At 43.0% G+C, this 71897-nt stretch overlaps 4 protein-coding genes across 8 annotated transcripts; 1 reads left to right on the top strand and 3 right to left on the bottom strand.

The window, feature by feature from the left end:
- Positions 1 to 33464: 33464 nt before the first annotated feature.
- LOC147422322 (alpha/beta-Hydrolases superfamily protein) lies at positions 33465 to 50348 on the top strand. 2 transcript variants are annotated; one of them, XM_086503747.1, is made up of 4 exons: positions 33465 to 33822; positions 33899 to 34214; positions 34330 to 34567; positions 49676 to 50348. In XM_086503747.1, exons 1-4 carry the CDS (start codon positions 33568 to 33570, stop codon positions 50127 to 50129), a joined length of 1263 nt encoding a protein of 420 aa, XP_086359873.1. In that variant the 5' UTR covers positions 33465 to 33567; the 3' UTR covers positions 50130 to 50348. The 2 variants fall into 2 exon arrangements, with proteins under 2 accessions (XP_086359873.1, XP_086359874.1); XM_086503748.1 differs by having other exon boundaries at positions 33474 to 33822; positions 34330 to 34489.
- Positions 50349 to 53437: 3089 nt separating this feature from the next.
- On the bottom strand, positions 53438 to 58248 carry LOC147422321 (1-acyl-sn-glycerol-3-phosphate acyltransferase-like). Of its 4 annotated transcripts, none has more exons than XM_086502511.1 (6): positions 57712 to 58248; positions 56808 to 56957; positions 56593 to 56691; positions 56265 to 56357; positions 55927 to 56184; positions 53438 to 54063 (listed from the first exon to the last, which is right to left on the bottom strand). In XM_086502511.1, exons 1-6 carry the CDS (start codon positions 58108 to 58110, stop codon positions 53926 to 53928), a joined length of 1137 nt encoding a protein of 378 aa, XP_086358637.1. In that variant the 5' UTR covers positions 58111 to 58248; the 3' UTR covers positions 53438 to 53925. The 4 variants fall into 4 exon arrangements, with proteins under 4 accessions (XP_086358637.1, XP_086358638.1, XP_086358641.1 ...); XM_086502512.1 differs by having other exon boundaries at positions 56892 to 56957; XM_086502514.1 differs by lacking the exon at positions 53438 to 54063 and adding an exon at positions 54917 to 55299.
- Positions 58249 to 66180: 7932 nt separating this feature from the next.
- LOC147422320 (uncharacterized) lies at positions 66181 to 66720 on the bottom strand. Its single transcript, XM_086503046.1, has one exon. It carries the CDS (start codon positions 66718 to 66720, stop codon positions 66181 to 66183), a length of 540 nt encoding a protein of 179 aa, XP_086359172.1.
- Positions 66721 to 67881: 1161 nt separating this feature from the next.
- LOC147422319 (uncharacterized) lies at positions 67882 to 69315 on the bottom strand. Its single transcript, XM_086503045.1, has 2 exons — positions 68967 to 69315; positions 67882 to 68825 (listed from the first exon to the last, which is right to left on the bottom strand). Exons 1-2 carry the CDS (start codon positions 69313 to 69315, stop codon positions 67882 to 67884), a joined length of 1293 nt encoding a protein of 430 aa, XP_086359171.1.
- Positions 69316 to 71897: the final 2582 nt, after the last annotated feature.

Genomic DNA, 71897 nt, shown 5'->3' with positions numbered 1-71897 from the left:
AATTATGCACATTATTGTTGCAAGAATCACTTTCCAAAAAAAACAGAACCAGGTAGCGTGCACTTGAACGGGCTTTTATTGCTTCTCAAAGAAAGGGTGGTAACAGCAATGCAGCCACTTCTTATGGTTTTGCTGCAAGTGGAAAAAATTATGTTCCTAATGCTTCTGCTAGCATCAATTTTTCTAGAAATTCTGGTGATAAGGGCAAAAATAAGATGCGTTGCCATTATTGTAAAGCTAATGATCACTTGATCAAGCAGTGTCTTAAGTTGAAGGCCAAAGAGGCTAAGAAGAAAGAGGGTGGTTCCACTGCAAATGCTAGTTCCACTACAAATGCAGCCATTGTTGAGTCTTCTGTGAAAGGAGACTGTGATGCTGATGCTGATGTTGATACAGAATGGGCTTTTAGTGCAGAGTGCACTTACAATCCTATTGTCCATGATGCATGCATGTCAGTTGCTGCAAATTCACATGTGTGGAATTTTGACAATGGTGCTACAAAGCACATTACCTCACATCGTGATTCACCTCTCTCGAGTCTATCCCTCCTAGGAATTCGGTCACTTGTGCCAACAATGCCTCTTATCCGGTTCAGTGAGTTGGAAAAATTGTGCTTACTGCTGCAAATGGCAGTTCTTTCACACTTGTTGATGCAGTTTATGTACCTGGGATCAAGAAGAATCTTTTGTATGTATCTACACTTGCTAGACTTGGACTTGTAGTCAAATTTGTGGATGACAAATGTACAATTCAGGATCTCAGTTTTGGTGATAAAATTGTTGCATATGGGTATTTCCGCTTAAAGCGAAGTCCGAAGTTTTTATGTGCTTCAAAAATTTTCTGGGTATAGCTGAAAATGTCTCAAAATGTACTATAGGCACCCTCCGTTTCGATCGAGGGGGGGAGTATGTCTCATGAAGTTAATGCATTTCTGGCTAGTCATGGGATAAAACACCAATGTACAGTGCCTTATACACCACAGCAAAACGGTGTTACTGAGAGAAAAAATAAGTCAGTTACGTAAATGGCATGATGTATGGTCAAAAGTCAAGCTTTGCCGCATTCTTTTTGGCTTGAGGCCATCATGTGTGCCACTTATGTACTAAACAGATGTCCTACAAAAGCTTTGCAGTCTCTTACTCCATATGAAGCATGGCATGATAGAAAGCCGTCTATTGAGCACATGCGTGTTTTTGGTTGTTTGGCATATGCTATGGTGCCACAAACACAACACAAAAAATTGGATGATAAGGCTGTCAAATATAATTTTGTTGGTTATAGTGCTAAAAGCAAAGGTTATAGGTTGTATCATCCGCAAACAAAGCATATTTTGGTTTCACGAGATGTAGTGTTTGTGGAAGATTCTGTTCACCCCTTGGTGTCATGTACTAGAGACAGTAATGTAAGCTCACAGGACATTTATGACACTTTGTTGCCTCTTTTCGGTGGTGGAAATACAAATGTAGATTCCAATGAGGCAAATGTACAGCCTATTACTAATGTAGATGTACATGATGTACTTGATGAGGAAAGGGCTGAAAATAAGCAAGCTAGACGTATGCCAAAATGGCTGGTGCATACATTGCATGACAGTAAATTTGATGTACCTTTGTCTAGTGGTACTCGTTCAGGCTCTCGCCATGCATCTTATGCATCGAACTGTTATGCTTTGGCTGTGTCTAGCTTACATGATGTTGAGGAACCTCTCTCTTTTGATGAAGCACAGAATTCAGAAAATGCGATGGCTACCACGCAATCAGAATATGATGCATTTATAGAAAATGACACATGGACTTTATGTGATTTGCCTCCTGGCAAAAAGGCCATTGGTACGAAGTGGCTTTACAAGTTGAAACGCAAGCCGGATGGTGAGATCGATCGTCATAAGCCTTGACTTGTTGCAAAGGGTTATGTATAGCAAAAAGGCATAGATTATGAAGAGACTTTTGCTCCCACTTGTCGTATGACTACTGTGCGTTTTCTATGCATTGGCAGCTCATTTTGGTTGGGATGTACATCAATCAGACATTGTTACTGCTTTCTTGAATGGTGACATATTTGAGGAAGTTTATGTAACACAGCCTCGCGGTTTTGTCAAGAAAGGACAAGAGGACAAAGTGTGCAGATGTAAGAAGGCTTTGTATGGGTTGAAGCAATCTCCTTGTGCTTGGTATGAGGAAGCTGACACTCATTTGGTCAAACAAGGCTTTCGTAACAATCCAACAGAAAGCACATTGTATGTAAAGCGTGAGGGTGATGAACTTCTCATTGTGGTTCTTTATATCGATGATTTGTTGATCACTGGACCAAATGAGAAATATATTTCTGAATTTAAGGCTGATTTGAATGCTACACAACACACACATCTTGGAGAAGACGAAGGAAGCTCAAGGCACACAATAGAGAGTGTGTTACTTAGTGTGCAATGGAAAGATAGATAACCCTAGAGTGATGGGCGTATATACAATGCTCGCGGGAAGAAACCTCCTAAAGAGGGAAAAAATGCCCCGGCAGTCCTAGTGTGTTCACACACATCACTACCACATGTATATGGTAACAAATCCCCCCTGGAGTGATGCGGTGAACGAGAGCTGGCACATGAGTAAAGGGACGTGCCATGCCCAAAGGACATCATCAGTCCACAAAGGGGAGTAAGCCCAGAGCTTTGCGGAAAGCTTCAATCTTCTCACGAGACAATGCATTTGTGAAAAGATCTGCAAGGTTTTCCTGTCTTGGCACATGAGCCAAGCTGATCTCTCCTACTTAGAGCCTCTCCCTAACATAGTGGTAATGCACCTCAATGTGCTTTGTGCGAGCATGAAAAATTGGGTTCCTCGCAACTGCTAATGCGCTCTGACTGTCAATGTAGATAGTGTTGGCAGTGTCTTGTCCAACACCCAAATCAGCCATAAGGAGTCTAAGCCATACACACTCAACCGTAGCTGTGAAGACTGCCCTGTACTAAGCCTCACAACTCGAAGTGGCCACAGTAGGTTGCTTCTTTCTCAACCATGATATACATGAACTGCCAAGCATGAAACAAAAACAACTTGTGGACACTCGCGTGTCAAAACAACCAGCGCAATCTGAGTCTGAAAAAGCATGTAAGTCTGGCGGCAATGATCCCCCCTTGGGATAAAACAAGTTAAGATGTAAAGTACCACTAAGGTAGTGGAAAATCCTCTTGACAGCATGCCAATGCTTAGACCCTGGGCTATGCATAAATCTATTGACTTGTGAGACTGCAAACTGAATATCTGGTCTCGTGTTGCATACATAAATGGGGAAGCCAACAGCAGTTTGGTAAAGAGTGACATCAATAGGATCGTCAGCATCATGTAGACTCGACTTCAAACCTGTTTCCATGGGAGTGGCAATAGGTTTGCAATCCCCAAGTCCAAACCTACATAGCAATGTCTCTATGTAACTTTTCTGACACAAGGCAATACCACCATCACACTACTTAAATTGTATACCCAAGTATGATGCAACAGCCCCAAATCATTCATCTTGAAAGAAGCATTCAAATCAGTCTTAAATTCAGCAATATGTCTCTCATTTGGTCCAGTGATCAGCAAATCATCGACATAAAGAACCACATTGAGAAGTACATCACCCTCACGCTTTACATACAATGTGCTTTCTGTTGGGATTGTTACGAAAGCCTCATTTAACCAAATGAGTGTCAGCTTTCTCATACCAAGCACGAGGACATTGCTTCAACCCATACAAAGCCTTCTTACATCGGCACACTTTGTCCTCTTGTCCTTTTATGACAAAACCGCGAGCCTACGTTACATAAACTTCCTCAAATATGTCACCATTCAAGAAAGCAGTAACAATGTCTGATTGATGTACATCCCAACCAAAATGAGCTGCAATTGCACATAGAAAACAAATAGTAGTCATACGACAAGTGGGATCAAAGGTCTCTTCATAATCTATGCCTTTTTGCTGTGCATAACCCTTTGCAACAAGTCGAGCCTTATGGCGATCGATCTCACCATCCGGCTTGCGTTTAAACTTGTAAACCCACTTCGTACCAATGGCCTTTTTGCCAGGAGGCAAATCACATAAAGTCCATGCGTCATTTTCTATAAGTGCATCATATTCTGATTGCATGGCAGCCATCCAATTTTTTGAATTCTGTGCTTCATCAAAAGACAGAGGCTCCTCAACATCATGTAAGCTAGACACAACCAAAGCATAACAATTTGATGCATAAGATGCATTGCGAGAGCCTGAACAAGTACGACTAGACAAAGGTGCATCCAATTTACTGTCACGCAAAGTGTGCACCAACCATTTGGCATACCTCTAGCCTGCTCATTTTTGGCCCTTTCCTCATCAAGTACATCATGTACATCTGCATCAATAATAGGCTGATCTGTAACATTTTCAGAAACCCCCATAAGCTGCACATTTGCCTCATTGGAAATTACATTCGTATTTCCACCACTGAAAAGAGGCAATAAAGTGTCATAAATGTCCTATGAGCTTACATTATTGTCTCTAGTACATGACAGCAAGGGCTGAACAGAATCTTCCACAAACACTACATCCCGTGAAACCAGAATACGTTTTGTTTGCGGATGATACAACATGTAACCTTTGCTTTCATCACTATAACCAACAAAAATACATTTAACAGCCTTATCATCCAATTTTCTGCGCTATGTTTCTGGCACCAAAGCATATGCCAAACAGCCAAAAACATGCATGTGCTCAATAGAAGGCTTTCTATCATGCCATGCTTCATATGGAGTAATAGACTGCAAAGCTTTCGTTAGACACGTATTAAGTACATAAGTGGCACACATGATGGCCTCAAGACAAAAATAATGCGGCAAAGCTTGACTTTTGACCATACATCGTGCCATTTTCGTAAGTGACCTATTTTTTCTCTCAACAACGCATTTTGAATTCATGAGAAATTTTATACTCCCCCCCTCGATCAGGCGAGGTGGAAAACAGACGGGTTTGCCCAGTATAGTACATTTCGAGACATTTTCAGCCATAGCCAGAAAAGGAAATTGGTTTGGTTTGAAGCGCAATTATTAATTTAAAAAAACTTTCGGACTTCTCTTAAAGTGAAATACCCATGCATGCCTGCTGGTAATCATCAATGATGAAAGTCACCAAGTACAGGTAATTGCCCAAGGACGGAGTTTGCATGGTGCCCACAAACATCCACTATGCACAAGCTGCAACCTACATAGTGGTCCCAAATGAACCATCCTTTGGAAACTTAGAACATTGCATCTTACCCAAAATACAGCCTTCACAAACATGTTTGACATGTGCTTCAAGAGGCGGCAAAGAAGCAACCATATCAGATTTCTGCAAACGCAGCAAACTGGAAAAATTCATATGACCAAAACGTGCATGCCAAAGTTTTGCATCTGAAATAGCCCTTAAATCTGCAACAGCATTTGCAAAATTTTTCCCACACTTGGCATACAAAGTGAGCTTATACAGCCCATGGCACAAAAGGCCAGATGCAACAATTTCATCACCAAAACTGAGATCATGAACTGTACATCTGTCATGCACAAATTTGACTACAAGTCCAAGTCTAGCAAGTGCGGATACAGACAAGAGATTCTTCTTGATCCCAGGTACATAAAGTGCATCAACAAGTGTGAAAGAACTGCCATTTGTAGCAGTAAGCACAATCTTTCCAACTCCTTGAACCGGATAAGAGGCATTGTTGGCACAAGTGACTGAATTCCCATGAGGGACAGACTCGAGAGAGGTAAACAATTCAGGATGTGAGGTAATGTGCTTTGTAGCACCACTGTCAAAATACCACACATGTGAATCTGCAGCAACTGACATGCATGCATCATGGACAACAGGATTGTAAGTGCACTCTGCGCTAAAAGCCCATTCTGCATCAACATCAGCATCACGGTCTCCTTTCACAGAAGACTCAACAATGGTTGCATTTGTAGTGGAACCAGCAATTGCAGTGGAACCACCCTCTTTCTTCTTAGCCTCTTTGGCCTTCAACTTAGGACACAACTTGATCAAGTGATCATTAGCTTTACAATAATGGCAACGCATCTTCTTTTTGCCCTTATCACCAGAATTTCCAGACGAATTGCTGCCAGCAAAAGCATTAGGAACAGAATTTTTGCCACTCACAGCAGAACCATAAGAAGTGGCTGCATTGCTGTTACCACCCTTTCTTTGAGAAGCAAAAAAAGCATGTTCAGTTGCACGCTGTCCAGTCCTATTTTTCCTGGAAAGTGACTCTTGCAACAGCAATGTGCATAATGCATCAAACTTGACAACTTTTGGATTTCCTTGGGTCATAAGTCTCCAAGTCTGGTAAGAATCTGGTAAGGCATCAAGAACAGTCTGCACAAGGGAACTGTCTGAAATGACTTCACCTGCAGAAATAAGTTGCTCATTGATACCCTTGACACTAGCAAGGAAAGTGTCCATATCATCTTCCTCATGCATAATCTTCGACTCCAGCTCTTTACGCAGCAAAGCAATTTTAGCCTCATTGCAGCTTGCATAAAGACCAACTAGAATATCCCAAGCCTGTTTTGCAGATTTTGCTAAACGGATGTGAGGAACAATAGTGCGCTTCACAGACAACGCAATCAATGCATGAGCATGCGCATCCTTTACATCCCAACGACCTTGTTCTGCCGTAGGCAAAACAACTCTAATAGCAGCAATCCTTGCAGCAAGACCTGCAACATCCTCAAGATCGCCTACATCCTCACAACCAGGACGTACATCAATGCCCTGCACAATGTTCCAGACGCCCTTTGACACAAGAACATGTTGCATCATATAAGCCCACATAGGGTAGTTGTCCTCAGCAGTAAACATCTTGAACACATCTGTGTTGTTTTCAGCCATGGTAAATGTTGCACTTGATGTGAAAACTGCCTGAAAATAGAAGAAACAGAGCGGGAGCAACACGTGCTACATAGCACAAACCGTAGAAGACTATGAGGCACCTATTATGCAGAAAACGGCACTGACAAAAATTCTGCACAAAATGACAAAATAGACTGTGCAATACTGCCTGTAGTGGAAACGGAGGTCGAAATGAGCCCGAATCAAAAATCTGAGCAGACTAAGCCCCACGAGATCTCCCAAAAATTTTGTCAACCTATGAACGCTTGCCAAAGCTCACTGAAACCGAAGAAAGTGAGCAGGCGTGAGCTGGAGCAACTGGCGACTAAGCTCGGGAGGACGCAACCTGCTCTGATACCAATTGTTGGAATTAGGGTTGCAAAGAAACACACACAGCTTAGAGAAGATGAAGGAAGCTCAAGCACACAATAGAGAGTGTGTTACTTAGTGTGCAATAGAAAGATAGATAGCCCTAGAGTGATGGGGCGTATATACAATGCTCGAGGGAAAAAACCTCCTAAAGAGGGAAAAAATGCCCCGGCGGTCCTAGTGTGTTCACACACATCACTACCACATGTATATGCTAACAATATATAGTTTAAGTAGTATGATGGTGGTATTGCCTTGTGTCAAAAAAGTTACATAGAGACATTGCTATGTAAGTTTGGACTTAAGGATTGCAAACCTATTACCACTCCCATGCAAACAGGTTTGAAATTGAGTCTTCATGATGCTGATGATCTTGCAGATGTCACTCTTTATCAACCCGCTATTGGCTGCCTCATTTATGTATGCAACACAAGACCAGATATTCAGTTTGCAGTCTCACAGGTCAGCAAATTTATGCATAGCCCAGGGTCTAAGCATTGGCAGGCTGGCAAGAGGATTTTTCGCTACCTTAGTGGCACTTTACATCTTGGCTTGTTTTATCCCAAGAGGGGATCATTGCCACCATACTTACATGCTTTTTCGGACTCAGATTGGGCTGGTTGTTTTGACGTGCAAGTGTCCACAAGTGCCGAAGGACTGTTCCATCTTTGGACATGTCAGTATTTTTTGCCAAAATCTCGTTGTTGTCTTCTTCTTGAACCTTGTACTAGACCGTAGCTATCCCTTCTATCACTCCCTTGTGGAGGCCTCTTACCCTCATAGAGATTTCATTGCCTACTCTACCCCTTGTATAAAACATTTCTCTAAACTTTGGCATCAAAGTTTCTATGCAATCAAACATCTCCAACAACTTAAAGAGCTTTTGTGGTTCCATGTGGCTCTTTGTGAAGGCTTGACCAAATCCAATGAATGAATTTAGATACACCTCTATTGCCAATCTTCCAAAGCCATCCTTCCAATTAGGTGCTTTCATTGAAGCGTGAAAGAATATCTGCTTGTAAAAGTTGTACTACGGAGCAAGTAAGAGCCCTACAAAGACGTGCATGTGATGTGTCCACATCACTTCTAAGCTTGCCCACTCAACATGATTGATGGCATCTGCTATTTGGTAGCACAATTTGAAGTGCGCGAATGAGAGCATGTGTGTGTGTGTGTGTGGCAGGGGCTAAAACTCACTCTCTACATGTAAGCCCCCTTATTCTATTATGTACATAATGAATAAGTATAGTGGGCGGGCACCTGGCCTAACCGGCCACATGGGGCTTTACCCCAACAACCTCCCACATAAAGGCCAATGTGGTCGTGAGAGAGAAAAGAAAACCGTACAAAACTTGTACAAGGCCATCACAAGTATGACCTCAGCCAATGCCCACTGGCTCACTGAATCTGTGTGCATCCAGCTCTAATCATAGAGTAAGTATAGAGCGATTGACACCATACTCCTCACCAAAGTCGCACACATCCTACAGATATCTCACCATACGTTGCAAAGTACCCCTATGCTCAAGGCCAACGTCAGTCTCGCTGCACGACTAACTGCTCCCACTACAAATGCAATCTCGGGTCTCGAGATGAGTATCTTGTACATGAGACTCCCGAATGCTGATGCAATCTTAGCAATATCTGCCAATCTGACCATCTCAGTCAAATCTAGCTCATAACTCCACTCATGGAAATCACCCTGACACCCGAAATCTGATCCCTGGAATCCATCCTTGTGTCCATCGCATGTCACATGCGCACCAAGAGCATCTGTCTGTCCTGAACCCTGTGTGGTAAGAGCAATGTCTAGCTCTAACTCATATACATCAGCCTCTGGCCTAAGCATATCCATGAATGACTGAATCACGGCTGAATCCTTAGCTCTCAAGTCATCCATATCCGTCATCGTATCCACGAATGACATGCCCTGTTGCACAACTTTCTACACAACTGGCTCAACATGCTCACAAACTGGAGCATCATGCAACCTATTCGCCGCAAAGGAGACATGCCTCGTCTCTTTGCATGGCTGCGTACTCACAAAAATTGTGCCGTCTTGCACATGACGTACTCGCATCGCATGAATCGTACCAACACTAGCACCTCTAGCTATGACTAGTTGTCCACGATGCAATCAAAAACTGTGCTCATCCAACACTACCTGGCATCCACTGTCTCGTAAGTGACTCACAGAGATCAAGCTCTTTGTCAAACCTGGCACATGGCGTACATCTCGCAACACATATGATGCACCACTCGGCAACGATAGTCTAAAATCTCCTACATCAACTATGTCATGCACTCAACCATCAGCTAGACACACATGTCCAAGCATACCACTAGCATATGTGCTAAACCACTCACGACTCGGCTTGACGTGAAACCTAGCACTCACATTTAGTATCCAATGCGAAGGTAATGTGTCGTCAAAAACCAACATAAAAAGGTCAAGAGTAAACATGGAAGCAAAGTCGACATCTCCGTCATGCGTAGCCACATACGCTACATCTGCTCCCACATCATCCAAAGTGATAGCATCCCTCCTGTGCTGTCTCCTACGTTGTCTCATCCGCCAAAAACAACACCTACGTACATGCCCTGTATGACCACAATGCCAACACACAACATCTCTATGTCTACAAGATTGTCCTTTGACTGTAGGCATCTCTCTAGACTCATTTGTGCCAAAAGCATTGCACAATCTTTGCCATAACTCTCTAGTTGTACATGCATCCAACCCAATGCGATAGACAGACTCACCAAGGTGTAACATGATCGTCGAACGTGCAAGCTCATCCAAGTCCTCCCACTCATCGTCAGTCATAGACTCTGGCCTAGCATCCATGCCCTGTAGTGGCAAAACTTGGCACAACTGAGTCAATGCATCATGCATACCTGCTTTCCAATGCTCAAAGTTTGAACCATCAAACTTTGTATGGAAAAGCACAAACCTTGACAATGATGTACATGCCAAATCCATGGCGATAACTTGTGACAAGACCAAGCACAAATCGATCAACTGACAATAGCCAAAGCCTGGCTAACTCATACACCAAGTACTGTCAAAATACAACATAAGCTGGCATAAGCTATCTAAGAGAAGTATCAGCAAATATGGCGATCAATGTAACGAAACAAAGTGAGCAAAACGGCTCAAATGATGTCCAAAACACCCACTCTAATCCAAGGGCACTATGTGGTAATCGATGAAACTATCATCAACAATCTCCCTCTTGAAGAGATTACCACATGTATGTCAAATGACATAATCCGGTGAGCAAACACTCTCACAATGCGATGCCAAAACACTATGGCAAAGCAACCACTGAGTGCCAAATGCAATCAAAACACGATTGCAAACCATGCGCATAAACAAATAAACTCACAAGAAAAATCCGGCAGAGTTTCGGCAATATTTGGCTATTTAACCATAATAACCATACATGCCATAAACATGCTCAAAACCATGAGCAAATCATACGCAAAATCCGCACTCAAGTATACATGAGCTGCCCCAAAGTCTCAACTCCTTAAACTTGGAAAACAATCATGTAATCCGAAACACAAAGTGCATCAACCGCACTCTTCAAGCGAAGCATATACTAGCATAAACTTGGATGCAAACCAACCAAAATGTGACACAAATTGATGCTCAAAATAGCTGAAATCAGCCCACATATGCCATTGCAAGGCGAAGAATACCATCCGTCGGAAAGCGCACATTTTCCATGTGCATCCACATGGAAATATAAACGAGCATCAAGCATGTACCAAATGTGTATCAAAGAGCATCCAAATGAGCTGAAAATTCAGCTCACAATCATGCTATAAATGCTTGAAAATCTCTCTATAAATCTGTGCACCACACTTTTCGTAATCTGCTCAATCGCATAAGTCAATGCACATAACCTGTGATGAATCCACTCTCGAACCTGAGAGTCCACAAGAATGCATACATCCACGAATGTTCTCAATGTCTGCGCATAAATGTGTTGAAAATATCAACCCACACTCTCTTCACTGAGAGCAAAACATCAATGCTCAAAACAAGAGAATTACAAAAGATCAATCCGAGCTCTCTGAATGTAGTAAATCACCACAATATGCATACATAATCTTCAACTTTTCAAATACCCTGCATCCTGTCAGCTCATATCTTCCAAACTGCTCAGAATTTGCAGAAACTTCCTTCTGCAAAGTTGCAGACCACGCCAAAACGGTTGGGTCATGCGGGAATGGACCTAAAATGTGTTGTTTATACAGGTCAAAACAGATCTGTAAAAATCTGCACCTGTGTACCCTAGACGTGCAGGCAGTCTGAGTGACGTATCTCAAAATTGGTAAAGATTTTGAGAAAACTTTCTTCTGCAAAGTTGAAGGACGAAACACCGGTCAAGATTAGTGGGAGTCAGCTTGAATGAAAATGTTTTGGTAGGCCAAAACAGATATGCAAAAACGTGCTGCAGTTTTTGTTGCTTCTCCGCTTGTCTCCCCGCTGAGCTCCAATGGTGCTCCCAATTCCTGAGCTCTGATACCAGCTGAAGTGCGCGAATGAGAGGGTGTGTGTGTGTGTGTGTGTGTGTGTGTGTGTGTGTGTGTGTGTGTGTGTGTGTGTGTGTGTGTGTGTGTGTGTGTGTGTGTGTGTGCAGCAATGGAGAAGAGAGGAGAAGAGGAGACCTTGTGTTTTGCAAGGGATAAAACTCACTCTCTACATGTGAGCCCCCTTATTCTATTATGTACATAATGAATAAGTATAGTGGGTGGGCACCTGACCTAACCGGCCACATGGGACTTTACCCCAACATAATTAACTACTTGGATTTAAAATTTGCAATCTCTTTTGTAGTTTGTAGGTCCTCTTTACTTGATAGATCTCTTGTCATAAAATCTAATATCTAACCAACCCAAATGATTTTCTCATATTAAACTGATCATTTAATGTGGGAGAATAAACGGAAACAAGGGTTAGAATATAGACATGTGCTTATGGTCTATCTCAACACGGGGCCAAGGTTATAGGGGTCCAAATGAGAGATGATCTATCAAAGAGCAAGGCTACCTAATGGAGCTTAAAGACCTTAGGGTTAGCTTCCTTAAAGACCTCCAATGGTTAGTGTTAAAAGTCCTTTGACCTTAGGCAAGCTAGGGCTGTTTGTGCTTGCTGACTAAGGTGCTTGTTGTGCTTGCTCACTAAGGTGTTTGAGATGGTTAATGACTAAGGTGCTTAAGGGGTTAAGGTGTTCAAAAGTCAAAGCACATCCCTAATCAAGAGGAGGCGAGCCCTCTTTGTAGGAGCTAGAGAGAGAACAGACACACCCTCACACAAGGCAAGCTTGGTACAAAGAAACCAAATAAGACACTTGTCAAGCTCCTCTTCACGTTGCCCTTATAGTGTGCCTAAAGCCTATTGGTTGGCCTCCCAAGGGGTCCAATGATAATTTAGTTAATTGTCTCTCTCAAAGGGGAAAGGGGGACACTTATCCCAAGGCTACCCTTGTTGCTTGATATGCACTAAGCATGTGACTAGCAAGCTTGAGGAGGTCCAATCAAGTGCAATCTAGTGCTAGAAAAGGGGGTCTACCAAAGCAAGGAGGGGGCTAGCTTAGGGGGTATACTCTCCCACAAACACACACACACACACACACATCTCTCTCTCTCTCTCTCTCTCTCTCTCTCTCTCTCTCTCTCTCTCTCTCTCATTGTGTGAGTTGCAAAGTGCAAGAGCTCCATCTCCTTCTCCAAGTTTGTAGAGAAGTTGAGGGCCTACACCAACACTCTTGGCTATGGAATGAAAATCCAACCAAGATCCATGCTCCAATGCTTAAGCTTGCCATCTTCTCCATCTTCATTATTATGCTATTATGTATGCTAAGCAAGAAGAGTGATGATAAATGAGGAACTATTTCTTTCTCCTATGAATGTTTCTTCTTCCTCTTCCCTACCCTCATTCCCCGCTAGCTCTCTCCGCCTTTGAAGGTGTTTGATGCCTTGGGATCGGGGATGGTTAATGTTTTTACAAAGTCTATGTTATGCTCGTGATGCATGAAGCTTTACATCCTCATTGCATCACCTACGTCACAAGAAACACAAAGATTGTATTGTACCAAGTCTCTCTTGAAGGGAGAATCTATAATACAAAAGCCTATTGGAGGGGGGACCGGCTCTAGATAAATCCGGTCCTCAACTGTTGTCAAGTTCTCTAAACTCTCTCTCTTGCAAAAGTATTTTTCATGCCAAGTTAATTAAGTACTATGGTTATGTTGCTACCGCTAATTAACTTCACCCTATATGTTCTCAAAGTAGTCTCACAAAAATGCTCGCTCTAATTCTCTTAATTCCACTATTCTCAAAGTTCATAGTCCATTTCCATTACATCTCTAGGCCATCTTCAAGTTTTCCATTGAAGGCTAAAGTTTAAGATATATGTGTGGCACTAAAAACTTGCACTATTGTGCTTTCTTTGAGTTTTTTTGTCAACTTGAGTGATTAATTTGTCGGTTAGAAATTTTGATTAGTTCAAGAATACATTCTCTACTCGCTTTTTTGCGTCATACAGAGCTCCGAAGGATCACAGAAGGCTCTTCTCAGCAAAGTGGAAAGTCTATTGATGAGCCTTCGATTTCTTCCACTTCATCCACGCCATGGAAAAGGTCAAAGCAACAAATTCAAAAGCGCTGCAAGGGAATCGTGCGTGAATTATTTAGCTTCGAGAAATCCATGAACTTTCCATGTGAGAATCGATGGTATCATTAAATTTTGTATATGAGCTTTGTTTCAAAAAGTTGTAGAGGTGTATGCTTATCTTTTTTCTCTTTGTGTTTCACAGCAAAGGGACTGACGAAAGAGAGCATTAATGTCGAGAAGGACAAATATATTGATTTTTCTATTCCACTTCATGTATTGAAAGAGGCAAAACCTTTATATATTGAGCCTTCCCCACCACAACTAGCCACAGCAGTGCCAAATCCTGTCAATATTACACCTCTAAACACTACCAATGATCCAAGTCCAATTGAAATTGAGCCTAGTATTAAACCTAAAATTGAGCCTACTGTCCAATCTTACAGTCAATATGATGTGGGTCAATCATCTCAATTGGATAGCGAGAGTAACAATCTTAGTATCGTTCCATTTGGTTTGAATCTTCTTTTGTAATCTTGATTGTTGATATCTCTGATTCAAGTCCACAATTTTGTATTGAGGGTAAGGTATTGAATGTCTATGGTACCTACAAAATTGGGGTTGATCAATTCAGATACAACCGCTTCCTAAAGTTTGACCTAGTTGATATAGAATGGAACGACACTATTACAGTGGTGGTTTATCACCATACATAGAGGTCTATATTGATAAGCTTCACCCAATCAAGTTTGTTCTTATTGATAGCCCAATTGTCAAGCAAAAAATTGGACAGATGGAGGCTCTGCATTGTACCCATTGTATATTGATGCCACAAATGTATTGACTCTTGGTCAACCTTTGCGAGTGTCTCTTACTGTCTCCCATGAATGCAAGGTATGTGTATTTCTTGATGATGTAAGCGCACAATAACCTTCTAGTGTATGCCCTCAATTAGCCACTCTTGCTTTTGTTATTTTACAAAAGCACAACTCATAATCAAGATTTGTTGGACCTGTCGGTGATCTTTTGGTTGTTGATGGCCCTCTTCGATCAGATAGAGGATTGTAAGATATCATCTATCTTGCTTTCTTTTGCCTTTGTTATTGAGTTGAATTATAATTGGCGGTTACTCTCTCTAAATTTTGTGCCGATTTTGATTGCTCCCTTGTAGGTGAGTTTTGTCAACTCTTGTAAGAACAAATGCCAAGAATTGCTAGAGGAAATGGTTAGAGATGGCCCTGTAATGTGCATTGCAAGGAATATTGGTCCATTCCTCAGTAAACCCAACACTTTGTCTGTATTGGATGTTACAATTTTGGTGCTTGTTTATAGTGTGCAGTTGAGAGAGGAGCTTGCTAGTGTGTTTGAAGTTCAAAATGAAAGCTTGGGCTACAATCGTGAGGTGACATTACATAAGAAGAAGCGATCAATTGCGCACCATTTCTCCTATTTTCTAACAAAGTGTGATTTTGCAGGTTGTTGGAAGCCTTTGGTTTGTGAATATCAACAGTGTGTTAGTGGAGAAGCACTGTACGAAGTGTAGGTCCACAAAAGTGTATAGGAGTAGTGAAGGACCTTGTTGCCGATCGTGCAATAGCAACACCATTATAATCACAATTGCAAAGTTGGAAGCATGTATCATAGATAAAGACAAAAAGTTTTTTGATGTGCAACTTGTTGGTTTAACAGTATATTCGATACTTGCATTGGATAGAAGCTTCAACAAGAGTTACCTTGACTATGTCCCTGAGGCACGAGATACTTTGGCAGCAAGCTTACATGTTGGTCACTGTGCGCATATGTCGCACATGTCAATGCAAGGAACTTGCCGATACACCGTGTGCGAGCCACAAATGGCTCCAAGCACACAACAAGCCTAAACTAGTAAGTTCAAAGATGACGATGGTGTGTCACTCACCGCTCTACGCTTGCTTCGTGGAGGATTCCTCGCCGCGAAGAAGAGGGAGATGCCGCTACGCCGTGCTCAACCGCCTCGCCGCCGTCGTGCCGCCTCAATGCTCACTCTCTCTCTCTCTCTCTCTCTCTCTCTCTCTCTCTCTCTCTCTCTCTCTCTCTCTCTCTCTCTCTCTCTCACGCATACACACTCACACAAGGAGATGAAGAAGAAGAAGATGGAGATGGAGCAAGAGCACTCTTCAATTGCACAAATGAGAGAATGAGTGAATTTTAGGATTAGTTGACTTTTATATGAGCTCACTCCATTCACACTTGGGCGCCCATGCTTAGCCAACTAATCCCTTGAATGTTCCAGTTAGAGTGGGCCTCTTATCGGCGATCACTCTTACCCTTTTCCTATTGGACCGACAAGCCCAGTATCTGAATCTACCAAGTAAATAATAGAACGTCCGTCGTAGGTGATAGGGTGTCCGTGAGCCGTGAGGGTTATCATGCCCCCCTTCCTGATGTAGATTCCGTCCTCGGAAGCTATTGAGTTGAAGCTCGTTCGTCGAGGTGGAAGAGAATTTGAGATGAATGTCGTTAGCCTTCTTCAGTCACTGCAAAATCAAACAACATTGGCACAATAATTGCATTCTCATATAGAATTAAAAAGCATATGCAGTTGTAGGCAGACAATGTGATTGGTAATAGAATTTTAAACCATTTGTCAGCAATAAGCATTAAATTGCAATATAATCAAATGCATAAACAGATGTAAAGGTAAAAATTAAACAAGTCTGGGGTCGCTAATTCAACGGTCGAAAGGCACTAGAGATCGACTATTAATACCATGGGTAAGATTCTTAATTTTCTCTGGTCAATTAAGTTGTTTAATCGCGAGAGCCAAGTATTTCATGTTTGAGAGCTAACTAGAGGCTATACCTAGAAGACCTTGTAGTTAAGCTACGATAAAAGGAATTTCTCATGAAATCATCGCCTGACTGATTACCTTTTCTTTGACCCCCCAAAGTCTTTTCACAGTGATTCAATTTTGATGTGTGTGCTTATTTTGTATGCCTTGGGTTTTTTGCTTTTCAAGGAAAAGCACCCACACTGGGAACCTCTAGGGCTCTAGTACCATAGGCGATACATGTGAGTGAAGCACCCAATTAAGCTGAGATTTCTCTTCCAGCTTAAGATTTTACATGGTGGCACTTTGATTTTTTGTTTGTTCATTTTCAACATTTTAATTTTGTAACTTTGGGGAGTCATATAACACTGTTACACCTCCCCAGGCTCATCACACTAGTAAACTCCCTTTATAATACTTAAGCTAAAGGTCAATAGGGACTAAGCCCATTAGAAAGCCCTAGTACATTTCACACAATGCTGCCTAAATCGGATTAAGAACCTAAGTAACCATTGATTATTAGGAAGGCATTCCCCACGGTATTAAGAGAAGATCTGTAACACCTAACTTGGTCAAACTAGCTTAGTTAGACTGCTTGATTTTTAAATCTAGACAATTGATTATGACAAAAAATTACATTGAATTTAATGTTTGATACTAAGCAAATGTGTTGAATATTATGCTACCAATGACAATTAAAGCAGACAAACATAGATGCAAAAAGATAAGGGGCAATGCTAATGGACAAGAAACACCTGTTTGTGTTGATGGTCGCGCTTGATTTGAAGAGTGAACGACAGAAAGATTCCATGAAGGTCCAAATCCTAACCACACCAACACGTTACTGTACACACTAGGAAACACAAAGAATACCTCTAGGAGGCACATCAGTGGGAAGAAAGAACTTTGCTAATCACTAAACTCTAAAACAGAAACACTCCTATCGTACTAATCTTACCTACCCTCCATCACTCAAGTGATGAGGATCAAAGGTGTTTGATGACATAGGTTTCTGTTTCAGTGTACTAGATGTGAATGTGTAGGTCTGGTCAATGTTTTGACTTTTATTGTGCGCACTCGTTTGCTAATTGCTCTTGCTCTTTATTCTTATTTTTTGTTTCTTGTGAGTATAAGGCTTTATATGTACATTCCCTAAGATTGGGAGATTGAAAGGTCAGAGAGGAAGGTTAAGAGGGGAGTGAGTGAATGATGACTGTCAGCAAACACTCCCCCCTTCCTCGGGTAGATCATACCGTTTGAAATGAGCTTGTCACCCTTTGAAACCAATTGTTCCAGTTGGTAATAGGTGGGGATTTTTGCCATTAGTTTTCTATTACCTTAGGTGCCTCGTCGAGTTGCAAGGGTGGTAAGGTACTCTCCCAGGATTGAACTTGAAGTGGTTCATCAGGTGATTCTTGAACACTGGGAGGTGTGGATTCCTTTGTAGCTTCATGGAGGTCCACTATTGTAGGTGGAGGCTGTGGAGAAGCTTTTACCTCTATGGATGCATTACATGAGGAGGTAGAAGCTTCATGGGACTCCCCCCTTCCTGAGCTAGGTGGAACAAATTGTTCTTTCTTAGGTACCCAAACTAGCTCGGGAGCGGGTGTATAGCATACTGTGATTTTTTTCTTTCCGCGATCGTTGATTCATTTTGGAGCTACGGGATTGGGCTCGCATGGGTTAGGTGACAAGTAAAAACACAATCTACGTTTTGGCACCCAGATTTGATCATTTCCTTGATAGTAGCCTTGGGCTTCCAATAATCATTTAGGAATCCAACACCACATTTCCTTATATTTCTTGGAGCGAGTGGGACGTTTCTTACAAGGCTTCTGTTTTTTAGCACTAGCTATGGTCGCTAAAGAAGATATAGGGACCCACTTGTATGTTTTCTTTGTTATATGAGGATGAGTCTTGTCAGAAGCTATATGCATTGCTTGTAGCATATTTAAGGGTACGAGTGGTGGCATTTCATCCCCCTCAGGTGTTACCCAGGTCGTCCCCCTGTTTCCCCAAGTGTCTATGGTTGCTGCTAGGTGGACCCAATCCACATTGTCCGACTCAGTCATCCCAGGTAGTACATCCATATAAGGAGAATCTTCCCCAACATCAATGTCCGCTTTACACGTGTAACAATACTGCAATGGGGCCGACTGAACTGTGGTGTCAGATCTATGATCAATTATAAACCTGTTTCCTAGAGGATGTGCTCGACCCGTCACAAGATCCACTCTAATGACAGAATCTTGAAACTGCAGGTAGACATGGTTTTTAGACCAGTCATGCACCATTTTTGCTTCCCTCATGAAAGGACGTCCTAAGATCATCTCCGATGCCATAGTGTGTTTGGAGAAATCCATAACAATGAAGGTAATCCTTATTTTATGTCCAAAGACCTTGATCTTGAGATCTTCTAGCATCCCAATAGGTTTAACAATAGACCCATTAGCCATCTTCACTACTATGGTTGTGGTCGCAAGGTGAGGTCTTCCCATAGTTTCCCATCAATTTTTAGTCACAATGCTAACCCCAGTGCCACCATTAAGGATTCCCTTCACAGTTAATCCCTTAGTAGTGATTGGTATGGTTGCATTGGATTCATCACCCTCAAAGTATTGTCCCAACTTGTTAACAGTTATTTCTATAACAAGGTTCTCATCTAGGTTGGGTTGTGGAGTCACCTAAGTGAGCAGGCACCATGGGTGGAGGTGCTCTACAGACTACATGTGGAGTAGGTATTGGCATCGGGCTTGGCGCATAGGAATCCCTTGGGTTCCACGTTGGGTATGATGTTATGCCATGTGGTGGTCCAAAGTTCATATGTGTGGCCCTAGGCATAGCACACATCGGATGTAATATGCTAATGCTAGCCGGTATAGTTCCATGGAAATAAGAACTTGGGTGTTGTGGTTGTGGAGCATAGGTAATTGAAACAATGGGAGGGATAGGGACTACATGAGTGCGATGACCCATAGGTGCATACGATTGGTACACACTTGTAGGTACTGTTGGAGGCATTGAGATACCATGTAGCGGTGCTTTACTAACAAATGAGATCCATGGCGTGTTTCTCGGCATGCCCATCATTGGGGTGGGCATGGTAGCCGTGGTGTCATCAAGGGAAAGATGAGCTAGACTTGGAAAGGTGAAGCTATCACTTGTGGGCTCATATTGCACTGAGACTCCTGGAGAAACAACATATGGAGGATCCATCGGACTTACCGAAGGAGTCTCCATTTGCGATAAGGTCGGTTGTTTAGCCTTTCCTGTATGTAAGGATCTCATGAGACCCGTTGAAGGCATGTTGATCTCCTTGTTCTGTCTCTCTAACTCAATGACCCTATGGATGACCTCACAAACTCTTTGTTGTTGATCCTCCACACTAGTAGCACCCATTGTGGATTGTAGGACATCTAACCAACCCACGTGATAGGTGTGACTTGTGTATAGGTCGGTCAGAGTTTTCGTTTGTAGTTCGCACTCCCAGTTCTCATTTAAGAACACTCCATCTAGGATTGAGGTGCTAGGGGTGTCCTTTGAGCTAGATGCAATGTTGCTTTCTAGAGGTTGCCCTTTAGCAGTTGCTAAGTCAGGAGTACTTGATTGCTCTCTTAGCAAGGATATTGACATAGGGGCTTTCGCTTTTAACTCTCTTCATTGCTCCGCCTTGCGTAAGCTCTCAATTTCCTTTTCCCTCGCTGCAAGGATAAATCACTCAACCTCTTGCACTTCGGCAAGGCTTCTACCATCGGATAATATGACCTCGGAGGGAAATAACTATGAAGAGTCAGGAGGTGCAGTGAATGAAGTATTCACATGCACATTCTCTAAGGGTATAGGGTCTACGTTGGTCATGAATGGAGAATTTACTTCCCCACCCCCCTCATTTACATCATGAGTTCCATGTTCGAAGCGAGTGGCTCTACTAAAGGTTTCCTTCAGGCGCCTAAGCACACTCGGCCAGGACCGCGGGCCCATGGCATGCATGTCTTGGCTTGAGCTATCGGGATTAGGCATTGGGAAACCCTCCATGACATCGTAGTCAGAGGAAGAGTCACTAGCCGCTATGTTCGGGTCTTGGTTTGTACTATCTTGGGTCTCCGTCGAGGGCCCATAACCTAAAGTAGGTGGATATTGAGAACTCGCGTAAGTCGAAATTCTCTCTAGTTGCTCCGTGTCTAGCACACGACCAGAGCGCAGATGCATGTGTCTTTGGCACCTACAAGCGTCGGCGAATAACCTCGAAGATTAACCGCTTACCTTTTTTAAGCGTCCGTTTTCACTCATGTTTTTTACGTTTTTAATGTTTTTTAATGTTTGATTTTTTTTAATTATTAAAGTGTGTGATAGCTCGAAACGAGCGTATCACTTAGAGGGTCGTTGTGTGCTTTACAGCATAATTTTCGGGCATCTGAAGTTCCGTTGGTCCTCAAAAAATCGATTTTTAGCTACATATGAAGCTAAAATTCGTAATTTTAAAAGGCGACTGAGGCCTAGGCTTGAGCGTGAGCTTGGGCTTGGGTCTAGGAGATATTCCCGATCCCGGTCCTACCTTTAAATATATTTTTTTAATTTAAAAAAAAGAAAGAAAGGATAAGGTCGACGCGACCTACGAGAGAGCACACACACACTCTATCTACCTACTTCTAACTAATACACCTACTGTTACACACTAACACACTCTATTAACTCTCACATATCTACTTCCTACGTACTGTACACAGAAAACTAACAACCTTAGTACACAGAGAATAAACACAGTACCTTTGAAAACTCCATTAACAAAGAAAACTAACAACCTTAATACACAGAGAATAAACACACTACCTTTGAAAACTCCATTAACAAAAAAAAGACACAGTATATCACTAAATCCCTCTTCTCAACACACACACCCTCCTTCCTTACCTTTCCTACAATTGAAATTACACCACAAAAGAAGCACAGAGTGCCATTCAAGCTTAGTGTATGGCAATCCCCGGCGGCGGCGCCAAAAATGTGCGCGTATGTCGCACGTGTCAATGCAAGGAACTTGCCGATACACCGCGTGCGAGCCACAAATGGCTCCAAGCACACAACAAGCCTAAACTAGTAAGCTCAGAGATGACGATGGTGTGTCACTCACCGCTCTACGCTTGCTTCGTGGAGGATTCCTCGCCGCGAAGAAGAGAGAGACGCCGCTACGCCGCGCTCAACCGCCTCGCCGCCGCAATGCTTGATCGCACTCTCTCTCTCTCTCTCTCTCTCTCTCTCGCATAAACACACACACAAGGAGATGAAGAAGAAGAAGATGGAGATGGAGCAAGAGAACTCTTCAATTGCACAAATGAGAGAATGAGTGAATTTTAGGTTTAGTTGACTTTTATATGAGCTCACCCCATTCACACTTGGACGCCCATGCTTAGCCAACTAATCCCTTGAATGTTCCAGTTAGAGTGCGCCTCTCATCGGCAATCACTCTTACCCTTTTCCTATTGCACCGACAAGCCCGGTACCTGACTCTACCAAGTAAATAATACAACGTCCGTCGTAGGTGATAGGGTGTCCGTGAGCCGTGAGGGTTAATAGTCACTTCAAAATTAATGCAAGCGGCCATGTAGTCACCTATGAGCCTGAACCTTAGTGTTTTGGATTGTTGCTTATAATCTCTACCTATCTATATTTGAATGCTTGTTGTATCTACATCTTTGAATTAGAGCTACATGCCCATCATCCTTGCTAGTTTCTAGCATGTGTATCCACAATTTTGGTTGTGCGCTAAAGTATCGTAGCCTTTGTATTTATATATATATATATATATATTCTCTCTCGCACTTACTCTCCATCTTACTCTCTCCCTCTCATGTGCACGCAGACACAAACACGCACGCCCATACATATACACAAGACAACATTCACATAGTCATTGATAATGCTCTTAATTTGACCATTCCAAGAGATATACACATCGTCGTAGTCTTATGCAAACGAATCCTTCCAATCAAGAACTATTTTTAGCACTCCACAATATATTGCAAACAAACATAAATATCAACATTTAGAACTGTCATTTTGGGATCCCTGAGGACTGCTTGACAAAGTCCATAACACAACATATTTGGCCCACTATTCTTTGCATCACAACTACAAATATCGATTGAAAACAATACAAGGTTAAATGCTTTGTACAAAACTTGTAGTACATCAATGAGTCTAACAATAGAGGTCATTAATATTTTTACTCACAAATTCAAAAAGCCAAACAAAAGAACAAATAGTCGGAACATCACTTATAAAATTTCAAAAAGGCCTTATAATTATAGATACATCAACTATGGGTTTAATATATTATACTTTCACAACTTCACATTCACAACGCAAGGTAATTTGTTGGACAACCAAAGATTGTAATATGTTTATGCATTTGGGGCGACAAAATCAAAACAACCAACAAACGAAATTGAAAATTTATTTCTTGAAATGCAACCACTTTGTGAGCATACACTCTCTGCAATTACAATGAAATTAAAACAACTAAGAAATATAAAGTCTTTGCAAAATCCCCCATCAAACCAAGATTCTTTTGTTTATCTACATTAAGGATCCAAGAACGTGAATGACACACCTACATATCCATGTGAAAAATGTGGGTGCTTGCTTTTCCGCTTGCAAGTTACACAAATGCACTATCCAATTTGCTCACAAAATAGAAACAAAAAACGTAAGAGAGACTATTCTAAATACTATTTTCGTGCGTGCAACCGCAAAACAAATAGTTCTAAAGTGCCATTCAAGAGCTTACACATGTTAGGCTTTAATGATCCTTTAGCACCAATTGTGCAACTCAAGTCTATCAAAGCACGCTTTGTCTCTATTCGTATATCGTTTAAGTGTTACGGGGCTGCCCGGGACACTCAAGATGAACACCTTCACCAAGAGGCCAAGGGCCCGCAACTTGGAGCTTGCATGCTGGGAGGCTCGCGTCCACCTTTGGCGGCTCTTGAGGGGCTCGTCCAGAAAACGGCCCGAGATCACGTCTTGCTTGACGCGCACGGGAGCCTTGGTGGCACCGTGCGGAGTTGAAGTTTAGTTGAGTGCGGAAGCGTCTTTAGGTTCAATGTTGAGCAAACTAGGCTATTCGGGCCTTGAGCGCATATCTGAGAGGTCCCCCTGGAACTCTCTCAGGCTACTTTGGGCTAACTTGGAAAATTGCCGAAAAGTCCTGGACCGCCTCTGGGCTGAACCTGCCAGCAGCCCGTCGGTTGAGAAAGAGGAGTGCCACGGGCGCGCGTTCATGAATGTGCATGGCTGATCTTGAAGAGAAAGTCGAGGTCTCGGCGTGGAGTACCTAAACGTCCAAAACGGACATGCCGTCCGCGTGTAGCGTCGAGCCGACCCTCGTCGAAATAAACCGACTACGAATTTGTCGCAGCCTTTGTCTGCGAACGAGGAGCACCTCGGGCGCGCATTTGTGAATGTACATGGATGAGCTTGAAGAGGAAGTCAAGACCTCCGCGTAGAGTACTTGAACATCCAAAACGGACTACCCATCCGCGTCTGGCGCCTTGCCGAAGCTCGCCAAAGAGACTCGCCGGCTATGAGCCGACGGCCCCGAAACTAGGTCATGGAGTCCCCGTGCGTGGCGGACTCCCCCGATTACCTCCACGTGATGAAGTGGAGGGGGAAACTCCCGTTACCAGGCACTCTCAAACCCCCGCATGCGTCCGTAGTACCTAGACAGTGAGGTGAGGAGAAAATCTAGGTCAGGACTATGTCCCATCGTCCGTCATCCCCAACCGGGTCCATCGCACGTCCCTGTGGCACTGAGCCATGGTTAGCTGAGATTGGGTGGTCACCGTCCCACCGTCACCCCGGGAGCTCCGAATCAACCGGAGCCCAACATACACCCCCCCCTTAGAAAACTCTCATCCCGAGAGTAGCATTGTTAGGGTAGGAATTTCCCTGGTTAATGCTTTGGAGGGTGTAGAGCTACATGCATCTACGAAATCCAAAATGGGCTACATGAGCGGTCTTACCAATGAGGCAGTGTTTATCTCAAACAGCCGTTCTTACTGAATGCAGAAAAAAGTTGTGAGTACCAAGTCCGCTTGGCACTTTTGATGGGGCTTGAATGATAGGTGTATGTACATTGAGTGGCACAGACCACGTTGCTGCGTTGATCCATGCCGAGGAACTTGTCTGTTCCGGATATTTTACCTGTTGCTGCGGTGACGATGCAACACTCATCTTTGAGTGTGAGAACCAAGTTGCATTGATTCCCATTGCTTCTTGGAAGTTGATTCCTTCCTGGATGGCGATGAAGGTCCACTTCGCGTTAAGCTGAGTTGATTACATGGTGTTGATTGCATCCTGCACACCAAAAAGAATTTGCTCGCTTCGCGTTCCATGGAGAGTATTGTGTGGAAGTGTAGTTAATGTTCTCGCAAACATTGAAAAAGCACAAAAAGTTCTCCCTCGCTTTATTGAAGATGAGGCTTCAGTGTTGGTAGGCATTAAACACAAGTTAGAGTTTACACATTGCTACTTATTCGGACTCATGAGATCATTGCTTACATTAAAATCCATGCACGCTCTTCTTAACAGCTCTTTGTATAAAAAGGAGAAGATAAGCATAAACAAAAAATAGCTCGCTCACTTGCAGCAAATCTTGAAAATATCAATTTCCTTACAAGCAAACATGGATGAAATTGATGATGATGACAATATTGACACTGATGTCATGCTACATAGCATCACTACTGTTGAACAAGTAGTTGATTACAATGACCAAATTCTACATGTAGCACCATCAGAAGGCAACACGTCGCTTAGCTTATTTATTGATGAGTTTTGTGAAGAGCTTAGCTTTCCTACAATATTTTTTGGAGAGTGCCTAGGAAATATCATCATTACTTGTCAAAAATTTACCAAGCAATAGTTAAGTGGGAGCTTATGCAAAAGATAGACGTTTTGCTCTCAACATTCAAGATTTGTTCTTCAAGTTCGTACAGATCATGACACAAAAATACTATCCTCCATTTGGAAATGCCTTTGCAAAGCAAAACTATACGGAGCAATATTGTGTGCTGCACAAGTTTTTCAAGGCACAAAACATCGAAAAGCTACTATCATCACAACTAGGCTATAGAGATTTTGAGACACTTCGTACTTCACCTGACTACAAAGGAAAATTAAAAAAGAATGTTTTTGACATGATTTGACAATTGGACCCACCAACTTTCTTTGTCACATTCTTCTCAGCTGAGAAAAGGTGGAAACTCATTGTCAATGCATTGCAACAAATAGTCCCACTTGAACGAGAACATCGTGAAAGTGATAGCTCTTTCAATAAATGTCTAATCCGCATAGATCCAGTAACAACGGCTCTCTTTTATCTTAATCGCTTCATATCCATAAAAAGATTGCTTCTCAATGTTAGCACAATCTGCGAAAAAATTGCCGACTACTTCTCCATCACAGAGTTTCAAAGCCGTGGTAGTCAACATGATCATGGCCTTTTGTGGGTTGAAGAAGCTCCAATAATCGATCATGACAAAGATAGCAGTATCACTGCATTTGTGGATAAGTACATAAGTACAGATAGCTCTAGACTCCCATTAGACCTTGGCAATAAGTAGCACACTCTCCACTGCAACACTCTTTTTAAAACGACATGTAAAGGATATCCACACAAACAATTCCAACACCACAATTGCAATACTATGGGATGCAAATACTGACATTCAGTTTGTCTTGAATGCACATGGTGTAGCAAGCTACTGCACTTTATACATGACAAAAAAGGATAATACACTAATCCAAGTAATACAATCCCAACCTGACATATGCGTGGTCAATAGTGCAACAATTGTTGAGAGACTATGCAGGTACGCAACACTATTTTAAATACACAACAAATCAGTGCGCAACAAGCAATTTATATAGCACTATCATTACCACTCCATAGTGCAACTCAAGACTTCATGTACATAAATACTAATTCCTTTGATCAAGGTGCATTGGTCCTAAAAAGAAAATCCTCCTTGCAACAACTTGACCCATCAAGCAAAGACATATTCTTTCAAACTATTTTTGATAAATATGCCGAAATACCAGAAAGCCTCCACTATCTATGCTTGGTTGAATTTGCATCAACAATCAAGCAAGATGGAAGAACATACAAAACACTACGTAAGGGTAAGATCATACGATTCGTGAAATATAATGTTCTCAAAAGCCTAGAAGACTACTACAGGGAACAATACTTGCTATACCCCCTTGGACAACAAATGAGAACCAACATCTAAAAGAATCTGTTACCATATACATGTGGTAGTTATGTGTGTGAACACACTAGGACCGCCGCGGCATTTTTCCCCTCTTTAGGAGGTTTTTTCCCCTGTGCATTGTATATACGCCCATCACTCTAGGGCTAGCTATCTTTCATATCACACTAAGTAATACGCCCATCACTAAGTAATACGCCCTCTTTAGGAGGTTTTTTCCCCTGTGCATTGTATATACTCCCATCACTCTAGGGCTAGCTATCTTTTCATAGCACACTAAGTAATACACTCCCTATTGTGTGCCTTGAGCTTCCTTCATCTTCTCTAAGCTGTGTGTGTTTTCCTGCAATCCTAATTCCAACAATTGGTATCAGAGCAGGTTGCATCCTCCCGGGCTTAGTCGTCAGCAACTCCAACACACGCCTCCTCATTTTGTCTGATTTCAATGAGCTTTGGCAAGCGTCGTAGGTCAACAAAAAATTCGGGAGTGCACGTAGAACTTAGTCTGCTCAGATTTCTGATTCGGGCTCATTTCGGCCTCCGTTTCCACTACAGCTAGGTCTGCACATACAATTTTGTCATTTTGTGCAAAATGTTTGTCAGTGCCAAATACTGCATAACAAGTCCCATACAGTCTACTGTGGGTTGTGCTATATAGCACGTGCTGATCTCACTCAGTTTCTCCTCATTTTGGGCAGCTTTCACATCAGGTGCAAGCATTTTCCATGACTGACAACAACACAAATGTGTTCAAGATGTTTGCTACTGAGGACAGATTGGATGGGGACAATTACCCTATGTGGGCTTACATGATGCAGCATGTTCTTGTGTCAAAGGGCATATGGAATATTGTACAGGGCATTGATGTACGTCTTGGTTCTGAGGATGTAGGCGATGTTGAGGATGTGGCAGGTCTTGCTGCAAGGATTGCTGCTGTTAGAGTTGTTTTGCCTATGGCAGAACAAGCTCGTTGGGATGTAAAGGATGCGCAGGCTCATGCATTGATTGCATTATCTGCGAAGCGCACCATTACTCCTCACATTCATTTAGCGAAACCTGTAAAACATGCTTGGGATATTCTGACTGTTCTTTATGCAATCCGCAATGAGGCAAATTGCATTGTTGCATAAGGAGCTGGAGTCAAAGATTATGCATGAGAAAGATGATATGACACTTTCCTTGTTGGTGTCAAGGATATTGATGAGCAACTTATTTCAGCAGGTGAAGTCATTTCAGATAGTTCCCTTGTGCAGACTGTTCTTGATGCCTTACCAGATTTTTGCTAGTACTTGGAGACTTATGACCCAAGGAAATCCTAAAGTTTTCAAGTTTGATGCATTGTGCACATTGCTGTTGCAAGAGTCACTTTCTAGAAAAAACAGGACTGGACAGCGTGCAATTGAACAGGCTTTTATTGCTTCTCAAAGAAAAGGTGGTTCTTGTGCGAGTGGAAAATCACCTGTCCTAATGCTTCTAATGGTAGAAATTCATCTGGAAATTCTGGTGATAAGGGCAAAAAGAAGATGCGTTGCCATTATTGTAAAGCTAATGATCACTTGATCAAGTTGTGTCCTAAGTTGAAGGCCAAAGAGGCTAAGAAGAAAGAGGGTGGTTCCACTGCAATTGCTGGTTCCACTACAAATGTAGCCATTGTTGAGTCTTCTGTGAAAGGAGATTGTGCTGCTGATGTTGATGCAGAATGGGATTTTAGTGCAGAGTGCACTTACAATCCTGTTGTCCATGATGCATGCATGTCAATTGCTGCAGATTCACATGTGTGGTATTTCAAGTGGTGGTACACAGCACATTACCTCACATAGTGAATTATTCACCTCTCTCGAGTCTGACCCTCATGGGAATTTAGTCACTTGTGCCAACAATGCCGCTTATCCGGTTCAGCGAGTTGGAAAGATTGTGCTTACTGCTGTAAATGGCAGTTCTTTCACACTTGTCGATGCACTCTATGTACCTGGGATCAAGAATAATCTTTTGTTTGTATCTGCACTTGCTAGACTTGGACTTGTAGTCAAATTTGTGGATGACAGATGTACAGTTCATGATCTCAGTTTTGGTGATGAAATTGTTGCATTTGGCCTTTTGTGCCGTGGGCTGTATAAGCTCACTTTGTATGACAAGTGTGGGCAAAATTTTGCAAATGCAGTTGCAAATTCAAGGGCTATTTCAGATGCAAAACTTTGGCATGCACGTTTTGGTCATCTGAATTTTGCCAATTTGCTGCGTTTGCAGAAATCTGATATGGTTGCTTCTTTGCCACCTCTTGAAGCACCTGTCAAACATGTTTGTAAAGGCTGTATTTTGGGTAAGATGCAGCATTGGAAGTTTCCAAAGGATGGTTCAATTATGGCCACATGCAGATTGCAGCTTGTGCATAGTGATGTTTGTGGGCCCATGCAAACTCCATCCTTGGGCAATTACCTTTACTCATGACTTTCATTAATGATTACTCCAGGTATTTTTTCTTAAAGCGAAGTCCGAAGTTTTTATGTGCTTCAAACAATTTTTCTCTATGGCTGAAAATGTCTCAAAATGTACTTTGGGCACTCTCTGTTCCGATTGAGGGGGGGAGTATATGTGTCATGAATTTAATACATTTCTTGCTAGTAGTGGGATAAAACACCAATGTACAGTGCCTTATATGCCTCAGCTGTTGAGATGAAAAACAGGTCACTTACGAAAATGGCATGATGTATGGTCAAAAGTCAAGCTTTTCCGCATTCTTTTTGGCTTGAGGCCATCATGTGTGCCACTTATGTACTTAACAGGTGTCCTACAAAAGCTTTGTAGTCTATTACTCCATATGAAGCATGGCCCGATAGAAAGCCTTCTATTGAGCACATGCGTGTTTTTGGTTGTTTGGCATATGCTTTGGTGCCACGAACACAGCGCAAAAAATTGGATGATAAGGCTGCCAAATGTATTTTTGTTGGTTATATTGCTGAAAGTAAAGGTACAGGTTGTATCATCCGCAAACAAAACGTATTGTGGTTTCATGGGATGTAGTGTTTGTGGAAGATTCTGTTCAGCCCTTGTTGTCATGTACTAGAGACAATAATGTAAGCTCACAGGACATTTATGACACTTTGTTGCCTCTTTTCGGTGGTGGAAGTTCGAATGTAAATTCCAATGAGGAAAATGTACAGCCTATGGGGGTTTACAAAAATGTTACAAATCAGCCTATTACTGATGCAGATGTACTTGATGAGGAAAGAGCTGAAAATGAGTAGCCTAGAGGTATGCCAAAATGGTTAGTGCATACAATGCGTGATAGTAAATTGGATGCACCTTTGTCTAGTCGTACTCGTTCAGGCTCTCACCATGCATCTTATGCATCAGTTTGTTATGCTTTGGCTGTGTCTAGCTTACATGATGTTGAGGAACCTCTGTGTTTTGATGAAGCACATAATTCATAAAATTGGATGGCTGCCATGCAATCAAAATATGATGCACTTATAGAAAATGACACATGGACCTTATGTGTTTTGCCTCGTGGCAAAAAGGCCACTGGTACAAAGTGGGTTTATAAGTTGAAACGCAAGCTAGATGGTGAGATTGATCGCCATAAGGCTCGACTTGTTGCAAAGGGTTATGCACAACAAAAAGGCATAGATTATGAAGAGACTTTTGCTCCCACTTTTCGTATGACTATTGTGCATTTTCTAAGTGCATTGGCAGCTCATTTTGGTTGGGATGTACATCAATCAGACATTGTTACTGCTTTCTTGAATGGTGACATATTTGAGGAAGTTTATGTAACACAGCCTCGCGGTTTTGTCAAGAAAGGACAAGAGGACAAAGTGTGTAGATGTAAGAAGGCTTTGTATGGGTTGAAGAAATCTCCTCATGCTTGGTCTGAGAAAGCTGACACTCATTTGGTCAAACAAGGCTTTTGTAATAACAGTCCAATGGAAAGCACATTGTATGTAAAGCGTGAGGGTGATGTACTTCTCATTGTGGTTCTTATGTAGATAATTTGGTGATCACTGGACCAAATGAGAGACATATTGGTGAATTTAAGGATGATTTGAATGCTACTTTCAAGATGAAAGATTTGGGATTGTTGCATCATTAGTTGGGTATACATTTTAAGCAGTGTGATGGTGGTATTGCCTTGTGTCAGAAAAGTTACATAGAGACATTGCTATATAAGTTTGGACTTGAGGATTGCAAACCTATTGCCATTCCCATGGAAACAAGTTTGAAATTGAGCCTTCATGATGTTGGTGATCCTACAGATGTCACTCTTTACCAAACTATTGTTGGATGCCTCATTTATGTATGCAACACGATATTCAATTTGCAGTCTCACAAGTCAGCAGATTTATGCATAGCCCAGGGTCTAAGCATTGGCAGGCTATCAAGAGGATTTTCTGCTACCTTAGTGGCACTTTACATATTGGCTTGTTTTATCCCAAGGGGGGATCATTGCCGCCAGACGTACATGCTTTTTTGGACTCATATTGGGTTGCTTGTTTTGACACGTGAGTGTCCACAAGTCGTTTTTGTTTCATGCTTGGCAGTTCGTGTATATCATGGTTGAGCAAGAAGCGACCTACTGTGGCCACTTCTAGTTGTGAGGCTGAGTACATGGCAGTCTTGAAAGCTACGGTTGAGTGTGTATGGCTTAGATGCCTCATGGCTAATTTGGGTGTTAGACAGGACACTACCAACACTATCTACACTGACAGTCAGAGCGCATTGGCAGTTGCGAGGAACCCAATTTTTTAATGCTCGCACAAAGCACATTGAGGTGCATTACCACTATGTCAGGGAGAGGCTCTTAGCAGGAGAGATCAGCTTGGCTTATGTGCCAACACAGGACAACCTTGTAGATATTTTCACAAAGGCATTGTCTTGTGAGAAGCTCGAAGCTTTCCGTAAAGCTTTGGGCTTACTCCCCTTTGTGGATTGATCATGTCCTCAAGGCATTGCACTTCCTTTTACTCATGTGCCAGCTCTGTTCACCGCATCACTCCAGGGGGGATTTGTTATTATATACATGTGGTAGTGATGTGTGTGAACACACTAGGACCGCCGGGGCATTTTTCCCCTCTTTAGGAGGATTTTCCCCCGTGCATTGTATATACGCCCATCACTCTAGGGCTATCTATGTTTTCATAGCACACTAAGTAATACACTCTCTATTGTGTGCCTTGAGCTTCCTTCGTCTTCTCCAAGGTGTGTGTGTTTTCCTACAACCCTAATTCCAACAGAATCCTCTTCATGGAGAGATACATACGACGAAAATTCACAAATCATAAAATCAAATGAGAAAAAGTTCAATAAAGACAACACCCCAATAGAAAAACTAACAAAACAACACAGCCTCTCTCCGACCACAACTAGCACAACATACAACGATCCACAAGAATTACATCAAGCATATATTCTCAATGACTTAACCATGCCACAACTCCCTAGGACACAATTGCATCTACACAAATTCAAGTATCTCACAATGACAAATCATGACTACTGCATTGGCATTGAGAAAATTAACCCCCAACCACGACACATACTCAATGACGTAATGCTCAAAAAACGAATAGATCCCAACAAAGCAATACATCTATTCCTCACATGAGGAGCTGGAGCAAAACTTCCACCTTGCTATTGATAGTAGAAGCTTTGCAAAGATTATATAACCATAAAATGCCACCAACGGCACTACTAATGGCTTACACAGGAAAGACAACTTTTAATATCGGTGGCACAAGTATCCATTCTACCCTCCAATTGCCTTTAGTTCCATCTACACAAACAAGTTTAACCGCCGAAAAGTTGGATGCACATTCTCTCCTCTACAAAGATTTACAAATTGTAGTTTTTGATGAGGTCTCTTTAATTGGCTCTACGATGTTCTCAATGACTGACTCACGCTTACATGCAATCAAATGAGTCCACGACAAACCATTCGATGGATTGGATATCATTCTATGTGGCAATTTGTGTCAAGCAAGTTTTGTAAACGACACATGGATCTTTGCAAAAAAAAAAAAAACGCTCTTAAAAATTGTATCACCTTCATATTGACATACATATCCAAAGTGCTATGAACTCACAATACCTATGTGACAAAGCTGCCCACTATTCATAAATATCCTTAACAAGCTTCAAGTTGGGCAACATAGCATTGAAGATTTAGACTATCTTAACAAAAACTACTATAGACCTATTCCGAATAGCCTTCAGTTTCTCATCTATTTTACTCCAACAGAGACAAGGATACTCACAGTCTTCAAGTATTAAATCCAAAATCCTCCACATTAAACAAATGGAGCATCAACCAATTAATAAAAGATGCTACAAATATCCATGGATTATCCCTAAACCACATCTAAACTAACTCCACAATCCTACCTGTCATGTACTGGTAACCTCAACTTACATTATCATCCCCTATAAACACCTCTATATTTCCTTGCACACTCCATGAACCTCAATTAACTTTCTGCAAGCCACTGCGATTCTTCACCTTGTTTTCATAGTTGAAATGGCATAAACAGTTTTTCAATACTTTGCTCGAACTCAGTTCGATCCGAACGCGCTCTCTTTTGTAGTGGGGAAGACAGAATTCACAAAAATCTACTTCAGTCAGCAATGGCGACCTTCCGTTGCTCGCTTGCTGATCAGCTCTCGGTCAGGGAGCCCTCGCCGTTCTCTTCGTCGCCAGCATTAGCGTCACCACACACCACAGCTGCTTCCGGGCTTGTGGGCCGATCAAAGTTACGCCATTCATTGCAAAGCCGCATTCTTCTCTTTCCCACTTCTTCTTCCATAGGTGGAGATCGACGCAGCAGAGTGGCAGTTTTGGCTCAAACACCTATTTTAGAAACATCTTCCCCTTCTCTAAAGGTAAGCTTCTTCTCAGTTATGATGGTTGCATGCAGAAGGTGATGAGGAAAACCTTATATCATAAGCCTTTGAGCAGTCACAATCGAAGTCATGGGCTTGGAAGAGAGACGGAGGAAATTTGAACATTGTGTATGAGGAGCATGTTGGCTCTGGTGGGCATTTGGAAAATTTGCTTCTTCTTCCGACCATTTCAGATGTGAGCACCACAGAGGAATGGAGGGCTGTGGCTTTGAATCTCTTGGATCGAGATGCATCACAATGGCGCATTATCATTGTAGATTGGCCAGGATTTGGGCTCTCTGACAGACCACGCATGGAATACACAGCTGACAGTTTGGAAAGTTTTCTTGCAGATTTTGTCAACGCTTCTGATAGTCCTCTCAGCTCATCAGGTGACAAGCTTTGCTTCCGGAGTCTTCTGTGATTGAGCACAATACAAATTCTCAGTCAATATAAGATAGTTTGTTTTGAGATCAATTTGTAACTTTCTAATTCCTTTTGTTTCAGAAAAGCCCCCAATAATTATAGGAGCTGGGCATGCAGCTAGCTTGGCAATGCGCGCTGTTAAGAAGGGCCTGATCAAGGCTACAGCCATTGCAGCTGTGGCCCCCACTTGGGCTGGACCGATGCCTATTGTCTTTGGCCGTGAGCCTGATATGGAATCTCGGTTGGAAACTTCAACTCTCTTTCTCTCTCTTCTGAGGTCTCTGAGGTCTCTTGGGATTGTTCCTACGAGGGTAAAATGGTTAAAATCTCCTCTCCTCCCCCCCCCCCCCCCCCCCCATCCCCCCCCAAAAAAAAAAGTTTCTCTTGTCAAGACGTAGCTTAGTGAATGATCTTGGGTTTACCCCCATCAGAAGGAATTAAGGGGAGTATACACGTTTCAGACAGGTGGCATTTGATAGGCGAGAGAAATGAGCCTTCAAGGGTACAAACCACTTTGGGTATATTTCACAAGGTACATGGACAATCTCAAGTGGGTACACATGGGGGAAAACAAAGAGTTCTCAACCCTGCAAGCCTCCCCTAGAACTCATTGCGAGTAACAACATGAAACGATAATCAAGATGACATTATGACAATGGTTTTGAGACAAACAACATGCCTCCTTTAAACAAGAGGTTAGTAGACATATGGAATGGCGTGCTCTCCCCCGGGGCCCGCATTGTGGGAATGCATTCTGTATTGCTGGCAATAATTGGAAAGCGATCGGAACGTCCGGCATGGCTGAACCTGGTCAACGTCAATTTCTTAAAAAACGGATGCAAGTGGCGCTTCAACATTCGCTCCCCTCTTCCCCAACGTGCACTTCCCTCCTCTTCCCTCCTTTTTGGCCTCCACCTCACCCTCAGGACTAAAGAACACAATGCGTTGAATGAAGGGATCCACTCCTAGAAGTCCACGCACGAAAACCAGGGCAATTGCTGCCGTAGGTGTCACATTAAAGCTTAACCTGGACACAAATGACACCCCGAAAACCTGGGCTACACATTTTGGCTCACAAAAGGTCATAAAAACAGGGAGGGGTACATGATGTGCGTGTGGGTGAGGTGGTTAGCGCGTACGACACAAAACTTGGGGCACGAGGTTGTGGGTTTAAAATTGGTGGCGGAGTCCTTGTACAACCTGGATTTTTGCGCTGCCCATGTTTAGTTCGCCTCGATTTTTGCGTTGCTTGTTCGCCTCGAGATGCCACCTTGGACTTCCGGGCCGTCGATCCCCTCACCTCCCCTCATTTAATGCTTTGTGTTATTTAGTCTCCAGGCATCCCCACCTAAAGCTCAAGCTCTAGCCTCTTGCCATTTTGAAGCTTCAGCTTTCAAGCTCTCTCTCCTCTCCGTCCCATCTCCCTTTCCCCAACTTTCAATATCCATGACATTTGTGAGAGCAGGTGGAATGCCTACTTTTATTTCTTTCATGTAGTGACATTTTGTAATGTGCAACAGAAGTGATTGATGGTGAATGGTTAGGATGAGTGCTCAAATGCGTACTCAACTTTTACTAAATGAGAGAGTTCCTTTTACTTCAAAGACTAGAGAGACAAGAGAGTGATACTTTGCATGGAGGTTTAGAGAGAGAGAGAGAGAGAGAGAGAGAGAGAGAGAGAGAGAGAGAGAGGGGGGGGGGGGTCCCAAGGGCCCCCCTCTCTATCGCTAGAGAGGTGTTTGCTTTAGATTGCACAAATGCTGATACAAAGGTCCTAGATGCTGAGATGCTGATGAGATCTTGCTGTAGATGTTTGGATTTGCAATGCTAAGGGTTGAAAATGCTAAACGCTAGGGATGTTGAATAGGATCTGCAACTGCAATGAGTCTATCGGCTGATGTGCTGTCGCCGATGTTGGCAATGGGCTGAAAACTGAAAAAGGCTGGCTGATTGAGGCCTGAAATTGGAAACGTTGGAACAATGGCTGAAATCTGCAGCTTCTAAAAAACGATAGGGCTGAAAACCGACGGTGATGCGAATCTTCTATTCATGGCCGAAAATGCTGGTCTGTTGGTCATGGCTAAAACCGCTGATGCAAAAACGCCATGGATGCTGATGGTACTGCAAGTATTTGGTATCGGTACTTAGGGTACTGACTTATGTTGGAGAAGTGGCCCCTAGGGTCACTTATATAGGGAATTTAAGACGGGTCGAGAAGCGTCAGATTGAACCCCACGGCCTTATAAAATGATGCCAAAATGTTCACTTATCAACAAGTTGATGAATGTCACGTGCACATCTAACCCTATGTGTACGTGGACAAGCTACTTCGTGACATGGGTTCAGTTTAGTCCAGTTCAGCTAGCTTAGGAAGTTTTTTGGCACTTTTGTGAGTCTGTTCGCAGACCGTGCATGCCCAGGCACTTAGAGTAGATGCATATCCTGTGGTTGCACACAACATGATTATCAGATTACAATCAGAACCCATCAAGAGCATTTTTATAGTGCATAGACGCATTTTCCCTATTTTAGCCAATTTTCACTTATTATTTTTAAGTGACTTTTGTTGGGAAACTGGGTAGGGCAATTTTGACAAGCAAGACATAAGAAACCCTAGCGCTAGCATTTCTGGCAAAAGAAGCAGCAGGAACCCAGCGTTCAACAGACACCTTCTCAGCAAGACCTTCCCCGGCAGCAAACCTAGCGTTTCCAGCCAATAGCAAGCCTAGCGTTTTTCATCAAGACAACCTTGGCGTTTTGTAGCTGCAGATCAGCCCTGGCGGTAGTAGATTCCAGCAAGAGGCCTAGCGTTTTTGGATCAGCAGGACATCCTAGTGTTTTGCAGATTCGCCGCGACAGAACAACTAGAAGCACCAGCGTTTTCAGTTTTCAGCAGTCAGACTCCGTAGAACAAGCCCCAAACCTCACAGATCTCACCTTCCCACATCAGATCCTCGCCACGGTCAGATCCATCGAAGTTTGCAGATTCAGCCTAGCAAAATGCAGATTTTAGCATCTGCGTTTTCAGCGCGTCGTCGTTGCATCGTCGTCATCGACATAGAGTCAAAATGCAGCAGTTAAAGATTTGCAGATTTCAGCCATTAGCGTTTTTAGATTTCAGCCCGTCTCGTCATCGTACTCATCGTCGTCGACATCGTCGGCAAGTCCAAAGCATTGTAGAGATTTGTGCAATCAATAGTAGACCGCTCTCGGCATAGAGAGTGGGGCCTTCGGAGCAGGGTTTGACAACATTCTGGTGTCATATTCTTCTCTCTTATCTCTGAGTCTCAGCACCTTCATTCACAATGTCATTTAGTTTGTTTGTGATCTTTTTTTTTCCCCCGAGAAAGATCCTTCTATTAGTTAATGAAAACTGACCATAGGGCTACAACCACCTGTGCAAAAGAGGGCTACAACAAACCTGATGGGGAGACTCTCTCAATGAAAAAACAACATATATACAATGAGGAGGAGGGAAGAGCCACACAGGTGGAGGTAGTGCCATCTGAGCACACCCTAGACCATGGTGAAAAAAGGCCCAGGACGCAATAGTCGAAGGAAAGCCTCTCCGCGCTCCCACATGCGCTTGGAATTGCTCTGGAGTCTCTCGAACTGTCCTCTGAGAGTATGGATCAACTCTAGCCAAAGATCTCGAACAGTCTTTGCTGGTGATACTGGGCGAGCCTCGAAGATGCGGAAGCAGCGGGCCCGCCAGATGAACCAAAGTGTCAGGCTACTGATGAGCTCCCAACACTCCTCTCTCTCACTGCACCACTCTTGTGCAGTAAGCTCTGTAGTAGGCTGGAGTGTAGGTCGACCCCCCTGCATCACTATCATCCTGCTGGTGGAAGATAACTCAAACTGAAGTGCCGGGCCCGTGAGAGTGGACCAAGCAGCTGCCTCCCAAGTGTATTGCGGAGCTGTGGAAAGAGCTGGCATTAGCCGAAGGACACGAAGCCACACCTGCTGCGCCAAAGGACAACAGTGACGCTGACTCTCCACAAGATGGTCACAAGCTGCACATGCGGCCAAGAGACCACAATGTACAAGCCAGCTCCCAACTGCTGTAGCTCTGTGTGCAACCAGCCACTGGAACAAAGTGACTCGTCTCGGTTGTTTGGAGTCCCATAACCTCTCCCAAAAAGCTACCAAGATGACACATGACACATCCCAACCCTATGTGTCCGTGGACAAGCTACACCACAGCAAGGTTCAATCAGTTCAGTCAAGTTAGATTAGCAATGATCTGGCACTTTTGTGAGTCTATTCGTAGACCGTGCATGCCCAGTCACTTAGCATAGATGCATATCCTCCGGTTGCACACAACATGATCATTGGAATTCCCATCAGAATCCATTAGCATCAGTTAGGGGAATTTTCCAGTGCATTTAGCCTATTTTCCTATTTATTGGTATTTTCACTTATTATTTTTAAGCGACTTTCCAACAAAAGTAGGTAGGGCAATTTTGCTAAGTTAATATATAAGCAAACCCAAGTTAGCACTTTCTGGCAGAAGAGGCAGCAGGAGCACCTTGCTCAACAGGCAACTTCTCAGCAAGACCAACCCTGCGACTACTCTGGCGTTTTCTCCACAAAAGACCTAGCGTTTTTGCATCAGATCAGCCTTGGCAATTTGTGCACAGCAGATCAGCCCCGGCGTCATCACGACACAGCAAATCAGCCTAGCGTTTTTGCATTTGCAGAACCTTGGCGACAGAAGGACCAATTTCAGCCCCTGGCGTTTTTGGATTTCAGCAGCAAATTAAGACCGGCATTATTCACCTAAAGTGTAGCAGATTCAGCCCGTAAAGACCATCAGTTTTCGGCCCTAAGAAACCTCATTTTTCAGCCAAGAAAACGCAGCCAAAACAGTCATTTTCAGCTGCCGAAACAATCCCAGAATTCAACGATTAGAAGATCTCAGATTTCAGCCATCAAGTCGTCGTCGTCACCATCGTCATAGTCCAAGTTGCATCAGTCCATTGCATTCGCATTGTACACCTTTGTGCAATCAAAGTAAGACCACTCTCGCCGACGAGAGTGGGGCCTTCGGAGGAGGGTTTTACTGTTTACAACCTCTCGAGTGTCGTATCTCTTCTCTCTCCTTCTCTCAGTCTCATTCATTTGCACGCGCAATATCCACTCACTTTGTTCGTGATCATAGCACTCTCCACAAGACGGAAAGCTCTCTCTTTCCCTAAGAAACTAAAAGGAACCTTGAGCAGTAAAGATCACTAATCTTGAGAAAATACAACATTCATTCCGTTGCACCTAACATTGGTATCAGAGCTTTGGAAGTGTTCTGCATTACTCAAGGAAAGAACCACAAGAATTTTTTTGCTTGTTGTGATCGCACGAACCCAAGTTTACTTGGGCCTGGCGATTCCTAATCGTGTTTTGTTGAAGAGTGACAAGAATCCCAAGAAAGAAGGGCTTGTCCAGCCTCCCCTTGTGTCTCTTTTCACTCATTGAGAGCAAACCGTGCACTTAGCGGCCGGCCAATCGACGTGAGGTGGGAAAAAGCAACCTTGGTGTGAGCGCAAGGCCGCCAAGGGGTGCGCCCGCAGAAAAGGGTAGAACTCGGGTGAAGAGAAGATCCTTCTCTACGCGATTTGCAAGCGAAAGAAAACCTCAAGAACCCAAGATTCTCACGAATCAAGGACCTCAAGAACCCAAGAACCCAAGAATCCAAGTTCCTCGTGAACTTCAGAACCCAAGACCCTCAAGAACCCAAGTCTCTCGTGGACTTAAGAACCCACAAGAATCCACGACGTCAGAATGGTCATCACTCGAAGTGGAATGGATACTTCGCTTGGAGGTGATGAGCATGAGAGAGGCGAAGAAGAATTTTCCTCATCAGGAGGTTTTTCCGATCCTCCCCCTTTCCCATCTACATCAAGGATTGCACTAACTCCTATGGAGGCTTTGAACCAGATGTTTCTGGAAAGGAAGTTAGAACGCGAAGCAAGAAATGAAGAAAGAATGACAGAATTTGATCGTGAATGCAAAGAAAGAAAAGCAGAAATGGAACGCAGACACGCAGAAAGAAAAGCAGAAATGGATCGCAGACACGCAGAAGACAAAGCAGAAAGAGAAGCAGAAAGAAAAGCAATACAAGAACAGAGCGATCGACAAAACAAAGAGTTCTGGCGACTCTATTCTCAAGTTCAAGCACAGATGCAAGAGATTTGGGGAAAGGAGACTCTCTCAGTCTCTTCTTCTCCAACGCATGATACACAGGATTTGCATGATTGTGTGAAGCATGATAATGATTTGCATGATAATGATGAGCATGATGATTTGGATGACAAAGATAAGCATGATGATTTGAATGATATTGCTAAGCATGATGATTTGGATGTCAAAGACAAGCATGATGATTTGCATGATCAAGATGTGATTTCTGACAAGCATGATGATTTGCATGATCAAGATGTGATTTCTCACAAGCATGATGAATTGCATGAAGATGATGTGATTGTTCACAAGGATGATGTGTTAGTGGATGCTTTTCCTAGCGAAACTAACCTCGTTGTAGATTCGATCAATCACGAAGATCTGATCTTGGCTTTCGAGTCGAGGTCCAAAGAACCCCTACAGGACGATTCGATCATTCAAGAAGAACCGATCTTGGCTCTCGAGCCTTGGTCCAAAGAACCATCACAGGAAGTATTATGCGTTCGCATGATTGATACGCACGCATTGTTCGAGTGTTTCATTCGTGACGGTTTCCTGTATTTTAGTCAGCATCGTTATGTGATCCCTTTTCCTAGGCATGACATATTGTATGTTGAGCACGTTCTCTCATGGATGAGCACGAATGTATGCGGATTTTTCGTGAAAAGCTGAAAAGTTTGTATGAAAGGAAGTCGCATTACATGTCTCTTCCTTAGCATGACACAGTTTCCGAAAAAGCACATGATAGGATGAACACCAAGCATGGGCATTTCCATTGTGAATTGCCATAGTTGATTGATTTCGATCATACAGAAAAGATTCGATCTCATTGTTTGCATGTGTTTGATGAACGGATTGTCACTTCGTCTCTATGTTCATCTACATTGCATACACAGTCTTTAGCGAAGACAATATTTTTTTCCTTCGCTTTACATGGAATGGGTATGTGCATGGTTTTGTGTTGGAGATGGTTTCAGGAATTTTCAGCCATGGAGATTCTTGAAGATGAAAGAAGTAGGACTCTAGATGAAGTTGAAGCAACAAAGGAGATTCAGAAGACTTTTTGTCACTTTCGGCGCGGCCCAAAGAAGCAAGCGATGCAGACCTTTATGAAGTTCAAGTACCGCACGACCCACGCATCAGAGTGGGCCGGCGAAGAGTCCCTTCCAAGATTCCGGATGCTGTTGGCGATCTCCCTCCACGCCATACAGTTCGGTACCAGTATCTCACTTTGAAAAGGAGGGGATGTCACGTGACACATCCAAACCCTATGTGTCCGTGGACAAGCTACACCAGAGCAGGGTTCAGTCAGTTCAGTCAAGTTAGATTAGCAGTGATCTAGCACTTTTGTGAGTTTATTCGTAGACCGTGCATGCCCAGTCACTTAGCATAGATGCATATCCTCCGGTTGCACACAGCATGATCATCGGAATTCCCATCAGAATCCATTAGCATCAGTTAGGGGAATTTTCCAGTGCATTTAGCCTATTTTCCTATTTATTGGTATTTTCACTTATTATTTTTAAGTGACTTTCCAACAAAAGTAGGTAGGGCAATTTTGCTAAGTTAATATATAAGCAAACCCAAGTTAGCACTTTCTGGCAGAAGAGGCAGCAGGAGCACCTTGCTCAACAGACAACTTCTCAGCAAGACCAACCCCTGCGACTACTCTGGCGTTTTCTCCACAGAAGACCTAGCGTTTTTGCATCAGATCAGCCTTGGCGATTTGTGCACAGCAGATCAGCCCCGGCGTCATCACTACACAGCAGATCAGCCTAGCGTTTTTGCATTTGCAGAACCCCGGCGACAGAAGGACCAATTTCAGCCCCTGGCATTTTTGGATTTCAGCAGCAAATTAAGACCGGCATTATTCACCTAAAGTGTAGCAGATTCAGCCCGTAAAGACCATCAGTTTTCAGCCCTAAGAAACCTCATTTTTCAGCCAAGAAAACGCAGCCAAAACAGTCATTTTCAGCCGCCGAAACAGTCCCAGAATTCAGCGATTAGAAGATCTCAGATTTCAGCCATCAAGTCGTCGCCGTCACCACCGTCGTCGTCATCGGCATAGTCCAAGTTGCATCAGTCCATTGCATTCGCATTGTACACCTTTGTGCAATCAAAGTAAGACCACTCTCGCCGACGAAAGTGGGGCCTTCGGAGGAGGGTTTTACAACCTCTCGGGTGTCGTATCTCTTCTCTCTCCTTCTCTCAGTCTCATTCATTTGCACGCACAATATCCACTCACTTTGTTCGTGATCATAGCACTCTCCACAAGACGGAAAGCTCTCTCTTTCCCTAAGAAACTAGAAGGAACCTTGAGCAATAAAGATCACTAATCTTGAGAAAATACAACATTCATTCCGCTGCACCTAACACAAGAACTCAGCTATGAGACCCTCCTCCTGCCAATGAGGTGTTGCAGCAGGACGAGCTTCTCTCTGCATTGCCAGTATGTGACGTCCCAATCGAACAGTGTACTGAAAGAAAGGGACACCTGGATGGTTTGCAGAGGAGAAAGGGTCCCTCCAAAGCCACTCTCCAGGATCCCACTGTACTCGTGCCAGTGGACAGCTCTCCCAAGCCCAGAGTCTCCGGTGACCAATCTCAAGAGCTGCTGGGTCAGGATCTATGATACAAGACCTCCCGCAGATGCCCACCACGCGGATCCTCTAAAAACAGCACTCTGCCACCTGCAGGGCCTCTACTGCAACTCAGTGTAGGCGTCCCTCACCCTGTAGCTCGAAAAACAGGGAGGGTATAGTCTTTGAGCAAGCCCGAGCTGAGATAAGAACCTCCAGTCGCGTGAAGGCTTCCATCCATTTGGGCGCTACTGACTCGAGAGGTGTGAGCCACTCAGTTGGTACTACCTCTGAGATGTCCTGACACATGCTGTGCACCCCTCTCATGCCCTGTAGTTGAATGCCCTGAAGCTCCTTTGACAAGCCTAAAAACTGTAACCAGGCACCTAGAGAGCGTGCTGGACCCTTTGCCATGGGACCCCAGGAAACATGAGGCCGACTACCAACCAAATGGCCTCTCTGAGTGCTAAACATGGGGTTCCAAACAAGGGGCTGTCTCAGGCGCTTCCCGTTGCAAGTAGGCTGACGTTGCTCCAAGCCTCGCCGCAGTTGCTCCCAAGATCGGAGCAGATACAGCGAAGCGGTCCTCCGGTCTCCTGCCCAAGCCAACTCTACGCATCTGTCACGTGACACATCCAACCCTATGTGTCCGTGGACAAGCTACAGCATGACGAGGGTTCAGGTCTTTCAAGTCGGTCTAGAATAGGAAGTGATCTGGCACTTTTGTGAGTCTGTTCGCAGACCGTGCATGTCCAGACACTTAGCTTAGATGCATATCCTCTGGTTGCACACAGCATGATCATCAGAATCCCATCAGAATCCATCAGGAGAATTTTCTAGTGCACAGAACCTATTTTCCCTATTTTTTGACATCTTTCACTTATTATTTTTAAGTGACTTTTGTTGGGAACTAGGTAGGGCAATTTTGCTAAGATAATATAAAAGCAAACCAGAGTTAGCACTTTCTAGGAGAAGAGGCAGCAGGAGCACCTTGCTCAATAGGCAACTTCTCAGCAAGACCAACCCCCGCGACAACTCTAGCGTTTTCTCTCCACAGAAGGCCTAGAGTTTTTGCACTAGATCAGCCAGCGTTTTTGCACTTGCAGATTCCCGGCGATAGCAAAGGACAGATCAACACTAGTGTTAGTGGATTTCACCAGCAGATTCACAGTGTGTTTGCAGCAGGACCCATTTTCAGCCCTAGCGTTTTTGGTTTGCAGATCAACCTCAGCGTTTTTGCAGATCATTCGCGATTGAATCAGCCCTAGCGTTTTTGGTTTGCAGATCAACCTCAGCGTTTTTGCGGATCATTCGCGAGTGAATCAGCCCTAGACTCAGCGTTTTCAGTTTTCAGCGCGTCGTCGTTGCATCGTCGTCATTGCCGTCGTCACCGACATAGAGTTAGAATTCAACAGATAAAGATTTGCAGATCTCAGCCATTAGCGTTTTCAGATTTCAGCCCGTCTCGTCGTCGTCGACATCGTCGGTAAGTCCAAGCATTGTAGAGATTTGTGCAATCATAAGTAGACCACTCTCGCCATAGAGAGTGGGGCCTTTGGAGGAGGGTTTTACATCTCTGGTATTGTATCTCTCTTCTCTCTCTATCTCTCAGTCTCATACACTTGCACGCACAATGTCCATTCACTTTGTTTGTGATCATAGCATTCTCTCATTAAGAATGGAAGGCTCTCCCTTCCATAAGAACAAAAGGAACCTTGAGCACAGTTCGGAGCACTCATCTTGAGCAAAGCGCAAACATTCATTCCGCTGCACCTTACAACATCTTTGTGAATATCCATCGAGTCGAGGGTCGCGAAGGACCTCCAGCCGGGTGCACCCTAGCACTAAGCCGCTGAAGCAAGAACTCCTTCCAGGGCTCCTCACCTGGGAGAAGTCCTCTGACGATGAACTTCCCATGAAGGGCTCTGCTTTGCTGTGTTGGATCTATGATCTCGAACCCTCCCTGAGAACAAGGAAGAGTGATGACCTGCCCTGCCACTTTGGCTCGGGCAATCTGAGGGTCACGCCTTGACCAAAGGAAATTCCTGATCAACCTCTCTACCTGGCTGATACAAGAACTCGAGAAGATCCAACAAGAAGTGATGTACCACATAGTAGCCAACAACACCTGGTTGGCCACTACAACTTTGCCTGCCAAAGAAAGTCGTGCGGAGCTCCAATGTAACAACTTCCTCCTGATAGACAGGAGGAGGGGAGCAATTTGTTGCTCGGGAGACAAGTCCAAACCAACCTGACAGCCCAAGTACCGAAATGCAGTCCCTGGGGGAATCCACTTGAAACCCTCACCTGGCATCCAATCGGGCGTAGGAGCACTACCAACCGAGAAAGCCACTGTCTTTCTCCAGTTGATCAATGTGCTAGATGCACAACAGAAAGTCTCAAGAGCCTGCTCACACCTGCGTAGGTTGGCCTCCTGGCCATCCAAGTACAAGGCTGAGGAGTCTGCAAACTCAACGTCCAGTAGCTCATCTCCTCGAATAGGGAGCGCTAAGCCACGTAAGCCAACGTGCTGTGAAACCAAAAACCTCCTCATCGCCTCAGCATAGAACAGAAAGAGGAAGGGGGCAAGAGGGCAGCCCTGTCTGACCGAATGTGTGAGCATGAAGCGATCACCTCTACCTCCTGAGGAAAGCACCCGACTATGTGCCCTTCTGTCAAAGCTGACACCCCTCTGATCCAAAGCATCTGAGATGCCCATCCTGCGTAGAGTGCCCTCCAAAAAATCCCAGTCAACTCTGTTGTAGGCCTTCTCAAAATAGAGAAGAAGAACCACCAAATCCTCACCACGGAGCCGCGCGAGGGCAGAAGCCTCCCAAAAAGTAAAGATGTTCTCAAGAATACTACGCTCCTTGACAAAACCTGTCTGAGTCCCATGTATAAGGCTCTCTAGAAGTGGCTGAATCCTCAAACTCAGAGCCTTGGCAAGAATTTTGTAGGTTGAGTTGAGGATGGTGATGGGGCGCCACTGTCGAATCTCATCCAAGGAGCCACCCTCCTTGGGAATGAGGTACATCAAGCCCTCACTCATGCTGTCAGGCATCTCACCTGTGTGCAGGATGTATTGAAAAGCACTACAGAGAACTGAGCCGAGCAAGTCTCAGTACTCCAAGAAAAAGCTGGGAGTCAAGCCATCCTCATCTGGATAGCTACCACGTGGGAGTGCATTAAGAGCCGTGTGCAGCTCCTCTAGCTGTAGAGGCAGCTCAAGCCTCTGGCACATCTCCTCAGTCACAAGACAAGGCATCTGTGCCCACACCTGCTCTCTGCATGCATCCTGACGCTCTGACTGGGGCTCTGCAGACAGTAAATCACGGTAAAAGTCAGTAACAACTTCACGCATGTCCTTTGGCTCTGAAGCAATTGACCCATCGGGCCTCCTCAACTGACTAACCTTGGCATGCATATGCCGAGGTGTCACAAAGTGATGACGTGGCTACCGACAACAGAAACCCTAAAATTCCTACAAACCCTAATTTCTGCCAAAAACCCTAATTTCTGGAAACCCTAACCCCTACTGCTGGCTGAAACCCTAAAGTGGCTGGAGTGTACGGATTTCCCGATTTTACGGAGATTAAAAAAACAGCTTGCTAGCGACGCAATCATGTTGCTTTTCTCTACGTTGGGCCAAGAGAGAGAGAGAGAGAGAGAGAGAGAGAGAGAGAGAGAGAGAGAGAGAGAGAGAGAGAGAGAGAGAGAGAGAGAGATTGATTGCTTTAATTTTTACTCTCCTAAGAGAGAATTTGTAATCTTTAAATTAGTGGATTAGGACTCACTCTGCAGAGCATCTGGACACAGAGTTTGAGAGTGAAACCCTAACCGCTCTTTGTACTTTGACATTGATTTTAATACATAAAGAAATACCGAAGGGGGCGCCAGTCTTTGGGGCCAATATCTCTAGGTATGGAACTCCGCCGGGCCAGTGCACATCTATTGTGATCTGTGAATTGTTTTGAAGTGGTTATTTGGTGTTGTGGTGATTGATTCTTGACTTGGAGTGTCCAAGTCTATTACAGTGGTATCAGAGCACGGCCGATTTCTCTTCTATGGGAAATCCGATCCCCAATTTTTTTTCTGCGGTACCTATGGCTTCACGTAAGGATCAATTGACTCCCTCTGCATCTGGAGATGTGGGCAGGGATCACAACGAAGATTCCGACAGAGAGTATGGCCTGCCTCGGCCTACTCAGGCGAAGCGACGAGAGATGGAGCGTCATCAATTGATGGCGATGCAACAAAGATGATGCTCAATTTTGCGAAGGACCCAAAATTTGCAAAATATATGAGCGAGACTTCTTTTTAGGAAGTGCATGAGCAGTGGCAGAAAACCACTACACCACCCCCGAAACCTGCTCTCAAGAAACCTTCTGCTCACAAGAAATATTCAGAGAAGGAATTACAAGAGGTGGTTGATGCACAGATTGCTCAGCTTTTTGAGGCGCAAAGGAAAGCCAAAAAGCACGGCAAAAAGTAGAAGAAAAGCACTGACTTCCCAGGATATTTGGGTCGTCAGTCGACATTTGACAAAGCAAAGAAATAGAAGAAGCGTGTTCGCTTTGAAGGAGTACCCAGTTCTTCTTCTTCTTCTTCTTCTGACAGTTCTTCTAGCTCTTCAGATTCGAGCGAAGAAGACAGAAAAGGTAAAAAGCGAAGCAAGAAACAACGCTTCGGAAAGGGCAAGAAAAAGGCAAAGAAGGCCAAATCTCGCCCAAAGACTGACAGTTCTACTGAGGACTCGTCTACAGACAGCTCAGATTTTGATGACGGAAACTTTTATGCGAACAAGAAGAATTTTTATAAAGCCAACCAGTATGACTTTCTCGAAGATAAAAGCAAGAAAGTCCGAGAGTTTAAGGAAGGTGGCCACTCGATCAAATTTGATACTTTTTCAGGATACTCAAATGCTTCGAAGGCTTTGTCTTTTATACAGCAGTTTGACATCGCTTTTGCGTGAGGACGCTACTCAAAGCACTCCAAGATTTGGAGAGCTGCCTCTTACTTTAAGGGGAATGCTCGCACTTGGTGGTCCACGCTTCTTTTAAACAAGACTACGCCAGTTAATTGGCTGAAATTTAAGAAGCTTTTTATTTCTTCTTGGTTGACGCAAGAGTATGAACGAGATATACGAGCTGCTTGGAACCATCTTCGGATGGCCAAGAAAGATACAATCAATGCTTACTGTGAAAGATTCTGGAGCTCTTTTCTACCCGCCTCTTCATTCAAGAAGATCTTGTTCAGAGAACAAGTTGAGCGGTTTACCTTGGGTCTACCTACAGAGATCCGAGATCACTGCTTGGAGCAAAAGTCAGCTTCTATTCAGGAGTTGATGAGTCATGCGAAGCGGGGCTTTGCCATTCACTCTGGCAGTCTGACCTACCCCACAGATGAGGCCATGACACAACGAGCCGAACAGACTTCTGGGAATGAAAGTAGAAAGAAAAAGAGCAACCCAGAGAAAAAGGATGCACGACTCAAGCTTACTCCTCAGGAGCGAGCTCGATTCATCAAGGAGGGGAAGTGCTTTGGATGCGGGGAACTTGGACATATCTCCGGAAGTGCCCTAAAAAGGCACAGAAATAACAGAATGATAAGGACGACGACAAGCCTGAGAGTTCGAGAGCAGCTGAGGAAAGTGGATGAAAAGGCAAGATGAAAACAGGACTGGTTCCAGATTGTGTGGGTACCAATCCCGACACCATGGACGAGAGTATAGAACTTTGCCGAGCTTGGGGCAAAGTGAAAGATCAAGAGGCCCTGATCATCTTACTCCCGATCAGCCAAGAGGAAATGAAGAACACGACATTCAAATTTTTCACCTTTTCTGGGATGAAAGATCAGAAAAAGCATTGTAGTTCCTACAACAATTCAACATCATCTATGCTCTGGGGAACTATACAGAAGAATCCAAGATTTCTCTAGCAGCGGGATTCCGTAAAGATATTGCTATGCAGTGAAAAAACAAATCGAAGACGTTGTCTGTTGGACTGCATTGGCCCAGGGTATGTCGAATAGGGGCAAAGGAAATAAGCTCTAGGCTGCTTTCAGCGAATGGATAATATACGTATAATTACTCTGTTGTTGGTCTGTAATTGGCTAGTTATACAGGTTTTTCACACTTTGGGTGTAGCCTTCACCTGAGAGCTTCCTTCGTTTTAGGCTTTCTTGGCTTTTTCAAGACATGCCCAGGAGTTGTTTTCTTTTTGGTCTTGCTAGAAGTTCTACTTTCATAGCTTCACAAGTTCCAAGGTGAGCTAATCCATGTAAAATAAACGGACGTACTACCTTATTCTCTAGTGTAGCAACAAATTTCTCCTTATTCACCTCATTTGGATGCACTCCAAAGCCACCTTCGCTGCCTTTTGGGTCTCAAAATGCTTGAAATGAGTGTCAGCATGGGATATCTTTGATTTGTTGAATCTGGCAGAGCTGATTAAACTTTTATTGCCTTGTTATGCACTAGTTTGACGATCAAAAGGGATTAGCATGCTAAACAGCCTGGGACACAGAAGCATTGCTCTTTTTGTAGTATTTCAGCTTACATGAAGTATTTCCACCTGAATTATTGAAGACCAACCTTATTTGAATTAGAAAAAACAATGCCTTTTTTTGCTCTTTTAATTAGATTTTGATCATTTGCTTCTTTTGTGGTCTAGGTATAGCTTGCTTCGGAATTCTCTTCAAGCCCCTGCTTTTGGCTGGATGATGTACAACTTTATGGTGAGCAGCCCCAACAATATTCGAAAGCAGTACCTATCTCATGTCTATGCAGACCCTGAAAATGTAACTCCCAGCTTGCTAGAGAGTAGGCTGGCGTTGACAAAAAGGGAAGGTGCAAGATACGCACCGGCTGCATTTCTGACTGGTTTGCTGGATCCTGTAAAGTCGAGAGAGGAGTTCATGTCTCTTGTAGCTGACCTGGATGGAAAAGTGCCGATGATAGTGCTGTCGGCTAGTCAAGCGCCAAGGAGGTCCAAAGCAGAGATGGAAGTTTTGAATGGTGCTAGGGGTGTATCCAAGTTTGTTCGAGTAGACGGTGCGCTTTTGCCACAAGAAGAGCACCCTGGCAAAGTTTCTGAAGTGCTGTTTGATTTTCTTATGGAGATATAGCCAAGAGAAAACTCTATCCTCCTCATCAGTTTCTGCCAATTGAGCCGGTTTCAAATCCTTCTCATCGTGAGTTTAGAAGAAAGAATTGCCACATTTGAGAAGGTAATATCTATGTATATTTCAAATTTATAATGGGTTTAGTTTCTTCTCATCCAATTTTAAGAGGTGAATTTCTCGGGCTGAACTGGCTTTGAATAAAGGGAACCTATCTTTTCCTAAGCCTAGACACATTTATTGGATGAGTATTGGCAATCTGCAGGGGGGCTTACCTTGCATTACATACGATAGTACAAAATGGGTACAGATTCTTCAAGAAGTGGAATTAAACAATGTCCGACGATAAGTGGTGATTTAATGTATTGAAGACTTGCATGCATATGTGTTATTCAGTAACTGTAGGCTTATTGGAGATCGCTTATTGAACCCAGTTAGTTATGTATAAACTATCTACCTGTTTGATCCATAAAAGAGTGATTGCACCTGCTTCTTCTAGTAGAACTACAAAGTTGGTTGGCAAATGAGGCCCTGTTGGAACTCTTATGTCCTAACCTCTATGATTGTTGAGGTCTTTCATGTGACGAATTGCCCTCGTGTTTAACAAGTGAAAACATCATACCATGTACACAGGACCCAACCTTTCCGTTGATATATAATGTGGGCATCCCCCATTCTCTCACTGCGGATGGAAACCTCATTATCTTAGCTTCATTGTTATGCCATTGTGCGAAACTTTCCTAGTGCTCAATGCTGAGAAGTTTAAGCTAGAAATATGATGTTCTCCTTTGACACACTTTAGCCTAATGATAGCAATTGTGAAACATTGGATTTGAATGTGCAGGACAGTCAGTCCTAGGTGCAGATATGACCTGACTACCTCCAACCTTTGGCCTTAACACATAACATGGATACACCCCATCATTCAATCACAATTCGTGGGAACACCAATGACTTGGTTTTGCCAAGGTTGACTGTCTTTCCTTGTGTGCAGAACTTTCCTTGGAAGTATTTGGTATTTTTGAAAATTTCTGACTAAGGTTGCTGAAAATGTAGAAAATGGTGGCATATCAATTTTTGAAGGTTTAAGAAGCTTTGAAGATTGTGATAGATGGTCACTTGAAAAATAGATTGCTACCATCCCTTGAACATCATCAAAATAAAAGATCTTATAACATAATCACTTAATGATAGGTAGAAACTTAGTGAGAGAAGAAGAGATATGACACTATATTGAGGGTCAGAATGGTGAACCCCCCCACACCTCATAGGGCTTTTTGTATTATCAAAGCTTACAAAAAAGATAAATACAATCATGATACATCATCTTGCCAATAAGGTAGCTTTTTCATGTGCCAACATGATGACAATCTCTGATTAAGCTAGCAATTTTGGCCTTCTCCGATTAGAAAGATGTACTCCAAAGTCATCCTTTTGAAGAAGCATCATCTACTTCCTCCTTCACTATCTCTTCACAAAGCAAGTTGTCCTACATACCCAGCAACTTGCTTTTTTGATTCAAAGAGTCCTTTGCATGCTAAAATGCTCTTGTATCTTCTTTTTAGATATTTTTGGCCTCTTTCAGTAGCATCCTCTCATCTTTAACCACTCTTACCCCGCATACTATAATCTACTAAAAAACATGCAAAGTAATTAACATTAGAAAGTGAGTACTTAACCTTCGTAAATTTTACATTGAGGATGGATTTTTGATCATAAAATTATCCTCTTTTGCTTTTTGGAATGAACTTTTGCTTTTACAAAGAAAATAGCTTCTAAAGTACTTTTTTAACATAATTCTCGTAAAAAAACATTCATAAATCATAGAAAGCATAATTGGTGACAAGATAATGTCCTCGCTCAACACTATGGTATGTTGTATGCTTTGTGAAAGTCCACAAAGAAATCCTTCCTTGTCTTGGGTCTTAACTTCTCCATAGAGGAGAAGACCTTACCTAGGAACAAAGTTGAGATGGGTATCAAATGGTGTTTAGATGAATGCAATGCAAGCACGCCCTGACGATCATCTACAAAAGGAGGAAGCAGATCCCATTTGGTACGACAACCATTGCTACCATAGTGCCAATGGAGAGCTTGTGAGGTTAGGTTGACACAATTTCCCTTTGTGGGGGGCCCTCCTATGCTTTTCATGCTAGCCTCAATCTTGCAATTATTGTTTAACTTAATTGTTTCTAGCACGAGAATAGGCAAGTGTTCTTTATTTGGAAAAAGATTCCCGTATAAACTTGCTATGGAGCTCTTGTGTGTACAAGTATATCTCAACTTCAATATTTTCTGATAAACTTGGTACATCTTTACTGGCAACTATCGAATTAAAATCAATCGAAGCGAATATCCCCTCCCCCTTCTTTCACGTGCATCGATTTTTCCCAGCTTCTCCTTCCACCTCCTCGGCTTCGATCAGCCTTCCCTCTCCCGCCCTGCACCTGCATGATCTATGTACCCCATCTTCCTCTCCTGCCCTTGTCCCCTCCCCATCCCCCTCTCTGCTTCTTCAGCTAAGACGCTTGTCAGTCTGCCTCTCTTCATCCCGCCTCCCGTTTGCCACAGTCCACCCTCTCATCAAGAAAATCTCTCTCTCTCTCTCTCTCTCTCTCTCTCTCTCAACAGTAGGAGAGAAAGATCAAGACGGCTGCTGCTCATCACGGGCTGAACCGGAGCATGTTGGTTGGAGGAAGTGACCCGTGGGACCAGCGATGTGATATTGTGTTAGGGAAAGAGCCTTCCATGCAACCTTAACGGGTGTGTGCGCGCGCGTGCGAGAGAGAGAGAGAGCGAGAGAGCCCAACCTTACCCACACACGTCGCCTTTTGTATATGCGCATGGTGGGCATCATTTTCAGCTAATGCAGTTGTTACGAGCGCCTCTCTTCAGATTCTCATTTATTTTCTTTTTTTCCTAATCGTAAGGACATACTGTTGAGAAATCGATTGATTTTTAGCAATGTAATATAGACTTACATTACTTTTACTGTTCAAATTCTTTAAACCCTAGTTTTGTATACATCAATAGATTTTATTTCTCTGAGAGATGCAAAGATACAAAAACTAAGGGTTTGGTTAATTTCTTGTGCACCTAAGGCGCGGGAAGGGGGGAGGGGGGTGTTGGTGGGTGGGGGGGAGAGAATTTTAGCATCACAGCAAGTGATCTGTGAGAGAGAGAGAGAGAGAGAGAGAGAGAGAGAGAGAGAGAAAATTTTAGCATCATAGCAAGAGATCTGTGAGAGAGAGAGAGAGAGAGAGAGAGGAAATTTTTATCATACACCAATCCGAAGAGATCTCAGGAGAGAAGAATAAGAGGAAGAGTGTTAAAGTCGTAGGAAACTATCCAGAGAGAGAGAGAGAGAGAGAGAGGAAATTTTTAGCATCATAGGACCATTCCCATAAGATCTCAGGATCAGTCCAATGGAGATAACCAATCTACTACACTTGGGTGATAGGAAGGTCATTCTAGTTGCCCCTTCTTATTCACAGGCAACATCTCCCCCCGGGGTGGGGGGACGGGCCGGAGAGGCAGAGGGGGGGGGAGAGAGCATAAAAGAGGCTAAAAATACTGGCCTATGAGACAACCAGTACGACTTTAAAAGTGTGCATCCTTTGAACATCATGAAAATACTGCAGTCATTTGGTTGTACAGGCCCTTGAAAGTTTTACAAGTTACCAGTCATGTCCTTTTGTTTGCCAAATTTTGTCTTAGCTCTCCAGAGAGTGCGTCAGGAATGAGTATTGGAGCTTCATGCTACGCGTACCTTATCCATGTCCGTACCAGACTTCTATCACCATCATGTAACTGAGGCTCTTTGTTGGGTGCAGTGCTTCTCATAAGAAAGAGTCATCTTGATACGTCTGTGAAGCCTCTGATCATCACTTTTAAGATTATGATGTTGGACTCTTGATTCGAGTGACAAGAGAGAATCAATCTACACACGCGCACAAGAAGATTTAGATACTTTCTCATGTGGGAAAACAGAGTCTTTTTCAAACAATGCATAACATCATGAGCTTCTGCTCCAGAGGCACCGCATACCTAGCTAGGTATGATTGGGGCAGTGGGCCGGTAAGATTGGTATGCGGTGCCTCTCGGGCAGAAGCTCATGATGTTGAGGTAAGTCACAATGTGGGAATTATTGTGAGAATTTGTCCAAAACTTCTTGTGGCTGTGCTAAGGACCCCCTCGGATAGTGAGGGATCAGTATGTTGGAATCTTGATTTGGGTGATAGAGAGAATTGATCTACACACACACTGTGCTAAGGATTCCCTCGGATAGTGAGGAGTGGAAGCACACGGATGATATTCTCTCTTGAGAAAGTTGATTGTTTCATCTTGATGACCTATTATTAGCATACTAAGATCACCATAAGCGGCTAATCCCCTGTACACCACTTCTCCCCCACCCCATAACCCCTTCATGCTCAATTGGCACTTCATCCTTGGTGTCCCCAATATCCTCTTTGACACATATGGTTCCTCAAACTGACTTGGTCAGGTCGTCTAGATGCTGCTGTCCATGAGCAACCTTCCACATACAAGTCGCTCATGCTTGAATATTTGCGGATTATGCCTTTGGTATCTTCCCTGATTATAACTGCCTAGTCAGAGGAGGAGCACATTAACCAACAAGACCTGCCACTCATGAGGAAACTGAGATAACCAATCTACCACACCTGTGTGATGGAAAGGCTATTCCAGTTCCTTTTCTTACTCACAGACACGCACACCCACCCATACGAGAAAAAGTTCCCGCCAGAGAGAGAGATAGAGAGAGGATCAAATATTGTTGCAAGATGCTTGGATCGACATTTCAATGAATCCCTGAGAACTCATTAGTAGTTTTTACAAGCCTCCCAAACAAAGACCGTCACGAGGCGTTTCGTCCAAAGGGAAAAATGTTTCCAACACAATTTGGTATATCTCCCAGTTTTAGTTCTATGTATCCTACTTATCATATTAGGAAACAAATACAGTCTCCCTTGTAAAACCCCACAACAATTTGGGTCGACAAAAAAAGTACAACAATTGAGGATATAAATCTCCACCACCTGATGATGTGGAAGGGAAAAAAACCAACCCTTCAATGCAATTTCACCATAACAATCTCAATATGATCATTGCAATCAGCTTATATGCTTGGCTCACTCTCTCCTTCTGTACAAGCCTGTCAAAAATCGAATGACTATCAATATTTATTAGAGCAGAGTGTCTATCAAGCTCAACTATCATGTTCTATGTACTGTTTTGTGAAATGGCTTCAACGAAAATGCCATCCATGCAGTGTATGGCATTCCAGAACAAAACTGTCAAAAAGTAAGTCATATGAGGCCCTTAGATGAGGGGACTTAACAAAAATATAAAAAAATATGCCTATCTCGGTTCTTCAATAAGACTTGTTTAGGAAAGCCAAAAAAGACAATCAGACTAGATGTTTCGAATTGGTGAGCTAGAGCAAAGGCATATATCTTGTCTTGATGACTTCAAAGAATGCATAAATTGACCAGTTTCACTATATGTAAACCCACCATATCAAGTTCTTTCAACCCATAACCTGTAGAATTTTCATGAATATAACACACCCTTTTCTTGTTCAATCTGTGTACCTCCCCCTTTTGTTTAGCACGCTTTGGTATGTTAAAAGTGTGTAAAAAATGTGTCATTTGCCCATTGTGGGCGAAGGAAAGGGGCAACCTGACTTTATGCAAATGTAACCCTAGCTTATAATTCCTTCCCTGCTTCTAGTGAAAAAATATTGCCAGCAACCAAACAACAAGCCACTAGACTGGCAAACCTGGTAATCATTACTGGCCACCATTTCCAAAGGCTTCTGTGACGGGGGTAGATGCTTCACATACACAGCATGCAGCATGTCCACATACTTCTCCACATTATCTATTGTCCAATCATCTGTCTTTATCGGTGGCAAGTACGTAACAGTAAGGGGAGCTGGCCGGACACGAAGGCTGTTCTTTTTCCATCCAAGATGCGTACCGGTAAGCACCATTGGAACAATCGGTCGCTTTGTTTGCATAGCTAAATGCACGAAACCCTAGCATCCAACAACAACCATAACTCAAGAGATGTCTTTTACATGTTAAAAACCACCCTCAAACTCCAAACAATATTAACCTTTTTGAAGGGAAGAAGCCTGCCCGTTGCTGATCTTGTGCCCTCGGGGAAAAGGATCAAGGACAGATTTTTGTCCACAACAGCTTTTGCTATCTGCAAAATTGCAGAGACCTCAATTAGTATCTAATTATGCTGAATCCCAGAATTTGATCTTAACTTCAAGAGCACATCAATTACAAGACTTCAATGCGGTGCAACAATAACACTGAATAACACTAAGAACAAAAAATGAAAAATTACTTTTATGACTACTCAGAGAAAAGAACAACATAAGAGGAAAGAGCTTCCTTGATTGAAATTCATAACAATCCAAAAGGGTCATCTTTACCTTGCGCAAGGACTGAATTGACGACCCTGAATTGGTCCGATCTATCCTGAGGTGATTTGCCAGTACATAGAGTTGCCCAAACAGAGGATACCATATAATCTGTACATTCGCGCACACCGACATGTGAACAAACTTCCATATTTCTGATTTTTTGGAAGGAGGATGACATGCAGAGATACTAATTCTTTTCTCAGAATAATACCCTGATCTCATACCTCTTTCTTGGCTATCCCAACAGTTCCCGTGGGTGTCAACCACATTACCAAAAAAATGTCTAGAGGCGATGCATGGTTACATACATAAATTGCTTTCAAGTTTGCATTTTCTGCACCATGAATTTCGATTGGGTTACCAAGAATCCACATCTGCATCAGATGTAAAACTTACAAAGTAAATGCTATCATCTGCTAAAAGTACCAAATCTCGACATTACATTACTGAAAGTACCAAAAATCCATATTTGTGAATGTAAAACTTGCAAAGTTAGCGCTTTCATCTACTAAAAGTACCAAAATTCAATATTTGTATCAAATGTAAAGCTTACTAGTTAGTGCTATCATCTACTAAAGCTAGCCAAAATCCATACTCGTATCAAATGTTAAACTTGCAAGTTAGTGCGATCATCTACAAGAATTTACACATAATGCCATGATCGCATGTGACTATATCTGCTCCAAACCATGCATCTAAACACTCTCTAAATTACACTCTCTAAATTGGCATACAAGCACGTGCTCAAAAGGCCAACTTCCAAGCCTGTGAAGACAATTTTGCAGCTAATAGCATTAAGATAACCAGCTCTGTTGTCAGCGAGCGTGTACATTCAAAACCATGCTCTTTTATGGTCCTCAAACAATGTTTAAGAAATACAATGACTGTATGAAGCTTTGCTGCCACCAGATCCACATAAAAGTTGACATCGTGGAAATCTTCAAACCTCTCTCTCTCTCTCTCTCTCTCTCTCTCTCTCTCTCTCTCTCTCACACACACACACACACACACACGACATACAAGCTGTGCGCCCCCCACCCCCTTCACATGGTCATGTGCGTGCACGAACACACACACATACACACACACACACACATATATATATAGTACTTGCAACAAGGAACGCACCAGCATTCTGCCAGTCACATGGCCATAAATGTTCCCTTGCTTGATTCTTGCGTAAGGAAAGGGGAGCAGGAAGAGCATGACTAAGGTCCAAAACATGGTGGTAATAAGCATTGCAGAAAAGCACGTCACAATCTTCACAATGGAGGAAACAACAGTCCACAGACTATCATCATCTCTGTAGGCACACGCAGGATCACCATCGTCGGACCGCTCTGCCACTCTCCTCTTGAGCTTTACCTTGCCTTCTGGCCATGTTTGCTCCGACTTCACCTTCCTGGAGACGCTTTCCTGGTGGGTTTGGCAGAAGACAGGACTTTTCTGCAGGCATTGCACAAGGCCTGTGTGCAGATAGTGGGACAAGCTCTGGAGATGGCGGAGTAGAGGCTCTGAAAAAAGCATGGCGGGGAAAGAGTGGAGGTCAAGGAGGGGAGAGATGGGTCATCGCAAGAGCAGCAGCAGTAGAAAAGGGGAGAGTGGGGAGCTCACGTCCAGGGCGGAAGTGGTGCTGAGGACGGTGACCCACTAACGGGGGTAGCGATGTTATTGGCGAGGCGTGCTGGTGCATCTAGCCTATTCCCTGCTGCTGCCTTTTTTTGTCGGGCGCTCTCACACTGTAGGAAGGTGAGGACTCATCAAAGTCCCTTAATTCATGCTCCAATAGGCTCCACACACGCGTTCTCTCTCTCTATCTTTCCCCCCAGTGTTCTGGAAAAATCATTTTCACAAACATACAAAAATCCCTCCAAGACAACAATACTTTTGCAAAATTACACTATTTTCCATGTATTTCAAGCGAAATTTTCTCCTTCTTGCCCTCCCCTCAACCGGCTACTTTGATTTTGCTCGAGGCACACTTTTCTCGAACACCCCCCCCCCCCCCCCCCCCCCCCCGGCCAAACAACTTCCCAAGACTTCAACAGCTCTACGACTCAAGAGTCTAGAACGTTAACCTAAGGCCCCTATCACACCGGGGCGGGTGTCCCTGTAAGCTTTTTGTTGGCAACCACCCATTTCAAGTCACACTGGGATTTAGTTAAAAAGTCGACCTCATTGAATAACGAATCGCCTATACCCAAGTGGTAGCGCCTCCGGGTTTTACGCTGACTGCCAGAGCTCAATTCGAATCGTGAGCTGTCCCGCCTTGCCTTTTGCAGATGGCCTCTGCTTTTGAAATGTTGGCCAAGGGGTTGAGGCCGTCCCTTTGACACACTCGCGATGCCAAGACTGCTTTTTCTTGCAGCGAATGGTTGGCCGCCACCTTGGCTTGGCCACCCCTTGGGTGCCCCAGTGTGACACGCTCCTATTAGAAGGGTACTAATGTACCTGTATTTTGTGTCATCTCAAAGCGCGTGTGTATAGGCCATCGATGGTCCAAACCTCGCAAACATGGAAAATTAGAAGTCAATAGATATCGCTAGCAATAAAAATTGTGTCAAAAGGCCATCACCAATGCATTACGTGCTCGTATGCCGTGCCCAACAAAAAGGTAAAAATATTATATATGTATGTGTAGTGGGAAGGTGGCATTGTCCTCACCCACTTAAGCCAGTATCCCACATAGGCGCCGATCAAGCTCAAAAAGAGCCTCTTTGAGCGTCTCTTGTGTCACATACGCGGACAACTTCAAAAAATTACTATAAAGGTTGTCGCTTCTACATCGAATTAGCGCAGGCCATTTGGGTAGTGCACCATATATGCGTGCCCTTGATGTTCGGCTCAAGTCCTCTCAGGTGCACTCTCGCCATCGCTTTTGGTTGAGTCCGCTGACCTCTCAGGATGGGTGAGGGAGTCAAGCCGACTAGCTCCGCCAGTCCACGGACGTCGCAACTTTAAAATAGATTTTGCCATTTCAGCAGCACATACATCTAGACAGACGTGTGTGATAGGGGCCTTATTATAAACTATAGGGAATGTGTCACACTCTCGTATACTTGTTTTCTCCATTGTTGAGGATCGCAACATGCTTCTCCTCCAATGTTGGAGATTCACTTTTTTGGCCTAGCCAAAGGGCTAAGGCCATAGTGATGTGGTCCCTAGTGACAAAGAGAGAATATTTGTTAAAAAATTGTATTTTATTGTTTTGATTGGTTGGAGCACATGAGATACTCATTACAAAGACAAAAGAGAATCATGAAAAATAAGCTTTTAAGTTCTCTGTGGTTGAACGAGGTAATAAGCACTCATTAAGCCTGTAGAGGGAATGATGAAACACTTGCCCATGTGTGACGAGTTGAATTATTGCGGTAGAGAGCTAATGGGGCAAGGAAGTAGATGAATCGAGCAGTGCCGGAGGCGGTGAACAAGACAAAAGGGGTAGTGGCAAGGAGCGTGGAGAAAGTGCAAGAGACGGGACAGATCACAATGAACAACATTGTGTAACGTCTCTGCCTCTGGCGTGAGTGGCCAGGGTAATGGTGCTCTCCCTGGCGAGTGTGGACAAAGTGCAAGAGCTGGGGCAGGTAGTGAACAAGAACTTTTAGTAACAACATCGGGTGTCTCTGGTGCGAGTGGTGGCTATCTCGAAGTTGGACACTAGCATGGACAGTTTCTGTGAGAGAGGAGAGGTTGACATGGATGAGGGGGTTGAGGTGTTGAGTGCTGATGATGAGGCCGTCGTCACCACCAGGGGAGGCTATGGTAGGCTGCAAGCCTCCATTTGCTACTCTAGAGCTGAAATCTATGCAGAGCCTTTCCTTTGCTCTCTCTCTCTCTCTCTCTCTCTCTCTCTCTCTCTCTCTCTCTCTGCGGAACAGACGCCGAACAGTATCAGCTTCTCTGTGTGTGCAAAGTAGAGTGACGAGCTGCAGGGCTGGTTGAAGATTGAGGGGAAAATGATCTCTCACACAAGTAGGGTAGCCTTGGCGATCAGGTTATCGTGGAGCTGTCGGATCATTTCTGGAGCAAGTATTATGGAAGTTCAAAAGAGTGCCAACAAACAAGCCACAAAGGATGGTGGTGATGGTGAGGAGGAATTTCCCAGCACAACTCCATCAGAGCATTGTGACACGACCGAAGCCAGAGGGACATAGATCTCTCTCTCTCTCTCTCTCTCTCTCTCTCTCTCTCTCTCTCTCTCTCTCTCTCTCTCTCTCTCGGGAAGGGGAAGATGTACGATGTTTTACTGCTCACTTCTACTACCTTGCTCTTCCCATTCCCTCTCCTCTATTCACGCGTATGCACACACCCTTTTCCGCAATCGCCATCTCGGGCAGGCAATATATTCACATGGCAAGTGAAGCATGGAAGGAGCCTCATTAGTCATATTCATGATGGATAGACTAGTACATACAATTCTTGTGCGCAAAGAGAGAGAGAGAGAGAGAGAGAGATTTGACCCGGTCTAGGCACCAAAGGGAGAAAGGAGGGTCGGTTTACAAGATCACATGGCTTCAATACAACTAGTATGTGACCCGCGCCTTGTTGCGGCCAAGAAGGAGTATCATTTAATTTTGTGTAACCCCCCCTCCCCCCTTCTTTAGAAGGATAACATGTGTGAGTATTTTTTATGCATCCAATTGAGGTAGTGACAACCATATCTTAAATGCTTTATTATGTGCAATAATGCATTATGGTATCAACCTAAATCACAATGGCTTTGTGCGACAATAGAAAGTGCATAGAGAATTGAATGAACATAACAACTACATAACATAAACTTAAAAGACTACACATGAGGTTGGGGGGGGGGGGGATGAAGAGAGAGAGAGAGAGAGAGAGAGAGAGAGAGAGAGAGAGTAGAATAAGTAGATGGTTTTTTTTAACTTTAGAGAGAGAGACACAGGAAAAGGGAAACTAAAAGAAAAACAACAATCCACTTCCATTACTATAAGTAGTCTTTGTAAGCCCTAATATTCGTCTCTAAAGAAACTTTTTTGTAAGCCACTAAATCTTAACTAACAAAACAACTGCAACTTCAAAACGACAACCTTCGGGATGTTGCATTTGGTACTCGTAGAACCCATGGACCCACACAATGAACGCTCCTACCAAAATGACGATGCCCCTCACACAGGGTGTATAATACAATCCTCCAATTCTCATATCTATCCCTATAAGAGTATTCTGCATTGGCCGGCAAGCGATCTCCGAGCTCGCGAACCCGTATGCGAGCTGAATCTGCATTACGATTCAAAGCCACACTGATATGAAAGTACCCTTGGAGTCCTCCGAAAAACTCATGCACTTCCATTAAAATGTTATCACGATAATAGTGATTTCTGCAAGCCAATTGGTTAATTACAATAAGTTCAATAACCAAAAAATATTTAAAAAAGCATTGTGCTTCATTGGTGTTCCTTACCTAACAGCTTCAAAGCTTTCAATAATGTGTACAACATCACGCGTACTAAGTGGGCCTCTCCAACCATGTGGATCTAAATGAGAAAATTGTTAGTATGAACACCAAGCTGAAAAATTTTCAAAGGATATACTTAGATCCTACCATAGATAAGAAACGGCGGATGATGAAGCATCCAGCTAAACGTAGATAGTGTCCAATGCCTTCTTTGACATGGCATCAATAAATACAATATTTCAACGCCGTCCAAGAAACATCATAACATCAGCTTTTCATAACAATCAAAGTGTATAGAGAATTGAATCAACATAGCAACTATAGTATGCGATCCACATGTTGGTGTAATCCAAAAGAGCACACTATTCATACCATTGAAACTTTGAAATTTGTAACAAAATCTTAGTTCTCGATCACTCATAGACATGCATAAAGAGCCACACAAATCTACTCGTTTATGTGTAGATTTTCACATAATGAGATGGAAAAACATGAAAAATATCACGCATATGCAACAACTTAAAGCAGAGGCAACACATAGTTTTGAGATTTTAAGAAAAGAGAATAACTTCAAATGCAATACCAATAAACCTTTAAACACCGACAGATCTTATTTACGATTTACATTTCCACTCCATGCAAAATGTCAAAACTCTTAGGAAACAATCAACAAAATAGTTAGTGGCAAAGGATGCTTTGGTGGACTTTCAATTGGTAATATATAATAACTATAACAACATTTAAATTTCCTACACTATCATACATTGATGAACCTTTTGTAAAAATAATCCCACAAACTCTATCGTCTTATTTGAACCTTCCACACTTAGGATACATTATACATACTTTGTGGATACACATCATAATAGGGTCTCAATGGTCCCTAATTTCCAAAAGCAAAGGGTTTCATAGGAGGAAGTTTGTTGTTTGCAAAGAGAAAACCAAATTTAGGCACGTGCATATGCATCAATACAATAAAATATCCCATTGAAGTGGTTTGATGTGCATGACTCCAATCTGAAGTTGTCTACGATGGTCATTACGAACTAATAATGGGGTCTGGAAAGTGCTACCCAATTATTTGAGAGTGCATAAAGTGAACCAAATCTAAAGCAGTAAGACAATTTTTACTTGTAAACCTAAAGATAACTTTCAGAATGAAATGTAGATAGTGGAAAAATATCATGGAATCTATCAAGCTTCCAAGTATTTCATTGCAACGTCCTTGAAGCTCACATAGCTAAGCATAGTTGTAACGATGGAAGCCTCTTTTCTAAAAACATGCTACCTTATGACCCCAAGCCACAAAGGTAGTACCTCTTATTGTTTTGACCAAAAATATCATCTCGACCAAAGTCTCAAAACTTAATTTAAGTATACTCTATGGCTTCATGCCATGTAGATCAAACAACACAAGTATAAAACAAAAAAAAAACAACACGTTCACTAATTTATCCTACCAATGCAGTTCAAAGCAAGGTATGCTTTAGTACATCAACATAGTGAATCAAATTAACACACAAAAGTACGTGCTTCAACTATTTCTAGTAGCCAAGGTTGAACGTTGCTATATGGCACGGCCATCAGAAGCTCGAGCCATCTTTGTCATCAATGCATTCAATCGATTCAAATGGACCTTGAGCCGGGTAACCTCTCCTTCTAAAGCAAGGACCTGGTCCTTAAGTGCATCAATTTGGACCTGGATTTCCCTATTGGGCATGTGTGAGCTTTGCATTGATTCAAATTGTTGCTCCATGCACACCAGCATGTTGAATTGGTTCTCCTCAACCTGGGCCATTCCTCCATTGAAGCGTTGTGCACATAAACGCACCTCATTGCGAAGGTCTACAGTTTGTTGGCCATTCGCTTGTTGAGCCACGTCCAAAAGTGCTTCCAAGTGTCGTTCAAAGTCCAATTGCCTAGACTCACTACGGACAAAGAAGTCCCATAATGCAGGCATGAGTTCATGATTCCCATCATTTACCACATGATTAATAGAAGAGGATCCCATGCATCGAGCACTTCTCTTTGCCGTTTGAACATTGGCAAACCTTGGAGGAGTGGACTCAATACCATCCGACTCGGTCTCAACGATGGCATTGTGATTCATGTTTTCCATAGTTGTACATTAAAAGTACATCACAATGCATATAAAGTTGAACTATGTGTCAACTACCACAAAGGAAGCAATCCCTTGCACAATATTACGAACATAACATCTTATCATACAAAAAAACATAATCTACACAAAGCATAAGAGGTGCAAGTTCAAGAAAAGACACAGAGAGACTTTAATGTTTTCCTCAAGCAACATGCATGATTTTCTCTCTTCCTTATTGCACATCTCTCTCTCTCTCTCTCTCTCTCTCTCTCTCTCTCTCTCTCTCAACCTAGCAACCTATCCTCTCACAAACGTGAGGATCAATGCATAGAATTGTTGTGCTTAAACAAAGATCTCTAAGATATGAACCTAATATCTTGGATCCCTCAAACTCAATCCGCAAGTGGAAAACTGTATTGCATAGAATTACAAAGTCATAATAAACACCAAGACATTTAGAAATATATCCAGATTTTCAAAGAACATTGCCTAAAATGGATCACAAGCATGGAAAAGCTATTGTATGTTTGTCGTAGAAGCAAAAACAGTCAAGGACATTATCGTGCCACAAATGATCTAAGAGGCAATATCAACGTAGCTCGCTTCATCATGCAATCGGCAATCGGCTTGGAGTTTCTCCATTCCTAAATTAAGGACCGTTTTTCCATCCCAAGGTTGATTATCTCCTGGATTAACAAACAATGGTAGTAAAAAAGGGAGACTTTTTTTAAAATAATACAATTGAAGCACCAAACACAACAATTTACACATACCAGTTATTGCAGCTATGTATGGTACTGCCAAACATGCAAGTTGTTTAGGCAAGTAGATTTGGTAGATCAACTTAGCGAACCTAGAACTCTGGAGGTACTCCCAATCATCGGGAACGGAGTATCCTTCATATCCAGCAAACCATTGAGCATCATCTTCATCTTGGGAAGACACACACTCCTTCCTTACCGAGTAGACACCGTACTCAATGTCGGAGGAGTATGCCAAAATACGCAATGTAAAGATATCGATAGATGGCAACTTCCTAAGGTCCGTAACACATAAGGAAACAAAAAAACCATGAATCTTACTTTATGCCGTGAATTTCTGATTTCATGCACACACACACCTGGTCTTGTAGTGCTTGCGGATGGTCCTAACAATTTTTTTGTGCGGCAAAGGTGCACACCAAAAAAGTGGCTCTGCTTAAAATAATGGAAAAAAAAATCAAGGTCCCAAAGATAACAGAATAAGTCTCCACATCATGTCTTAATGGTGGACAAAAACATACCAGGATGTGGATGATCTTCTACATTTAATAGAAAGGACACCTCGGAGATGTAAGTCATTTGATCCATGATCTATATACCCAAATAGAAACCACAAAATAGACAATGTGAGGAAGGAACAAAACCTTCACATGACATAGTTTAGTATATATTATGGAGAGAGGTAGAAAATTAATTCACAAAATATTTTATGATTTGAAACATATATAAAGAAGAAGACAATTATGAGAAGGATTGGAGCCTTCATATGGCATTGATTGATATCTCATGGTACATAATGTTTATTGTTAGTGCAATTGTTTTGTAATTACATCAACGTCACGTAGGAGAATTTTCACTCCAACAGTTGAGCGTGCGCGTGACAGTGCAACATACAATTGTCCATGAGTGAAGACCGGTGTCACCAGGTATAGGCCCAACATGGTAATGCTTTGGCCATGTGACTTATTTATCGTCATACAGAAAGAAGGATTGGAATCTTCATATGGCATTGTTTAATATCTCATGGTACACAATGTTTGTTGTTGGTGCAGTTGTTTCGTTTACATCAATGTCACGTAGGAGAATCTTTACTCTTGTGGCTGAACGTGCACGTGACAATGCAACATACAGTTGTCCATGAGTGAAGACCAGTGTTACCAGGTATAGGCCCAACATGGCAATGCTTTGTCCTTGTGACTTATTTATCGTCATACAAAAAGCCAATCTAACTGGGAACTTCCTCCGTCTAAGAACAAATGGCAACTTTATACCAGAATGCACAAAACATATTCGAGGGATGAAAACCCGAGTGCCTACCCGTGTACTTGTAATAACTTCTGCCTCCAAAACTCTTGCATGAAATGCCTTGCACACCAAGCGTGTCCCATTACATAGACCTCGACTTGGATCAATGTTCCGTAGAGAATTATTGGGGCATTCATTTTCAACTCCAAGCAATGTGTTGGAAATCCACCACCCAAGGTGAGACTATTTAAAAACTCCACAGAGTATAAGAAAGGATCTTGCATTGAGTTTTCCGCCACAGAGTCAGCACTAAAGTATTGCACAACATTACCTTTCATTGTGTACAGGGCCTTAGCATTGACAATATCAACTTCAAAGTTTTTTGGAGCAAGGATGGCCTGCTCTCTAAAGTATTCTGCATGGACCACATCTTTATCAATTTCTGAATAGATGCAACCTATCAATACATCCAATGAGGATGAAGAAAGCGCCATGTGATGGGGGATTTCTATCATTTGTTCATAACCGATTGTCAAAGTCCCATTTCCTACATCCATAAGCCATTCTCTATAGGCAGAATTTGCAACATCACCACCTCCCACACGCATGTTATGTGCCAATCTAAGAATCTTCACACGATTCCATAAGTGCAATCGACAAAGTGTAGCATCAACAATGTCAGCACGCGCTCCCTAGAACACCACTGGTAAGATATGTCTAAAATCTCCCCCAAGAAGCAACACTTTTCCACCAAATGGATTTGTTGAGCACATGATATCTTGCAAAGACCTGTCCAAAGCTTCGAAGGCATATCGATGCATCATAGGAGCCTCATCCCACACAATCAACTTGCACATTCTAAGCAATTCAACAAGTTGACCTTGAACAGGGATATTGCATGTGCTACAACTATCAAGGTCCAAGGGTATCTTGAATCTAAAATGTGCAATGCGTCCATTTCGCAACAGCAATGCTGAAATACCAGAAGATGCTGTGGCCAATGCAACTCCTCCTTCTCCACGCACACGTGACAACAAACAATTATACAAATAAGTTTTCCCAGTCCCTGCAGGACCATCTAGGAAAAAAATAGCCCCATCATCAATAGTCAATCCATGCAACACTGCCTCAAAAGCAATCTTTTGATCTTCATTTAGACTCTGCTCCATTTCATGTGACACGGATAGCTCTTGCATTGTGTCAAGGCATTGCTCTTGGAAAAGCAAGCTATTTTCATCACATGTCACAAAGCGTTCATTAAGCGTTGGATATCCAAGAAATTCAGCTAAACTTCGTCCAAAAGTACCAAGAATGTTATGCAAATCTCTCAATACATACCCTTTAGCAACCTGTGCACAACCATCTAACGACTCATATCTCATCTCCAACATGTGTCGATAGTCCTCATACAAAAAACGTCGAAATCTTTCCCATAAGAGATGAGGGGAGGAGGGTTCACAAAACAATAGAATGGTCACAAACAAATGTCTCAATTGCAAGCGTGTATGTGTACTGCAAGCTTCCTCCATGCATCCGAACCATTCCCCATCATCTTCGAAGATACCCCTTGCAATGCATGCTGCCTTGAATGTTGGAAACAATACACCATTTGCGGAGCGTAGATCCTCAAATGATTTACATCCTTTACAAATAGTCAAAAGCAAACGGACATAATATCGTTCACCTACAGAGGGCTGCACAAAATACATCTGCCCAATAGTGTCCCCACGACATCTCTTTGTCCATTTCTTGGAACCCGAATTCCACACCTACTTTTGAGAAAAATTAATGTACAAACTATTGTTTGCTTCAGGATTTTCCAAGTTGCATGTGAACCACTTTGTCAAAGTGGTCTTCTCTGCATTATCTCTTTGCAAGACATCATTAAGTCTATCATTATCTCGAAAAGTCACCATTTGACCAACTGGAACATGCACGCTCAATCTCTGAACAACTGGTGCGTCATTGTGCAAAAGATATTCAAAAATTCTCCAGCAAGACTCAGATGCAGATACATAGCGGCCATCTGTGTACATGTCTATCTCATCAATGTTCACCCTCTGTGCATCACGTACCGATGTATGGAATCTTACAGTTGCCCTATCATGCCCCTTGTAGATGTACTTATAGACATACTTGACAGCTGAAATTATCGAGCATACCTCAACATTGATATGCACATTAAATAGTGTTGACAAAACAGGATTATATGGCACAACCCATCGGTTATCAATAGTAGAACCCCTAACCTTGGCGGTGAAGCCATTGTTTCGTCGCACATAAATGGGGTAGCCATTATTATCCATGCTTGTTTGCTCACAAAATGAACGTGGATATTTTCTAATACATCGGCCATCAACCATGCAAGGAGATGAACTATTGAACTCACCGCATGGACCATGAATGTTAGAACTAACAATGATATCATGCAGCACTGGAAATCGATTTTTATCTGGCAGCTCTGCACAAACCATCTTGTCATAGTCGAATGTTGATTGAGGCTTACATCGAGGATCTAGAATCAATAATGTATGAGAATGTGGCAAGCCTCTCTTTTGGAACTCCACGACAGACATGTAAGCCACCACTTTCCCAAAAATATCTTTCTTTAAGATATACTTCATCATGCTCGAGTGTTTTAAGAAGAAAACCCTGGTGGTTATGTCTGGTCGATCAGAGGAAGCCTGTCCTGGAAGTAATGCCTCATTTATTTCTGGCCATTTGGGGTTACATGTGAATGTGATAAATAGGTCTGGCTTTCCCTTTGCACGCACAATTGCCATTGCATCTTGATACAATTGGTACATGTGCCGAGGGCCGCCTATAAAAGATGAGGGTAAGACAATTCTTCGACCTGCAGACCGTCCAACTACAGCATCACTCCCAGACAAATGCACCATGCCAACCAAGCCTGCATACAATTTTGCCCTCAACGTCTGCTGATTTGTACGGACCCATGCAAGACGACATTCCTCAATGGCACAATATGCATCAACCATAAATTGTTGAAGTAAACGACCCCCACGAAGCAAGCATGACTCTGTATCAGCACGAACCTGTAGCCGATATGCATAGTACTCTCTTTGAGTGACACATTGTCGACCAACCAAGGCATCCAAAGGGCCATGCACATTATCATAAGGAAGCTTGATATGCCATCCATATTCTCCCCGTGGAAAGAGGAGAACATACAATAGTGGCATGTACGACCTGTGTAGATTTTAAATCCTTTGCAGCCTTCCATTTTGACAATGTATCACAATGTCTCGATGGCCAACTGTTTGTACATCCCCTTGACCTGGCATAATCGCAGCAACCTCATTGCCAAAAGGTATCAAGTACTGCCTGGAAGTATTTCTATTCTCACAATTTGTCATTTTGATCTCAACCCCAGGACTGTCACGTAACATTCTAGCAACATTATAGAAGGCATTTGCATACGGATTACATGATCGCATCATCATTGATAATTCTTCAAGAGTGGACAAATTCAAACCATCCAAGGCACTCATACGATTCGGAACCTCATGCTCAGTATCATATACATATATCTGTGCAAATTTTGGAGCCCCTGCTTCATGTGGTAGCAAAGAACCAATTCGATGGTACACACCGCCATGTACACGAAAGCAATATGCACCAGACCTACCCATCAATTTCTCATCAATGGTAGCTCCAAGAGATGCAAATGCCATAACACTATTGTAACTCCTGATGTTTCTTCTGAAAGACCTACTCAAAGCATCACTATTAGTGAGTAGCCTCTCCAATACATCTAGCGGTCTTGCAAGAGGAAAGAGGGATACTTTCCCACCTTTGCAACAATATTTTCCCATTGATGGTGTATCTTCCTTCTTCATTTCACATGGCCAACGACGTGCACCACAAAACTCACAGAAGGAGGACATGGTTCGTGTATGATCTGTAGGCAATGAGACATGTATCAATGGTAGCATGGAAGGGTGGACACCTCGTAGACATGGATAGGCATGTAGAATGCAAGCAATTCCTCCAAGTGATGTGTCATGAACATACGGGTCCTGTTCCTCATTTTGAGCGTCTATGAGAGGGCAAAAGTGTCCGTCATGTTGATGGCGTTGTTGTCTTATGTTGGAGGTGCGTTGCCTTGCCTGTTGTCGACGATATCTTCTTGTCGCATACAAACATGAAAGAGTGTGATGTCTTCGTCCTTGTCCTTGCATGATAGTTTGCAAAGGAACTTGTGGAATAGTAACATCACGATGGATAGAACCCTCCACAAATGTGGAGGGACTCCTACCACGACCATGGCCATTTGTTGAGCATGGCAAGGCATCCTCTAGCAAGTATATCATACGTTGTATAGTGAGTTGACGTTGATAATTTCATGCAACCTTTCGGCGTGCACGTACATGAGAGGAATGACTTGTAGATTCAGGAAGACAAAGGCATGTGTCCCTTGTCCTCATAAATGCTTTTGTCAAGCAACAGAGAAAACACTAAGTTCATAATGAGTGCATAAGTTTTATCATTTTAGTTACTCCCAAATGAAATCATAAAATATCCTCAATACATCATAGTATTAATTAAAGTAGTGTACTTAAGGTAGGGAAGTTCCTTATCTATACTAACTTCCAAATGCAAGCATATAATACCCTCAACACATCATACTAATTGGAGTATTATACCCAAGGAAGGAATAAAGAGTGCGCATGAGTTCAAGGCTTGTTTGATAGATCCTTTCTATTGCTTTAACAAACCTTTCCTTTCACGCATCCTCCCACTTCTTCTATCAGTAAGATATATTAAATTTAATAGACGTCATAGGATAAATTGAATATGAAATGACACCATTGGAGTTGAAGACTCAGTTGAGAGACTTCTTGAAGGTTATTTAGCATCTCCTATCATTGGTTCTCTCTATGATATCAAGAACATATTTTTCATGCGTTCTTGCATGAAGAAGGAGAGAAAGGTTGAACCACCCAAGTGTGGTAAGAGTGGTTTTGTGGTTTTCTCACCCAATGTGGTAGATTGGCTTTTTCAATTCCTTCTCCAAATATTGTAGGTTGGTTCTCCCAATTCACATTGAAATAGTATGCTTAGGTATCAAGACTCATCGGCAAGTCTATTAGCATTGCCCGTATGACATTCAAAACCTGCCCCGTGATGGGGTCTTCCTATTGTGCTACAAAATGTGCCTATCATGGCTACCTGCATGAAGAAGAAGAGGAATCTTAAAGTTTGGTAAATCGGTTATCAGAGTTTCTTGCCCCGTTGCAATAGACTGGCTCTCCCAGCTCTCTCTCCATTTTTTTTTTACTGCTATGCTAAGAGCAAAAGTTTCAAGGGGTCTTGCTTGTCTCATGCAATATTTCTCAGAATAACGTAAATGAGGTAAGGAGTTCTACGTTTTCCATTGTAATATGAGGAATCACTTGGGTTTCCTTCGAAATAGAAAATTTTGGGGTTAGTTTTTTGTCACAAATTTTCTTGACCGCTCTACCTCTCTCTCTCTCTCTCTCTCTCTCACACACACACACACACACACACACACAATGCTAGGAATTGCATGTGCCATGTGTTTTTTTTTGAAATGCAGAATGCCTTCTTTTATATAGGGAATGTTGAGATGAGGTTACATTTGGACTCTTTTATCTCTCTCTCTATGGTGCTAGAAAATGTGTTTATCATTGCTACATACATTAAGAAGGAGAGGAAGCTTGAAATTTGGTAGATTGGTTATCAGAGTTTCCTGTCCCGTTGTAATAGATTGGCTCTCCCATTTCCTTCTTCATTTTGGACA

This window comes from Adiantum capillus-veneris, chromosome 27 (assembly GCF_014529385.1).
Source record: "Adiantum capillus-veneris isolate H3 chromosome 27, ASM1452938v2, whole genome shotgun sequence".
In the NCBI taxonomy this organism is placed as follows: Eukaryota; Viridiplantae; Streptophyta; class Polypodiopsida; order Polypodiales; family Pteridaceae; genus Adiantum; species Adiantum capillus-veneris.
Note: the sequence above shows the minus strand (reverse complement) of the source record. Positions and strands in the feature narration are given on the sequence as shown.

Excerpts from the sequence above, each read along its gene's own strand:
- LOC147422320 (XM_086503046.1), bottom strand. The coding sequence starts at position 66,720 with ATGCGTGTGGGAGGTGGTGATGTTGCAAATTCTGCCTATAGAGAATGG.
- LOC147422321 (XM_086502511.1), bottom strand. The coding sequence starts at position 58,110 with ATGCTTTTTTCAGAGCCTCTACTCCGCCATCTCCAGAGCTTGTCCCAC. Across the intron at positions 56,185-56,264 it reads GGCTTCTTCCCTTCAAAAAG|GGTTTCGTGCATTTAGCTAT; the intron begins GTTAATATTGTT and ends GTTGGATGCTAG. Across the intron at positions 54,064-55,926 it reads TGGCCAGTAATGATTACCAG|ATTGATTCTCTCTTGTCACT; the intron begins GTTTGCCAGTCT and ends GCGCGTGTGTAG.
- LOC147422319 (XM_086503045.1), bottom strand. The coding sequence starts at position 69,315 with ATGCCACTATTGTATGTTCTCCTCTTTCCACGGGGAGAATATGGATGG. Across the intron at positions 68,826-68,966 it reads TGTAGTTGGACGGTCTGCAG|AAATAAATGAGGCATTACTT; the intron begins GTCGAAGAATTG and ends CCAAATGGCCAG.
- LOC147422322 (XM_086503747.1), top strand. The coding sequence starts at position 33,568 with ATGGCGACCTTCCGTTGCTCGCTTGCTGATCAGCTCTCGGTCAGGGAG. Across the intron at positions 33,823-33,898 it reads CATCTTCCCCTTCTCTAAAG|TCACAATCGAAGTCATGGGC; the intron begins GTAAGCTTCTTC and ends GCCTTTGAGCAG. Across the intron at positions 34,568-49,675 it reads GTTCCTACGAGGGTAAAATG|GTATAGCTTGCTTCGGAATT; the intron begins GTTAAAATCTCC and ends TTTGTGGTCTAG.